This window comes from Sceloporus occidentalis, unplaced genomic scaffold (assembly GCF_023333645.1).
Source record: "Sceloporus occidentalis isolate IW3139 unplaced genomic scaffold, rSceOcc1.0.p SCAF_65, whole genome shotgun sequence".
NCBI lineage: Eukaryota > Metazoa > Chordata > Lepidosauria > Squamata > Phrynosomatidae > Sceloporus > Sceloporus occidentalis.
The window spans coordinates 1,518,375-1,579,322 of record NW_028317045.1 but is presented as its reverse complement, the minus strand read 5'-3'; the positions used below and the strand labels follow the sequence as shown (position 1 = coordinate 1,579,322).

Below are 60,948 nucleotides of genomic sequence, written 5' to 3'. Positions count from 1 at the left end.
AAGTAAGATCCATTCGATTAATTTTTCCAGGTCTGAGTGTCCAAGTTATGATCTAATTACATTAGAGAAATGTCATTATTTTCTTGTTAAAAACTAGACACTCTGCAACATAACCCTAATACACTAACGAAATATGGCTCCAGAACAGCACATAATGTTAATATTTTAAAATAAAATTATGCCTACCTAAAAGGTAAAGACCAAAAACAAGTTAACCTCATATTTACTTAAATATGCAGTATGCATTAACCCCTTACCCAAATAGAGTCAATGACTCATTATTTTTATCTCAATTTTAAAGTATACTATAATAAATCAATGTTATCATTTATGTTTGCAAAAATAAGAATAACCTTAGATTGTGTGTTACAGCTGGTCGTTCCATCCACGTCTGTAGAATATTATTATTTGAATCTCTCTCAAGGCAAAAAAGGAATGTGACTAAGTCTTACCCTTACAGGTATCCTGAAAATTATTAGGCATTTTTTCATTATGGGATTGGCTTCAGAATGGGTCATTCCCCATGACAACAAGCTGGTATTTGATTGGTAAGCCAGGAAAACTGTAAGGTCGATCATAAATTATTATAATCATATAAAATCAATCTAGATGAGATTTATTAGTAACAACAAAACCGAACTGAAACATACACATCCAGCTATATTATCTTTGATGTATTGTTTCTTTCCCAAAAAAATAAAATTTGTTAGCTAATAAATTATGTATCCTTGCAAACCCTAATTTTTAGAAAATACATGTGCCACAAAATGCAAGCCCTCGGCATACCAGTGGTGCCTTTTTATTAAAACAGATATCCCACCTCCCATCCTACATTTCACATCTTAGTATACTTAATAAACACATGAAATGGTGTCCACAGATTATTATAACTAATAAATACATTTTAGAATTCCATAATTTCTGTACACCAACCACAGCCGCTATATCAGTCACTCAAGAATTTCAATGGTTCTAACAGCTGTTTAGTAGCCAGGCATACTTGGGAATGACAGCTGATTTCTGATTACCTGATTTAACTATACATTTTCCAAGTTACCTGTAAAAGAAATCAGCTCTCAACCAAGTGTTATCCTAGTGAAAGTTATGCTCTTGATCTATAGGCAGATAGACTGGTATTTAGCATCACCAACTTATTACTTAGTAATGTAATATTTAGACACTTTCAAAGCATATACAAATAATTTGGTACAAAAACTCATATGAAGAATACATACATAGTTTATTTTATTGGTTTATTGATCCATAATTGTGCCACTGAAAGTCTTATGTGAAAACAACAATCAGCAACTGCTTAAGCACACACACACACACACACACACACACACACACCCCCTAGCCAAACCCTACTTCTGTGTGTTACTATGTTACTTTTGGGAGCCTGGTAGAAAATAGCTTATGGATACCAGGCAGTGGTCATTTTCACTAGGATAACACTTGGATGAGAGCTGATTTCTTTTACAGGTAACTTGGAAAATGTATAGTTAAAATACATCAGTGTCTTTCCCTACAACCAAAATATAGGTCGATTTGTTCCCCCCAGCATGCATAAAGCATTTAGAGGGGAAACAGTGAATCCAAGCCTATGCTTGTATTCACTAAGCCGGTTTGTAGCAGGCCAAAACTGGACAACCTAGGACCTTGTATGTGATATTGCTATATTGGCTTACATGGCCAATAAAGCCAATACATTTCACAACCCTATCTTTCACCCCCTCCTGACCATTTCTTTCTCTGTTTTGGCCTCAAAACATACAAAGTATTTACTTTGGGACTCCCTTTTATAGGTTTTTTGCTTTCCAACAAGGTCTTGTCCTTAAAGCATGCACTGCAGTAAGGTATGCCTTAGAGTGAGACAATAAAAGGAGTTTCTCCTCCTTTATAACTGTCAATTTCCGTGATGTTTTTATATAGCACTCGTGTGCTAACATACAATCTTTTTGGAACTTTAATATGATCCATACTTCCATGAGGAAATAACGCTTGAAATCGTAATGTCATGCCACATCTACGTTATGCCCGTCCACAACCTGTCACTAGTGTTCACAAACAGCTGGATCTATGCCTTGCCCACATCAGGACTGCCTTATCCAAATCAAGACAGTCAGCAAGCATTCATTACATATTTGATTTCCTTAAGGTACACCTTACTGAGTACAGGCATATCGTTTAATATGATAATAGAAAGTTACGACACTGGATCCCAAATCCAATCTGTCAATGCCTGGCGACAACAAACACGTATTTTAAAAAAATCCCAAAAATCATTATTTTGACAAAGCATTAAATGTCTCCCATAGCATTGTATGCAGACACAGACTACAAGCATGATAAGTCAATCAAACATATTTTAACAGAGAGTAAAATTAATAATTTTCAAAAGCATAATCCAGTTTCACAATTGTAGATGTAATTGATTCACACACTTTATCATTAAAAATGCAATTCTAATTTTCAGCAGACAAAAAGAAAAAAAAATACCTTTGTTGATCAACCAATGACTAGGAACACTTCTTGAAAGCAATAGGAAGTAAATTAGTAATTAACTAATTTAATGCAGAGGACAGTTATTAACTTGATTAAAATACAGCAAAGTCTTTCCAGGTTATCTTAAGTTTCATAGGACGATAAACACATACTTTGTAGATGGTGATTGTTTTTATATATAATACTTCACCTTATTCCTATAAATAAAATGTATAGAATGTATTTTCCACATATAAATCTTTAAAGTTTGTCCAGTATGAAAAATGAGCAGGCAACATGACACCATGACAATACGCCCTACAAATCTTTTTTGAACAGGTAGCTTTTTGAGTGTTTTTATAATAACAAAAATGTTTTTAATATTTAAAAAAAAACATATTTACTGCTTATATACAGCAGTCACTGAAAAAGTGCTAGCCCAAAAAAAACATTTTTCTTTATGTCATGTTCCTGATATAGTTTATGCATATACCTTAATATCCTGTCAAGCCAAATACTCCAGAAGACCCTGAAGACTAGAGGTATCTCATAAGGAATAACCATGAGACTGTGACTAAAACATACAATTGTATATTTTATGGATAAAAATTCCATAGAGCCACTTGGCAGTAGGTGATGATATCACTTGTTCTTCCACATTTAACCTACAGGCTCCAACACTTAAATTAAAATATCTGTAACAGATATTTATGACAATTACTAAGGCGAAGCAATGGAAATGCATCTGCATTTACTGGTATATGAAAAAGATTAGAATAGATTTATTGCCAAGTCATCGGCAAAATTCAGAAGGCACAGGACAGCTATTGGGCATCTTTATTTAACGTTGTCTCCAGTACAAAAATAGTCATGTTTTTGGAAGTTTTCTAGAAGAAGAAAAATAACCACTGAAGAATATTTATTTAAGAGCATATTTTCTTGTAGAGTATAAAGCAGTTGTAACAGATCCAAGTTTATTTTTGGCTAGTAGCGTAGATCCATAATGAGCACTCGTGATTTACATAATTGTAATAGTTTTTTTCCCCAGAAGTACTTTTAACACAGTATATTGAAAGTGCAAATATGGCAATCTTTTGTTAAGTTGCATGAATTGTTATCTGCAGGCACAAGAATCCACTGTCATGTTGGGGTACACCTTCAGAACAACGTTCTTGTTTTCATCGAAAAAGAGAATACTGAGAGAAGACATCTTTTCTGGAACACAGCATGGCTCAGGAATCCCAGGGACCACACCCACCGCACGTACAATACTCTGGATAGTTGCATGGTTTGATGGCTTTAAAGACTGTAAAGGCAAGTAAGAAAACATTGAGAAAAGATTCATGTGGTGTATAGACATGAAAGAAATTGTAACTTTTAATAGCTACGCTACACAGGTACACAAAGGTATATATATATATGCCTTTCAGGGTAGGACAAATGCAAAGTAAGGTACAATTTGGGGGACAAAAACTGGATAAGAATTGGAACGTCACAATTTGCTCATCTGGTCTCTAAACCTGTTATCATACCTACGTACTGTAAAGCACGAGAATACAACATCTGAAGCTTGATACAAGCAGTCCTTTGCAAAAAAAAAATAAACATTTTACTATGAAAAATGTTTTTGTTTCAAATATAATTATGTCCCATCTAGAGCGGTTTAATGTAAAAATTCTTGTAAATGAAATATATTTCAAATTTTTATCATAACTAACTAAATAGGAAAATATGGATTAAATGTATGAAGTTAATCAGCTACTCTTATTGAATAAGCCCTGTTAGGCCAAGTTAGGCCACCTTGCATCACACGGATTTTCACTGATCTGTGAGATCTATACAATTGAATATACCAACAGTGAATGGAGATGTTCTGCTCTCACAAGACTGTCAAGAAGGATTTGTCATCAATGAGAACTTGGCTTTGCTAAACTTATTTCCATGTGGCTTACTATAAACACTATAAAAACAGTGACCCGATTGACAAACCCACAGATGCTGTAGATAAAAAAAATGAACACCACTTCAAGAGAGAAAAAAAAACACTTTACAATTTACTGGATGACCACAACAATTACCTCTGCAATTGGTTTAAACATTTTTTTTTAAAATTTGAATACGCAATGGAGCAATGTGTCTATTCTACAAAATACAATTGTTAAATTAAAATAATCATTTGCAACGTGTTTCTTCTCAAAATACAACTCATTGTTCTACTCAATACATAGAACATAAAAAAAATATCGTAGTTCAGAACTTCGGGGCTATTAAGTCTTCTGACATTGACAATGAAACAAAAGGAAACTGAATTGGTATCTGGGTGAAATGCTAATAAGTGGTTTTACTTGGGAAGGTGTAGGTAAATTTTTTTTATCATTAATACTTTTTTTATCATTAATACTTAATGTCCTATGGCTAATTTTAAAACGTCTTATTTACCAGCATCCAAAAGAATATGGCCTTGGGGTATTATAGCTTATTCACTAAATATTTTTTATCAATGAGCAACTGAGTTTTTCTTTTTTATATAACACCAGTCATAAACCTTATCCAGCCCTTTTAGACGTCGAGGGAGTTCCCAATGACGTCAGGGGAGTTCCCGCTTACGTCGGGGGAGTTCCCGCTGACGGCAACAGGAAACACCCCCATTTAAAAGAACAAAATGGGCGGGGAGCGGGGCGTGTCAAGACCCGCTCCCGCGACCCGGAGGATTCGGGTCTTGACCCCGAGAACAGGAGGAGCAGCGCTCTCCCGGCAATCTCCGGGTCAAACACAGAGAGTTCCCAGGTATGGGAATGACCAGTGATACAAGGAAACAGAAGTTGGTCACTCTTGGCGAAAGCAGATACAAAACCGATGGCAAAAAATAGTAAGTGTTTTAGATATCGATAGTCTGGTCTTTCATGAAAAGATATAGCTAAAATACAAACAAAATACTGGCGGCGTAAAGAATATGAGCACCAGCAGCTGTTTGGTTAGATTACTAGACAGATGAAAGCATAGAGTTGCAGATTAGTGGCTAGGAACACTGAAAGCTCAACAGAAAGTAAACCTAGCATTAGTTGTTTTAGCAGAGGAGGGATGATGGATACACAAAGGCACAAACAGAGGAAGGGAATATTTGACCTTACATCTAGTAATGTGAAACAACTATTACTTTTTTATAATTATGGATCCATTATATACAGTAATCATTATGCTACATTTTAATCACTTTAGCAACAGTTTTTCTCAGAAACTTAAAGAAATATGTCCTTGCCTCTTTTAATGATTAAACTTTATTTACCAGAAAAAGGAATTTGCTATCAATGTCAAGTGGCCATAATGAAATTTTAGGCACCAAGCCCAAGTTGTAAGAGTCCTATGATTTCCACAAGAGACAGGTGGACAAAATTTTGAACTTGGAAAATGCACTAAATCCAGAATTTCTCTCCTTGTAAACTGTAGAATTTAATATTGTTTCTTAAAAACATGTGCAATATCCAATTCCACCCAACCCCATGTCACAAGTAAGAATGTTATTATACCAATAAAAGGGCCATACAAAATGTAGAGTGGAGGACAGGGAACAAAATGCAGGTATCCGAAATTCCCTGTCCTAAACTTGTTTAACATTGATGAAATAGTTAGTGCAATAAACTTAAGATAGGCAGGGGAATAGAAATATATCACTCTGATTGTTCTCCTCAATAAAGGTCACATAGTGATCCGGATCTGAAAACTAATGGGCACTAGGACAGCTTTTTTCAACTTGAATGATTTGTCCAAGTTTTGGCACTCTACCCCCTCTGCTTATGTTATGTGTCAATTTGACAACTGTAGCAGGCTGTTGAGAATTAGTTGCTGACTGTACTTTACTGATATTATTAAGACATACACCGATCAGCCATAACATTATGACCACTGACAGGTGAAGTGAATAACACTGATACTCTTGTTATCATGGCACGTGTCAGCGGGTGGGATATATTCGACAACAAGTGAACATTTCATCCCCAAAGCTGATGTGTTAGAAGCAGCAAAAATGGGCAAGCGTAAAGATCTGAGCGTCAAGGGCCGAATTGTGATGCTAGATGACTGGGTCAGAACATCTCCAAAACTACAGCTCTTGTGGGGTGTTCCCGGTCTGCAGTGATCAGTGCCTATCAAAAGCGGCTCATGGAAGTAAAAGAAGTGAACCGGTGACAGAATCATGGCCGGCCAAGGCTCATTGATCCCACATGGGGGATGAAAGCTGACCCGTGTGGTCAAATTCAACAGACGAGCTACTGTAGCTCAAATTGCTGAAAAAGTTTATGCAGGTTCTGATAGAAAGGTGTCAGAACACACAGTGCATTACAATTTGTTGTGTATGGGGCTGTGTAGCTGCAGACCAATCAGGTTGCCCATGCTGACCCCTGTCCACTGCTGAAAGTGCCTACAATGGGCACGTAAGCATAAGAACTGGCCCATGAAACAATAGAAGAAGGTGGCCGGGTCTAAAGAATCACATTTTCTTTTACATCACATGGATGGCCAGGTGCGTGCGCGTCGCTTACCTAAAGAACACAGGGCACCAGGATATATCCATGGAGGCCCCACCTCGCAATTCACGGGATTTAAAAGATCTGCTGCTAACATCTTGGTGCTAGATACCACAGCACACCTTCAGAGGTCTAGCTAAGCCCATGCCTCGACAGGTCAGGGATGTTTTGGCAGCAGGTGGTCATGATGTTATGGATGATAGGTGTAAGTGGTAGTGTCTTTTTTGCATTCCAGATGCAAAAACTATGTAACTAATTTGCAGCTAATTCTATGATGTACTCTGTTGCGTGTTATTATACATTTAATACCAGAGTTTCAAGTATTGCTTCAAAACCCCACAAGTTGATACCTTAAAAAAGTGAAAAAAAGTAGTTAATTAGTAAAAAAATCTGTAGAAAGTGAATAAATAAAAGGTTAGACATTACAACCAAGAAAAGCATTCATGTTTGGATACTGTACAAGAATTTCCTATACATAAAACACCCCCCCCCCCCAAATCTCACTATTTTAACAACTACACTTACAGACCAAGCATAAAAATATTACTTATTTACAGCTTCAGAGGGCTTCTTAATAAAACAGCTGGGATATTTTATTGATTAAAAAAAAAGCCCTATACAGTTCATAAAAAATGTTCCCCTTTCTGCCCAGCACTGCATGAAAACATATACAGATATAAAAGTCAGTTTAAAAATACTATTAAAATATTAACTGTACCTTTGGCATTGGGAACTGGCATGCACCTGAGCAGTAATAGGCATCAAAGGATTTAGGGGAAATAATCCATTCGCTCCAGCCGATGTCAGCAAAATCTACCTTGAGATAGCGTCGTGCACAGTTCTGTGGTTCATTCCACTGCTTCTTCCTAGCTTTTTTAAGAGTCTGTTCATCAAACTGAAGTGTTTGGCTTTTCTGTCGTCCAGCCTTTCTCAGCTTCTTCTTATTTTTGCCTTTTTCAGACGGTCTTACTTTTTTGTAGGGTTTCTTTTCTTCCCATAATTCTTCATCTTCGTTGTATTGATACTCTGCTCCCGGGAGCTCATTATTTTGTAAGGGCAAAAGAACATCCGTGGATCGTCTTCTTCTGTGCTCCACTAATTCTGCCCTTTGATGTTTACGGGTAAGATGATTTCGTTTGCCATGTAAGCTAGAAACAACACTATCTGGCTCTGAAATAGCCGAGTCATTAGCGTAAACCAAGATGTAGGGTTTTAGACCTAAGATCTGCCTCTGTCTTGGCATATCTGTTGTTATGTTGATTCCAATCAGAAGCTCACCATGGTGCTTTGCATCACGTAGAACAGGAGTGATATCTTTCCATTGCCAAGTGTCCCGGTATAGTGTAGATGCATTGATGAGGAAATGTCCAAGGTTTCTGGTCTGGTTTTCCAATGATGTAAAACTCCACACAGTTAGCTCTAGGGATATCTCTGGTTTCATATGCCCATGTTGAAGGCAAAATAGTGAATGGGGACACTGATGGCTGGTGTTTAACAGATCTCCAAGATAATAATGTAATGTAGCTGAAAGGATGTTTTCTGATGTCGTCAAGGAAGTCAAATTGAAAAGGTGTTGATTTTCTACTTCACCTATAAAAATTACAATATGACATTAGCAAAAAAGATCTATACGTTCAGAGACCGGTAGATTACAAAAAATATTTTAAAAACTGTGCTGGAAAATATTGCATATCAGCATCATTTAAACTGACATAAATGAATTTAGTATTTGATTTTATGGTCCCACTTTAAAAATCCCTAAAACGGAGCATAGTACTTACTAAGATCATAAGAAAAAATCAATGATGTTTAAAAGTTAGAAATCAGTGTTAAAGCTTTGAGAGATGTACAAGTACTTAACCCAATGTGTGATCATTATTAAATTAGATTTTTTTGTTCTTGCGGATAACTCCAAATTGTTATGCAACAATACAAACTGAAATTTGAAACTCTAAGGAATCCATCCATGTATTTACAAGTGCAAAATGTTATTATAAAGGAGACACAGCTATCACATGTATTAACATACAGTGATATATTTAAACAAAAATATTGGAAGGTCAGAGGACTTAGCCCGGAATGCCTGAGTTGATGTGTTCTATCTGTTTATAATCTGCTTATATTTAATACAAAGTGTACTTATATGTATTCTTTTAATAATAAGATTTTTTTGTTAACCTCCTTGGATACAACACCAATACAAAAATGAAGCACATTTTATCAGTATTTCTAACCTCCCTCTACAGGCTGTGACTACACCTACACTTGTGAATGCTACAGTAAAATAGACGCAAACATTAAGCAACACCAGAGGGCTGTAAAAAAAAAAACTGCATGGAAAATATAAATAAGGTTCAGCACATGTATATTTGAGGTCCTCAGATTGACTGGATAGAAACTAGACTTGGGCACCAGGGGGCTCTTCGAGCGTCTTCGTGCTCGTCTTCGGGGAAAAAAAAATCTTCGTATTCCGCGAATATTCGCCCGTTCCTGTCTTCTCTTCGGGCGAATATTCGCGGACATTCTTCGTGCTCGTTTAATCTTCGTTTTCCTCCTGGTTGCCTAGCAGGGGTTAATACGGGGTTAATAACACATCACAGCAGCAGCAGCTGCCGTGAAGGTACGTGTGTGCAGCTCTATTGGTCGTTTCGGCAGGGGGCTGGTCTGGCATCAACGAGTGATTTGCAGAACTGCAGAATGCACTTCATTCGTTGATGGCAGGCGAGCCCCCTGCCGAAACGACCAATAGAGTTGCACACACATACCGAGGTGTACTGTCCATAGATGTTTAATAAAAGAATAGGGAATATTTTACATTTTTAAATTGATTTTGGACCACTTTACATGCCTAACATTTGCTACCTATTTACAATGGCATACTTTGCAACAACCCAACTTACTTATTGGACAGGACTGGAAAATAGCAGGACTGTCCACCAAAATCTTGGGTGTGTTGGCAGGTATGCTGATGGAAAAATGTTGGACAAGAACTAAAAAATAGCTTAGGGTTAATGTACGGTTATGTTTAAGATTAGTAGCAGTGCACTGGTTTGGTTAAAGATGGATTATGTCTAAATAATAATAATTTAATTTTAATGTTTTTTTTTAAAAAAAAATAGGGGTTTATTTAAATGTATTTTAAAGTTAGATTTATTATTTAGTACTTGATTATATTTATTAAATGTTTATAGTAGCGTTACCTACCGAGCTATAACTACCTATGTGTATTTGCATTTTGCATACCTAGTTTAGCTAAATTAGATGGGACAGGACTGGAAAAATGCAGGACTGTCCCTGAAAAAGTTGGGTCTGTTGGCAGGTATGTGGATGGAAAAATGTTATAGGGTGAAGTGTGAGTTATAGTGTTAATGTAATGCTATTAGTGAGTGAAGGCCAGGGCAAATAACAAGGAAAAGGTCCTTGTGTTTTGTGCATTGTAAGTGTGTGTGTATGTGTGTTATGTGTGATGTCACTGTGTGTTATATGTGTTATATGTGTTATTGTGTGTGTTATGTTTGGTTGGTTGTGTATCAGAAGGAAAATAATGAAATGGAAAAGGAAATGGGAAAGGCAAATGAGTGGGCAATTGGCGACCCGCTCACCTGTTTCACCCCAGGGCAAAGCACCCAAACACTGTCAGTCTTAGACGTTTGGCAGCAGACTTCCAGAGCTCAGACACAAGGCCCTAGCGTAAGCTGGCCACTCCGGCGGAGGTAGCAGGCGTTGCCACACCGCAAACAGAGGCAGCCAGGGGGGAGAAACTGCCCTTACCATTAGGGACATTTTGGGCATGACTCTAGCCAGGAAGCGAACTGGCAGAGAAGAGATGCTGGCACCACCACCAGCAGCAGCATTGAAAAGGCGAATGAGTGGGCAATTGGCGACCCACTCACCTGTTTCACCCCAGGGCAAAGCACCCAAACACTGTCAGTCTTAGACGTTTGGCAGCAGACTTCCAGAGCTCAGACACAAGGCCCTAGCGTAAGCTGGCCACTCCGGCGGAGGTAGCAGGCGTTGCCACACCGCAGACAGAGGCAGCCAGGGGGGAGAAACTGCCCTTACAATTAGGGACATTTTGGGCATGACTCTAGCCAGGAAGCGAACTGGCAGAGAAGAGATGCTGGCACCACCACCACCACCACCACCACCAGCAGCATTGAAAAATTGGAAAGGCGAATGAGAGGGCAATTGGCGACCCGCTCACCTGTTTCACCCCAGGGCAAAGCACCCAAACACTGTCAGTCTTAGACGTTTGGCAGCAGACTTCCAGAGCTCAGACACAAGGCCCTAGCGTAAGCTGGCCACTCCGGCGGAGGTAGCAGGCGTTGCCACACCGCAGACAGAGGCAGCCAGGGGGGAGAAACTGCCCTTACAATTAGGGACATTTGAGGCATGACACTAGCCAGGAAGCGAACTGGCAGAGAAGAGATGCTGGCACCACCACCAGCAGCAGCATTGAAAAGGCGAATGAGTGGGCAATTGGCGACCCACTCACCTGTTTCACCCCAGGGCAAAGCACCCAAACACTGTCAGTCTTAGACGTTTGGCAGCAGACTTCCAGAGCTCAGACACAAGGCCCTAGCGTAAGCTGGCCACTCCGGCGGAGGTAGCAGGCGTTGCCACACCGCAAACAGAGGCAGCCAGGGGGGAGAAACTGCCCTTACCATTAGGGACATTTTGGGCATGACTCTAGCCAGGAAGCGAACTGGCAGAGAAGAGATGCTGGCACCACCACCAGCAGCAGCATTGAAAAGGCGAATGAGTGGGCAATTGGCGACCCACTCACCTGTTTCACCCCAGGGCAAAGCACCCAAACACTGTCAGTCTTAGACGTTTGGCAGCAGACTTCCAGAGCTCAGACACAAGGCCCTAGCGTAAGCTGGCCACTCCGGCGGAGGTAGCAGGCGTTGCCACACCGCAGACAGAGGCAGCCAGGGGGGAGAAACTGCCCTTACAATTAGGGACATTTTGGGCATGACTCTAGCCAGGAAGCGAACTGGCAGAGAAGAGATGCTGGCACCACCACCACCACCACCACCACCACCACCAGCAGCATTGAAAAATTGGAAAGGCGAATGAGAGGGCAATTGGCGACCCGCTCACCTGTTTCACCCCAGGGCAAAGCACCCAAACACTGTCAGTCTTAGACGTTTGGCAGCAGACTTCCAGAGCTCAGACACAAGGCCCTAGCGTAAGCTGGCCACTCCGGCGGAGGTAGCAGGCGTTGCCACACCGCAGACAGAGGCAGCCAGGGAGGAGAAACTGCCCTTACAATTAGGGACATTTTGGGCATGACTCTAGCCAGGAAGCGAACTGGCAGAGAAGAGATGCTGGCACCACCACCACCACCACCACCACCACCAGCAGCATTGAAAAATTGGAAAGGCGAATGAGAGGGCAATTGGCGACCCGCTCACCTGTTTCACCCCAGGGCAAAGCACCCAAACACTGTCAGTCTTAGACGTTTGGCAGCAGACTTCCAGAGCTCAGACACAAGGCCCTAGCGTAAGCTGGCCACTCCGGCGGAGGTAGCAGGCGTTGCCACACCGCAAACAGACGCAGCCAGAGGGGAGAAACTGCCCTTACCACTAGGGACATTTTGGGCATGACTCTAGCCAGGAAGCGAACTGGCAGAGAAGAGATGCTGGCACCACCACCACCACCAGCAGCAGCATTGAAAAATGGGAAAGGCGAATGAGTGGGCAATTGGCGACCCACTCACCTGTTTCACCCCAGGGCAAAGCACCCAAACACTGTCAGTCTTAAACGTTTGGCAGCAGACTTCCAGAGCTCAGACACAAGGCCCTAGCGTAAGCTGGCCACTCCGGCGGAGGTAGCAGGCGTTGCCACACCGCAGACAGAGGCAGCCAGGGGGGAGAAACTGCCCTTACCATTAGGGACATTTGATTCATGACACTAGCCAGGAAGCGAACTGGCATCGAAGAGACACTGGCACCACCACCAGCAGCAGCAGCAGAATTGGGAAAGGCGAATGAGTGGGCAATTGGCGACCCACTCACCTGTTTCACCCCAGGGCAAAGCACCCAAACACTGTCAGTCTTAGACGTTTGGCAGCAGACTTCCAGAGCTCAGACACAAGGCCCTAGCGTAAGCTGGCCACTCCGGCGGAGGTAGCAGGCGTTGCCACACCGCAGACAGAGGCAGCCAGGGGGGAGAAACTGCCCTTACCATTAGGGACATTTGATTCATGACACTAGCCAGGAAGCGAACTGGCATCGAAGAGACACTGGCACCACCACCAGCAGCAGCAGCAGAATTGGGAAAGGCGAATGAGTGGGCAATTGGCGACCCACTCACCTGTTTCACCCCAGGGCAAAGCACCCAAACACTGTCAGTCTTAGACGTTTGGCAGCAGACTTCCAGAGCTCAGACACAAGGCCCTAGCGTAAGCTGGCCACTCCGGCGGAGGTAGCAGGCGTTGCCACACCGCAAACAGACGCAGCCAGAGGGGAGAAACTGCCCTTACCACTAGGGACATTTTGGGCATGACTCTAGCCAGGAAGCGAACTGGCAGAGAAGAGATGCTGGCACCACCACCACCACCAGCAGCAGCATTGAAAAATGGGAAAGGCGAATGAGTGGGCAATTGGCGACCCACTCACCTGTTTCACCCCAGGGCAAAGCACCCAAACACTGTCAGTCTTAGACGTTTGGCAGCAGACTTCCAGAGCTCAGACACTAGGCCCTAGCGTAAGCTGGCCACTCCGGCGGAGGTAGCAGGCGTTGCCACACCGCAGACAGAGGCAGCCAGGGGGGAGAAACTGCCCTTACCATTAGGGACATTTGATTCATGACACTAGCCAGGAAGCGAACTGGCATCGAAGAGACACTGGCACCACCACCAGCAGCAGCAGCAGCAGAATTGGGAAAGGCGAATGAGTGGGCAATAGGCGACCCACTCACCTGTTTCACCCCAGAGCAAAGCATCCAAACACTGTCAGTCCTTGGCGTTTGGGAGCGGACTTCCAGAGCTCAGACACAAGGCCCTAGCGTAAGCTGGCTACATTGGCGGAGGTAGCAGGCGTTGCCACACCGCAGCAAGTGCAACCAGGGGGGAGAAACTGCCCTTACCATAAGGGACATTTGAGGCATGACACTAGCCAGGAAGCGAACTGGCAGAGAAGAGACACTGGCACCACCACCAGCAGCAGCAGCATTGGAAAAGGCGAATGAGTGGGCAATTGACGACCCGCTCACCTGTTTCACCCCAGGGCAAAGCATCCAAGCACTGTCAGTCCTTGGCGTTTGGGAGCAGACCTACAGAACTCAGACACAAGGCCCTAGCGTAAGCTGGCTACACCGGCGGAGGTAGCAGGCGTTGCCACACCGCAGCAAGTGCAACCAGGGGGGAGAAACTACCCTTACCATCAGGGACATTCAAGGCATGACACTAGCCAGGAAGCGAACTGGCATTGAAGAGAGACACTGGCACCACCACCAGCAGCAGCAGAATTGGGAAAGGCGAATGAGTGGGCAATTGACGACCCGCTCACCTGTTTCACCCCAGGGCAAAGCATCCAAGCACTGTCAGTCCTTGGCGTTTGGGAGCAGACCTACAGAACTCAGACACAAGGCCCTAGCATAAGCTAGCTACACCGGCGGAGGTAGCAGGCGTTGCCACACCGCAGCAAGTGCAACCAGGGGGGAGAAACTACCCTTTCCATTAGGGACATCTGAGGCATGATTTCAGCCAGGAAGCGAACTGGCAAAAGATACTGGCACCACCACCAGCAGCAGCGTTGGAAACGGAAAAAGGTGAATGAGTGGGCAATTGACGACCCACTCACCTGTTTCACCCCAGGGCAAAGCATCCAAAGACTGTCAGTCCTAGGCGTTTGGGAGCGGACTTACAGAGCTCAGACACTAGGCCCTAGCGTAAATTGGCTACACCAGCGGAGGTAGCAGGCATTGCCACACCGCAGCAAGTGCAACCAGGGGGAGAAACTACCTTAAACATTAGAGAGAAAAAATTTAACTTTCCAAGCTAAGAGCTGGGTAACCCAATTTGGGCAGATTGAATTTAAGAAAGGCAATCTGCTCCATCAGATGAGGTGCCATGCGTGAGCGCTGTGGACTCAGTATGTTTCCAGTCATAGAAAACACGCGCTCACTTTGAACAGTGGTTGGCGGACATGATAGAAGCTGCTGCGCAACCCATGAGAGTGCAGGCCACACACTCTTCTTTTCATCCCAGTAGCTAAGAGGATCAACATTAGGAGCAGAAGGAACTTCACAGAGGTAAAGTTTGACCATTTCAGCAGCACTACTCTCCTTTCTGCTGCTAGCTCTGTCAGATGGTCCAACTATACTGCCAAGTGCCTCTTCCCAAAACGCAGCTGCTCCACTCAGCTGTGTTGTGCTGCTTGTGGCACTGCTGCTGATGCTGCTGCTAGGGGTAGCAGACCACATCATCTCTTCCTCCTCCTGCACCTCACCCTCCTCGGACAGCATTCCCATTTTACGCTGCCAGTCACGCACCTTGTTGACCAATTGCTCCCGGTAGCTACTGAGAACATTGAATTTCAAAGCTAGCTTTCCCTTAATTCTTGGATCACAAAGGCACGCTAGCATCATTTCGGGACTCTCTTCCATTCGCTTGCGAAGGTGTACTTTTAGCAGATCCTTCAGCTTCCTGACTATGGCTGCTACGTCAGGATGTAGAGTGCCACCTTGAACAGCCTCACGGTTTCCAAGGAACACATCCATCTTGCTGCCTAGATGGGAGAACACTGGGATTACCTGGGCCAGACTGGCAGTGTTTGAGCTTAAATTTTCTGTGGCATCCCTGAATGGTTTAAGGACTGCCACTAGCTGGGCGATCACTGTCCAATCCTCCCTATTCAATGGAGAGGTAATCCCAATATTGTGCTCTGAGGCAAGATTATGGATTGCCCTCTGCTGCTCCAAAATCCTCTCTAGCATGTCTAACGTGGAGTTCCACCGTGTACTGACATCCTGACGTAGGCAGTGTACGGGAAGACCTGACCTCTCTTGCTCTTCCCTCAAAAGTTGGCTAGCCTTAACACTATGGTGAAAGTGCCCAGCGATCTTTCTGCAGCGGGACAGAACTACTGCTGCCACATTAGTTCCTTCTGACATTGCTGCCTTCACTACAAGATGGATGATGTGGGCTGCACAGCGCACACCAACAATATGACCATCTCGCAGCGCTTTCACCATATTGGCACCTCCGTCAGTTACCACAAAACCAACTTCAACATTGGTGCCCGCCTCTGCTCCCACCCAAAGGCTAAACATTTTCCTAATCGCATGCAGAATATTTTGGGAAGTGTGCTTTTCATCCATCACTTCTGCATGGAGAAGGAATGATCGGTAGCCTGCTGCAGCAACTTCCTTAGACACACCGGGCTGCCACCAGTGTGCTGTCAAAGAAAGAAAGGCATGCTGGGCGCTAGGTGCACTCCACAAATCTGTAGTGAAATGAACACACTGACCAGCAGCCTTGGAAAGCTCCTCTTTCACTGCTGCAACACAGGACCGATACAGCGAGGGGACAATGTTCCTGCTGAAAGTGGAACGTGACGGAACTGTGTATTGTGGAGCCACAGCCGCCATCAATTGTTTGAAAGGCTCCCCTTCAATCATGGAGAAGGATGCCCCTCCAACAGCAATGAACTGACCAATAAGTCGCGTTACTTTATTGGCCTGCTGTTTGGGCATCGTTCTCTTGGAGTGGAATGCCCCAAATTCTTCCAGGGTGGGCTGGGCATGCAGTGCTCCAACCTGCCTTGGTCTCTGGCTGCCAGCACTAGTTGCTGCTGCTGCTGCTGCTATTGGCTCAGAAGAAGAAGCTGTTGGGGTTTTTCCACGGCCACCAGCTATGCTGCCTGCACTAAGTTTTACCTCTGCATCTTTCCCCAATAGCACAGCGTTGTGTTGAGTGCTGAGGTGATGCTTCATGCTAGCACTGGTAAAATGGCCAGACACTTTCCCTCTGCTTATTAGCTTCCCACAATGTTTGCACTTTCCATAGCGCCCTTCTTCAACATTTTCAAAGTGCTCCCAAATTGGGGCGCGCATAGCCTTGGAGTGTGCCTTGGGTGCTGCTCTTACTGCTCGGGGTGGATGAACAGAGGCAGAACTAGTGGTGGTGGGACTGGTGGTAACAGTACTGGCCATAGTGGGACTGCTAATTGCTTTAGATTTGCTAGGTTTTGCTGCTGCTGCTGGTGGTGGTGATGGTGATGATCGTAGCGGAGAAGGTGGAGGCTCAGGGGAAAATTGTGCACTAGTCATTTGGACACTGCTCCCTGAGGAATCTGATTCCTGACCACTCATCTCCTCTACTTCCTCTGGCTCATAGTCTAGCTCTTCATTAGCCAGATCGAATGGAATTCCTGCTAGGCTGGAGCTAAGACTGATATCGTCGTGAGACTCGTGACTAGTAGTAGTGCGAGCAGGAAGAATAGACTCTGCACTTGGCCTCTCAGTCTCAGGCTCCTCTGCTACCTCGCTAGGTGGAGTTCCACTATGTGTAGCCCTCTCTCTAACTGTCTTTACAAAAATTTTGTAAGGACTTGGTGGCTTGCTAGAGGTACTAGGAGGACATGGCGTGGCGGTACCAGTGGGAACAGTAGGCGCAGCACTAGTGGTGGTAGAGGCGGGGGTGGTGGTGGTGGTGGTTTTCCCTACAAAGGAATGAGATCGCTTTGGTTTGGGACCCCTCTGAGTCTTGCTGCTAATTTGGCTCTGCTTGGTACCTTGCATGCTGCTGGTGGATGGGGAAGATGCTGCTTGGGGCAAAAGGCACTTCTTTTTAGTCACTGGGCTGGTACTACTTGTGCTACCCTTTAACTTTGAACGTGCTTCTGGTGCTTTAGGCTTTCCGTAAAAAACCATAGAGCTTGTGGGCCTAGCCGCACTACTACTGCCTGCTTTTGGTGCCTTTCCTTTACTTGATGATCCTTCAAGCAATGCTTCCCCAAATGATAAGCGAGAGCTTGGCCTACTTGGCCGACTAGACTGACGCAAAGGCTGCATCTTAGAGCTGGTGGTGGTGCTGGTGGTGGTGCTGGTGGTGGTGGTGGTGGTGGTAGATGGAGCTTGTCCCTCCTTAGTCCCAAAAGGAGGATCCATTTCAAATTTTGTGTTGTGTGTGTAGTGTAGTGTAGTGTAGTGTAGTGTAGTGTTTAAAAAACTATAAAAAAAAAAATAAAAAAATAAAAATAAAAAAAAGGAAAAACGAATTAAAGACAAAAAAATTTAGAGGAAGTTCTCTTCAGTGCTACTGCTTAAAAAGTAAAACTATGCACTACTGCACTGTGCTGTGTGCAATCTGCCAAAATCCTAAAGTTATTGAAATTATTAACTCAAGATTAACTATTTAATAACTAGCAGCATTTTATTTTTAATTTGAATTTACACGGGCCTAAGAGCTTAGCCTACCACTATGCTAGCCTAAAGCTATATTTCCTTACTATAAGTCTACCTCTAGGCAGACGCTCTCAAACCCACTAAGCTAAAGTGAGGTTAAATCAGATTCAGTATATGATTTATTAATTAATATTAAGTTATATAATATTAATAGATTAGAACTAATTTACTTATATATTATGTATTATAGATAGAAGAATATAGATTATGAATTAGAATTTAGAATTAGAATTACTTATATTATAGATTATGAATTAGAATATTATTATTTATAATATATTATAGATTAAGATTAAAGAAGATTAGAATTATTTTAGTACTACAGCTAGTAGCTTGAAGCTTTGCTTAGTACAGCTCGTCACAGTCAATTTTTCTTGAAAAGAATTAGAAATAAAATAAAATGTCACAGCAAAACGGTTATCTTCACTGCTTGCTGCACTCACTAGCCCAACAAGTTCACTTCACTGATGGACTGAGGTGAGCAAAACACTAAGGGTACTTTTAATAAAATTGAAATAAAATGTAAAATAAATGAGAAAATCTTTGCAAAAAACAGTTAACGTCACTGCTTGCTGATCAAAAAAAAACACAGCACTTATGCGGCTGCACTCACTAGCCCAACAAGTTCACTTCACTGATGGACTGAGGTGAGCAAAACAAATGAAATAAAATGAAAGATTAATTAAGAAAAATTGACTTGGTCTCTTACTGTTGCTAAAACAAAGCACAAACTATAGAGCTGCAGCACCAGTACTAATAAGATTAGCTGAACTATACGCTAGTAGTAATTAATTAATATTATTACTTTTATTTATAGCTAATTTAATTAACTATTAAGATAAGAAAGAATTAGAGAATTATTGATATTACTGATTTTAGATTAGACACTAGTAGATGTTCTGAATGTCTACAGTACACTCTACACTAGTATACTATTACTAACTATAACTGACAAATATATATATAATTTTATAATGAATTCAATTATTAATTATATTAATATTACTGATTTTAAATTAGACACTAGTAGATGAATGTCTACAGTACACTCTACACTAGTATACTATAGTATATATATATATATGACTGACAAATATATATATATATATATATATAATATTATAATGAACTATTAAATTATAGATTCTATTAAATTGTAATTTATAAATTCTATTTAATTTATTTAAGCAGGACAGGCAATAGGCACTAGTGCCAGCCCAGGGCAAGGGCACCCCAGTGCCACTGAGGCACTGGGTGCACTGTCAACTCAACAGCACTTACACTAAAGTTGATGACAAATTAATTTTAAAAAAATTAAATTAATCAAATTATTATTATTAAATATATTAATTAAGTAGCACTGAAGTGAGGATGAAGTACACAGTGAGAAATGGCAGGCTAAGGCTTACCAGTCTCACACAGAACAGAACAATCTCTCTCTGTAACGCTCGGATGCAGCACAGCAGTGTTGCCAAAGCAGTCACAGCGAAAAATGAATGGATCTCTCAGGCAAGCTCTGGTCTTATAAAGGCGCCTTCAGAATTCAAAAAACAGCAGCACAGGCATTGGACGAGACCCTTAGCGTTACGTCACAAGAGTGAGCTGATTGGACAGACGAGGATCAGCTCACTCCTGTTTGAAATTTTGGCGGTTGCGCGGCAAAAACGAAGACGATCACGAAGAATCTTCGATTCTTCGTGATTGTGAGTCTTCGTCTTCGCCTACGGTTTGCCGGCACTGTATTCTGTTCTACGTTCCTTCGGAACGAACAAAAAAACGGCCTCTTCGTGCTCGTTTTCATGTTCGCCCGAAGACGAATGCACAAGTCTAATAGAAACCAAAGAATGTGAAATTCAGTCTCTCGTTTACATTCACAAAGCCTACATACCCTCACAACTGTAATTTTAAAGATATATTTAAAAAAATCTTGTGAATTAATATATCAGTTTTAGCTTCAATATGTTGCAAGGCGGTAACATGTTCCCCTCTTGCTTCACACCATATCCAATGATTTCTAGACAAATGGGCATTATTAAACTGTCAAATAAAAAAATATTACTTGAGACAAATGTTTTTTTGGTTTTTAGAAAACAGGCACCAAATTTTCATCTTTTAATGATAACTCCATTTCTACTGCCTTTGTATGTGCAAATACATATCCACACTATGTTACTCCACTCCCTGGCACCACTAATCCTAGTCTCACCTCGACACTCTAACACCATACACTGATACACAAACTAACATGCAGTAACACACATATAGTATGTGCTGACCCCAAATACTAACACACACACACTCATGTAAACACCGTACACTAGCCTACACACATGCTGACACGCTCATGCCAACATCATACACTCACACACATATGCCGACTCCATATACTCACACGCATGCTAATATTCTACACATACACAATCTAATACCATACAATAACACACACCCTTTCTAACACCATACATGTACACACCTCTCCATCCAACCTGACACATGCCTGCTTACCTCCTACTACAGAAGGGTCACATAATGTGAGTTATATGAGACCCCTGAGACCGGAGAAGCTGTTCAAAACACTTTCAAAATACATTATGTGAATAAACTAGGATCACAATATCATTGGTTCCAATCTTTAAGTAACAAAAGCCTCAGTTACTTCATAATTTTTTTATTCCTAGTACCACATTGAAATATATTTTCAAAAATGTTGAGCTGTATTTCAGCTGTATATTAGCCATTTGTATGTGTTCTAATTGTGTCATTTTACCCTGATCTAGTAGACAGACAAACACTATTTATGAGGGGAGAGCTGGAACCTGTTGCCACAGGGTGCAGACAAAAGCAAGTGGCCCCATTGGCATCTTGCGCCTCCCCCTCGGTAACATACAGAAATACATACACACTCAGTCTACAAATATGCATAAACTAACACACACATTTACACACTAATGTTAACACATACAGATTTACAAATAAAAGCTCATGCTAATACTGCCACACATGCTAACATGCACACTTACATATACCGTATTGGCTCGAATATATATTCGGGGTCTAGTGCCAGACACCCGGGACATCTAGTCCCGGGCGCCGGGCAGGCAGCGGGGTTAGGATACAGATCCCCCGCAGCGGTGCAGGGGACCCGTATCCTACTCTCCGATACGCTCAGTCAGCCTCCCCTGCCAGCACTTTCCACTGGGGGGGTGCTGGCACGGGAGGTTGTCTAAGCGCATCGTGCGGACGGTCACCGGCTGAGGTTGTTTACCAGCATCGCCGCAGCCGGTGACCGTCCGCACGATGCGTTTTACCTCTGCCCCCAAGACTTACCAGAGCAGACTCCCGGGTGTCTTGCGGGGCCGGCGGGGGACATCTACGCAATACAACTTCCGGTGTCGGCACATCCGCTGAGTGGGGGGGAGGAGGAGGACAGTGGCAGCATATCTCGGGGGGAGAAGGACAGTGGCAGCATATCTCGGGGGGGAGAAGGACAGTGGCAGCATATCTCGGGGGGGAGGACAGTGGCAGCATATCTCGGGGAGGAGTGGCAGCATATCTCGGGTGGGGGGAGACAGAGTGGCCGCATGTTTTTTTGGTGCTTTTTTAAAGAAAGAAACTTTTTCTTTAAAAAAGCGCCAAACTTTTAGGGTGCGGCCTATATACCGGGGCGGCCTAAATCCGAGCCAATACGGTAACACCAATGCTAACACACACATATACACATACACACCCATACTAACACACACTCATCCTAACACACACTTACACACACCTGTGCTAATACACACACTTACATACTTATGCTAACACACACATATGCTCATAAAACTAAACATGCACACTCACACTAACACACACTTACGCATACGCACTCATGCCGACACAAACACTTACACACTCATGTGTGATTAAGATTGGGTCATTCTATTGTTTCCAATGCTTTTGAAACCTTTATTTTTAATTTGCTAATTGGTGGCATTTCTCTTAAAATCAAAACATATTTCAAAAAAGTGTTTTGTTTAGTATATTAGTCTTTTATTACTTTTTAATTAATAATGTTAAGACCACATGATACAAAAAATTGTCCATTCTTTAAAAACCAAAAACACTATTGTAGTGGTGGCGGATAGAAAAAATGCTCCTTACAAGATTAGGCTCTGGATCTGCCGATGTGACCTCCAGTCCTACTGCTGCGGCACAGACTTGCAGGTCTGTGTGCGTCTGCTGCGGAGCACTGAGCTTAGTCTTTTTGCCAAGTCTGTGCTGACGCTGCAGAGCAACAAGAGCTGAGTGCCCTGGGTAACACAGCATGTACTTCAAGTGCATTGCTAGCTAGATGGACTCAGGAATGGGGTACTAGATTATCAGGGAGTAAGCAAATCTTGGGGGTTCAGAGCGGGAGGCAAAATGCAAGGTTAAAGCAGGGAAATCTATTCTTCAAAACATTACATTTTTTTGTAGGCCATGTTCCAGCTCTCTTTTTGACAGTTTTCATAACTGCTCCTTATTGTTCTGCCTGTTGTAAACAATGCAATGACTCATTGTTTATCACCCAGCCCGACTAGTTAAAATTCTAGGTAGGAAGGTAGCATTACCATAAAAAATCAGCCACAGTGCAGTGACTGTGGAGAGAAGGTCAGCCAAAACAATACATGACTGACAACTATGGTTTTACTAAGGTCTGCATATAAACAAGTTTTATTGGAACAAATTAGGTTTCTGTCAATGCTAACCTATATTATATACCGTATTTGCTTGATTATAAGACAAGTTTTTTCCAGATATGAAAAATACCCCTCGTCTTATAATCGGGGTTGTCTTAAAATCAGACCTCAAATAGGTCTGACTATGAGACTAAGCACCGGGGGTCTCAGAAGCACCGGTAAGTTTGGAGGAGGGAGGGAGTGTTAAACGGGGGCATAAGGCATTTCTGGAGGGAGAGTGCTCTGTGAAATGCCTTTTAACCCCCTTAATGCCACTCTGCCTCCAGAAATGCTTTTTAACCCTCTATATGCCACTCTGCCTCCTGAAATGCCCTATACCTCCCTATATGCCACTCTGCCCCATAATATGCCTTTTAACCCCCTAAATGCCAGAGTGGCATATAGGGATTTAAGGCATTTCTGGAGGCAGAGTGGCACATGGGGGGTCAAAAGGCATATCATGGGGCACAGTGGCATATAGAGGGTTAAAAGGTGTATCATGGGGCACAGTGGCATTTAGAGGGTTAAAAGGCATATCATGGGGCACAGTGGCATATATGGGGTATAATGCATTTCTGGGGCAGAGTGGCAAGCCTGGGGCAGATGTGCATAACTGGGAGGGGGGCAGGTTGAAAAAAAAAAAAAGGAAATAAAAACAAAATATTTTTCTCAATATTAGCTTTTATTAGCAAACAATTGTTAACATAGTTTACATGAATTAACATTTACTGGTTCAACTTTTTTCCTATAGGGTCGTCTTATATCCACCCTTATATTTTTTTCATAAATTAATATTCAGATTTTGGGGGCTCGTCTTATAATCAGGGTCGTCTTATAATCAAGCAAATACGATAATTATATATTTTATTATATCATTTTAAAATCCATAAACAACTTCCTATAGATATACTTAGTGTACAGAACAGTAAAATGTTGGACTAGAAAAAAGTACAGATTCACTTTAACTGTTAGATACTAACGTGGACAAAATGAATAGCATATGCAGATAAATAGCGTGTCTTTCCTTCTACTACAGCTGTGTTTTTTCACAGCAAGGGGGCATGGACCTCAGCAGGCAATAAAATGTGTAGCTTAATACAATCTGGAAAGTTACATATTGGCTACCTCTGATTTTTGTAAATAACGGCTTATTTCCCCACATGATTGTTTTGTGAATTTGCTCTAGAATTTGGGAGTGTTGGGTAAATTGATATTAGAGCTCAAATACCAGTCTAATAACCACAAAAGTCATTTTATGAGCTGTAATATTACTTCAAAATAATTTTCCTTCTGTACATACACTATATATGGTCTTTGAAAACTTTGCCTCCTGGGATACGCTGTACATTTTACAATGTAATTACCGTATTAAGTAGCTGAAAATGAAATGCGTGCCAGTAGGTGGCGACGCATTCTAAAAGATGTACAGATTTACAGAACCTTAAAGCGGGACAGAGCAGATCTCAATAAGTGTCAATGAGTGGAAAAATACATTAAATTTAAAATGTAAATAGCAGTATGCATGATAATGTAATAGAAAAAATACTGGAAATTTCAAGTTATATCTGTGGTATTAAAACAGCTTAATAATGAATGTGTCATATAACACACACACATATTAACTATTTATCTTATATATCCTGCTTGCAAAATAAAATACACTTAAGTGAATCGAATAACAGTCCTGCTCTACTCATAAAAGTGTACATTTTCCAATACACCCTATGAATTTTAAGCGAAGCCCTTCTGGTACTGACATATGGTATGTCACTTCTTAATTCCTTATCAGTTACCTGTTTTTCATATACTTGCTAGATTATACGCAGATCTGAGCAAAGCCAAGGGATGGAAGTACATTAGCATGAGTATGCCACCTACATACAGCTGTTTTGGTCTTTGATATCATCAGGGCAGGACAGGAGCAGCTCTGACATCATGCAGCAAAATAAAATACATATCTGTCAAGCCTGCTCTGATGTTATATGTATTTGATTAATTTGTGATAAATTGTACAAAGTTGGAGAGGTATTTTTGATTACATACTGTAAAGGGTGATCACACCAAATTTTTTTTAAAAAATTCCTTCTGTTTACTTACTATGCATTCTGTCAAATGATACAATTTTTTGAAAGCATTCTTACTTTACAGTATTGACAAGTATTTTCTAAAATGACTACAAGCCAAAACAAAATATGAAGGTTTCTTCATTAACAACTTAAGGACCAGGCTGTTTTTTACTTTTTGTACCATTTGGGACCAAGGCTGTTTTAACACTTTTGTGGTGCTCGTGTTTAGATGTAAATTTCTCTTCACTCATTTAGTGTACCCACACACATTATATATTGGTTTTTTTCAGCACAAGAAGGGCTTTCTACCATACCATTTTATTGATCATATTATCTAATTTCCTATAAAAAAAAAAAAAAAATATGATGAAAAATTGAAAAAAAAACCTTTTCTCACTTTTTAAAAAAAAATCTTTTACTCTATCCAAAAAGCTAATGAAAAAACCTGCTAAATAGGTTCTACTATTTGTCCTGAGTTTAGAAATACCCAATGTTTTTATGTTTTATTGCTTTTCTCTGCAAGTTATTGGGCAATAAGTACAAGTAACGTTTTGCTATTTCAAAACCATTTTTTTTCCAAAGCTGGTCATCCTGCACTATGTGCTATTTCGGGTATCTTTAAAGCCGGCCAATGCAATCTACCCCATTAAACCATATATTTTTGAAAACTAGACACCTCAAGGTATTTCAAATGCTGTTATTTTAACCTTTGCAGTTAAACCATGCATGAGATTCTACCACCAGCCTTTGCCAAAGTTTTTTTTTCACACAAATTGTACTTCAGGTATAAATTTAAAGCTCCAGGTATACGTCACTATCAAACAACACCCCAATATGTATTCAGCAACATCTCCCGAATATAGTGATACCCCCTATGCATGGGTTTGTCTGGTGTTTGGGGGTTAAAAGGCCACATTTGGGATGTGCGCTCCCCCCCCCATTTTGGTCAGTCTGTGCCTATGCCCTATCTTTGAGCCCGGGCCACCCCATCCAAATATATATATATATATATATATATATATATATATATTTTTTAAATAGACACCCCACCGGTATTTGAAATGTTTTTACTTTAACTCTTTCCATTTGAAGATTTTTGGGAAGATACATCACTAATTAGCACTTGCTCATAATAATAAACTTTTTAAAATTTTGCTGGAACTTCTTCCCATTTTTTAAAAACATTTTAAAAATATTTTACTAATCACATTGTGATTAGAAAGCAGGGCTCCATTGACTTGCATGGTTGAGCCTGAGTTCTGGAGACCTCTAGGTCGTCACCTGAACGTTTTTGCATGAGTTGTCTGACCCGTCAATGGATGTTAAGGGGTTACACAGCATGGCAAACCAGTTGGCACCACTGACAAGGACCATTTAGAATGCCAGTGTGGGCATAGCCATGTTCCCCTCAAATTCATTTGCACCCTACACAGGCCCCAGACACGTTTTTCATATTTTTTCATCCCCCTGGCCCAGGTGCTCCAGGCTCTACTAAACAGCATGTTGGCAAAAATCACAGCTACATAGCTAGCTAGCATTTCTTGTCTAAGTAAGTTCCACAAATTAGTTACATCTTATTTGGGTATTTTATATATTTACTTTTTTCTTGACAAGAGTTGTTTTTTATTTTTATTTTTAATCCCAGCAAGCGTTAGCCATTTGCTGTAACAAATACTTATTTCCAAAGTACGCAGCCACAAAATTCTAACTGAAAACATGAACATATGATAACCACTCTGAGTTTTGATTGACCGGGACCCTCCTCAGCTAATCCTCATTATTACATGCAACCCTGTGATGTTCAATAACAATATTTTACAGACAGTTTAAACCATTTATCTCCAGAATTCCTGGCTAGGATGTGTCTTTAAAGACATGTATAATCTTTTACAGGCTTGTTAGATGCAATTATTTGTGAAAAGAAAATTATTGTTTGTCTGGCTTAGTCCCACTTTGCAGCATAAGTTACAGCTGCAAAAAAGGAAGAGAAAAAAAGGTCAGGTAAGCTCACACTGTTGTTTTTCTCTGTGTGTGCGAGGCAATGCTTTACATGCCCACAGGCAACAGGTTATCTAGACTGACTTAAAGGTTGTCAAAATCAATTTACAAAGCAAAAAACATTTCTCTTATATTCTGGTGTACAATCCCTAATGTTCAAGAGTATGTAAACAAACTACAGACACAGGATTTTGTTTTCTTGGAAGAAAACTGGATAAACCTAAACAAAAAGCTGCAACACGGTCAAATAAGCTTGTATCCATCACAAAATTTATGGTAACTGTTTAATGAGGGACTCGATAAATAGTAATTGAGATTAGGATCTAGGCAGAGCAAGCTTTAGTTATGAATTTAGAAATGAATGGATTTCTACGACGTCTTGACAATGTAAACTTGGGGTTATTAGGAAAGAAAATAACTAGGTTATTTACAGAATTAGGTTCTGTACTGTTATGCAATAGTTTTCCATAGTTATAATATTACAGAGCTTCTAATATCTATTTTTTTATTATTATTAATATGCCCATGGGGTTTTTAAAACACTGCAGTGCAATGTTGTCCAAGTTTTTTTATGACATGGAGCAATTATCTGACACATCTCACCCTTAATGAGAAACAATCTCTTGCAGTGGAGCTTGTGGAACATATTTTACAGGCATAACTCACTTTAAGACATTCATTTTAAGGACACTGGCGAGTAAGGACATGGTTGCAGCACAACCATTCCCCTCTTTACGTACGCTCGCTTCTCAAGAATGACAACAAAACAGCATGTAGGCAGCCCGTCAGTTCGACCCAGTGCAAGCAATAAGTGAAAAAGGTAGTGCTTTGCTTTAAGTACATATTTGTTTTAAATAGATGTTTTGGAACCCATTGTGTACATTAATGTGAGGTATGCCTGTAATTTGCAAAAAAAGTGGTTTCAGTGATGATGGTCATCAGGGTACTCCTTAAGATGAAAATTCCACTTACAGACCCAACCACAGATGTTTATTCACATACTACACTATAGTACTATCTATCTGGATGTTTTATCCACTATGAATGCTTTGATTATTATGATTAGAAACAAGGAAAGAGTACAGATACAATATTCACATGTTTCCTACTACTTCACTACAAATTCTGCTGTTGGGGCAACATTCGCAAATATTTTGTCCAGGACAGTGACAAGTTTATTGACTATCATAACTTCTTGGACCACACAGCATCTTTATCCATCCTTTTTCTATAGTACAAAACTACACATACAGTCTTCTGTATTTCTTGCTTTCATGTATTTAATTTTGTTATGAAAATGGCTTGCATAATATTTTGCACTACTTCATGTGATTAGCAACTCCATTTGACAAAACAAGCATATGCCATTTAAGTGCAGTACGCCTTAAAACTGGAAACACTCCTTGGTGAGGTAAGGATCTTGCTCAGCTACTTATAGCTCACTACAGGGAACAAGTATGAAATAATAGCTCCAGGGACAAATGGCTTTCTCATCAAACCTGAAGTGATGAGGACTGGGATGGGAGAGCAACTCCACTATTTTTGAAAAAATACTATACTTAACTTTAACAAAATATTTCAGATGATTCGGCAGGTAACTTTGATTACTCATGCCTAGTCTTGAATCCTGTTTTAAATGCTGATGCGTCGACAAAGTAAGGTACCCTACTACTATTTGTTTTTGTTGGAAGATTCAAAAAGTGCACACTTACTTTGCGTAAAGATATAAATACCTAAATGTTTATGGCAGGGGGTATGCAGTGCAATTTATTTACCATATGGATAATATATATATATCTCAATATATATTGTCTTATATTGTCTATAATATATATTGTCTATTATATATATATATATATATATATATCTCAATATATATTGTCTAAAATATAGATAATTTAGGCTGATAAAGTCAGAAGTGACTCACTTTTAAGTCTCCTAATGACTGGTCATATACTCTACTCCCTCTCTATGTTACAGGAAGCCCAGCCACAAAGCTGTAGCAAGCATCATATGCCCAATGTTCCAAAACCACAGGACAATTAAAAACACAAATTAATAAAGTTTCATCTATAAAAAAGACATCCCTTAAACCTGTCCTTGAAAGGGGACACTATTAAACATATATAGCTTGCCTAAATATCCATTGTGCCAATGATAACACACTATGTTAAGGACAAAACATGATTTCAAACATATCAAGCCTAAAGTGAAGGTTAACTTCATGTTAAGGCAGATACTCTAGAGCTATACATTTGCTAGCAATTATTCTAGAACCATATGTGGTTTTCTCATGCGCTATACCCTTGCACCTAACATTGTTTCCATTATTCTGGGCTAGATGCCAGAAAGATGGATAGCAACTACTTCACACGCAGTTTTAAAGGGACACAACTTAAGTTTGTAGAATTTTATTGTATCATGCTGTCATACAGGATAAAAACATAAACATATACCATATCGGCTCTCTGTAGAGATTGTTTAGAAATATCCCTTACATAATAGTTATAAAATAAATGCTGAATGAGGCTAAATGTCCATGGCTATATGGAGCTGTATTGCAATGGAAAATACAGGGTAATTTTATTTAATTCAAAATCTGAGCATGTGGCTGTCTGTTTGGTTTGTTATACGTATAGACCAGACAATCAGCTGGGTTGTAGACGCAAATTAGATGTCAGCACATAACTAGTGCTTCCGAATATTGTTATTATTATGCAATATCTCCCTAAATAAGTATAGAATTGCAAAGGGTAGGTTCAACTATTAAGGCCCCAATGTACCTTAAAACAGTAAACCCTATATAATATTAAAAGATGAAGGTACATCATGCTGTATGTTTTTGTTACTGAAATATTTTTAGTTTCCATAAACATTTTAGAAGCATTGTGATGACATATTTACACATCAATAGTTGGGGATATTGAAAAATAGTTTTTCTTCCTACATCTTGCAATACTTTTATTAGAGTTGTGCAATGACTATTAATGCCAAACAGGATTGTTTAGGGTGAAAGTGGAGAGAAACCTAACTCATTAGATTCACTGTAGTATTTGATCACTTCCCAGAAGTCAGCAGTAATCGCCCTTGCCCAAAAGAACTGCTGTAAATCTGCTTTATGAATAAATAATAATGCTAGGGTTATCTCTGAGAACAGAACTATTGACATACAACCAGCAAGATCAAAATCCTTTCGTCACAAATGTCCAAATAGCCCTAGAATCAACTAAGAACTACAGAGGTGCCCATGTGTTTTTCAATATTTATTATAATAATTTTATAATGATATTTATTATTTTATCAATCAATTTGACTTCAATCAAGCCTACAAATACCGTAATCTCAAATGACTCAAGTAATTAAAAAGTCTGTTTTAGCATAAAAGGTGATTTTTAAAATGTCCTCTACCTAATATAAAGTTTCAACACTATGATGTAAGATGAATAAGTACATGCACAATTTTAATAATGGAATAATGCAGGTTAAATTAAATTGCCTGTGGTTATTAAAACTTTTAGCATAGTGTGTATGAATCATTAATTAATGTAATACATATATCAATAAAAAAAAGATATGTAACAAGCAGTATTCTGATATATATATCAAAATATCTGGAAAAGACTTGAGAGAATCTGTTTTCCTGCTCATGTAATTGGAATCTATAATTATTAACATAACTTATAAAGTGTGGTACAGCTTGTTTAAGCAGTACTTAACCAACTGGGACTGGTAAAGCAAACAAACTTAGTGTTTATTTATATAGGACTCTTGGTATATTGCTGTATACTAGTGGTTAAAGCATTCTTGTAATGCTATTCAAAACTTTTCTATTGGGTATGCTTACAAGATTCAAGAAAGTACAAATCACTTATGACAATGGTGGGTAATAATTTGTAATATAAAGTTGTAAATACGTAGAAAACAAAGTATGAGGAGTTTTCATTGTACAGCCCTGCGGAATATGATGAAGCTATATAAAACAATAACAGTGACAGTATTCATATATCGCTCTTGGTGAAAATTTAGTTTCTTTCCAAGGTCAACTGGGTGAGTGATTTTATTCCCTATAAATGAAGTTCTTGGAGAACTGGCTAAAGACATACTCCCACCCATCATACAAACATGTCCAGAGATCTGGAAAATGTATTGCATATCAAGATGATAAGGGAGTTGAGATTCAAAGCAGGTGTTACATATTCAACGTCTGAAGTTTTATGTTCTTAAGGAAAGACGTTCAGACAATTTAAATAGATGATGTGTATTTAAAGAACAAAATTAAAAACATGTGTTTAAAGAGACATTTACCCACAGCTTCTTCCCCTCCCCCAAAACCTCCGTAGGCTACTCAAATTGTTTTTGTTAAATGTAGTGGAGGGCTCGACTGTGGGGATGACATTATCGTTAGTATGTCTAGAAACTTTTGAGGCACTTATAATATTAATTTTGCCCGTACTGTTAAAAAAACACTAGGAGTTAACAGATCAATTCACATTTGTAACATGTCATGTTTAGTATTATGAATCAACTGAGATATAGTGAAGAAACAAAAAAGTCTTAAAAAGGACCATATTCAGTATTTGGAAATATGGTGGGTCAAATAGGTAATTTCAATAAGTCAGGTTATACGTTTAAAATGTACCAAGACATATGATTCTCATAAAAAAGAGTCACCAATATTACTTTCTTTATTATCTACACTAAACATATAAGTTCCAATAAAATAGAAAGTTATTAGATGTTAAAATAACATGCCTATTCAGCAGGAATTCCTCCATGTAGACATCGCCCTATTTACTTTTCCACAAATAGGTGTTAACTATTGGATACACCTCTTCCACCTGCAGTGCTAACATTTAACTCTTGACATTTTTTTACCAGTTCACCTGATACTGGCGTCAGTGTCAGACCCCTCACCTTAGAGGGGACTAATGTCCAGGCCTCCTGAACATCACAAGTTTTCTTCAGGGCACAATTGAACCATGAAATATGTGAAACCAAAAGATGTTTTCAATCGCACAAAGTCTATATCTGGATTATTTCCCAAGAATAGTGATAGGTGAACATTACTTAATCTAAGGATGGCTTTCAAGGATGAATTTAACCTATAGCTAAATCCAAGATGCACTATGCTTGTGTTGACTGTTGTGCTTCCACCTCTTGTAATTTCTACATCTACTAGTAACATCACACTTAGCTTACACTTTCAGCTACTGGCCATCAAGAGACACGACACGTTGAAGAACATTTTATGAGGTGAAATGTAAATTTTCATATATAACAGAACAGCATTTTAATCTTAAAATATATTTAGAATGAATAAATACCATGAAGAAAATTAAAATGCATGTAAAATTAAAAAAATATCATTTAAATGTAAAATTGTCTAATTTTATGGATACAGGTCTGAAATTAAAATTTTTGGGAGAGTGCATTTCTTGAGTTTAGAACCCACGGCTGAATTTCCAACCTAAAATAATTTAGAAAATGTAAGCTAGAACATATCTATGCCCAAACAACCCTTTCTTATATAGGAATTGTTAAGAAGCTTTACTTTACCTTTAAGAACACTATGAAGGAAGCAGTTATTCCAAAGTACTGATTAAACTACAATCTAGTGTGCCAAAATGCAGGTTAATCATTGTACAGGAAAGATGCTTAGGACTAAATATTTTGTATCAGAAGAATTCAATGTTTTTTCCCATGTTTTCCAGAAATATGTTACTAAATAATGAGTCTTATTTAACACTGTATCACTGCTAAAGCATCAGATGGTGGTTGAGAGCTTCACAGGTGTCTGGTTTCTAATTAAGACCAGCATCTTAAATGTATAATTTTAGAAAACAACAAATTTCCAAGAACTCTCCTCCGCACTCACATCATGGACCTCATTTAAAGACTCCTTCATGGTTAATGATGAAATAATTTGTTGACGAAGAGGTAAATGGCTCTTTAGATGCTTTCTAAGTACAACGCAAAAAAAAAATATATAATATATCATAGTTATAATTCTGAGTCAGGATACTAAAAACATAACAATCGTTGTGGAAATAAAAAGAAATATTCCTGGAGATTTCCTCTCACTCGGCGTCCCTCACTCTCCACGCAGGGAAAGCAGGGAGACAGAGGCCTCGCGCACACAGGACTCCTGGAAGATAAGTGAACTTCAAAGGGTGGGGATGGTATATAGTGAGAAGGGGAGGAGAGGGGTAGATACTGAGAAAGGGGGGAGAGGGGGTCGATAGTAAAAAGGGGGGTATATAGTGAGAAAAGGGGGGGAGAGGGGGGAGATAGAGAATGAGTGAGAGAATGAATTAATGTGTGGATGCAATGTGTGAATGTGTGAGAAAATTTAAGAATTAATGTGTGGATTAATTGTTTGAATGAAAGTGCGAATTGGTGAAAGGCAAAGATGATACGAGCAGGGTGTTTGAGCCTCGGGGACCAAGATGGCACAGGCAGAGTGTTTATGGGTTAAAGATGGCACAGGCCAGACTGTTTGGGGACAAAGTTGACTCATGCTTTGCTTTTTGTTGACAAAGATGACAAGTCCTGTGTGTGTAATTTGGGTGCTGGTCGGTTCTATGTGGGCAGTGTGGCCTTTGGGGTGTGCAACCTGTGATCTGTGCCTATAATTTAGGGATCAATTGATCTATACCTGCAGAGCTGGGTTTGTGTGCTATGCTATGTTTCCATACATTATTTATGTATACCTGCAAATACAGTATCTGTATGTCTTATTCAGTTGATCAATACCTGCAATGCTGTGTCCATGTGTTGTTTATTTGATCTATACCTTCAGTACTGAGTTTACATGTAATTTCCAGTTGATCTATACATGTAATGCTGGGTTTGTGTGTTAATTTGTTGATCTATACCTGGAATGCTATGTTTCCATACATTATGTATACCTGCAAATATAGGGTTTGTATGTCTTATTCAGTTGCTCTATACATGCAAGTGCTGTTTTATGTGTTGTTTATTGTATCTATACCTGAACTACATGGAGTGAGTAAAAGAGAGGTATGGCTTAGTGAATGAGGGGACAAAGAGAATTTGGTGATATATCGGCAGCAGGGGCTAATATTAAAGAATGAAAACTAACTGCCAGTTCAGCTGTTATTTTGAAATCATATTTCAATCACGGTCTTTACTTCAAAGAGATACGTACATATTATGCAGTTAAAAATGCATGTCTAATGCATATATATTTATACACACCTGTGTGTGTGTAATCTCATGCACTTCATAATGTGTTCTTTAGTGGCAGAAATAAAATGTGGTCACCCTAATGGGCAGCTGTTTTGTCCTTAATGGGACATACTGGCTTACTGCTACTTTGCACCAGAAATGCTCATTGTAAACATTTATGAAAATAATTGTCAGTTTACCCATGTTCTGCTGTTACTCGTTTGAGGGATTTATGCTACTTCTCATTGAAAGTGTTGCATGGCTAAGCATAGTTAGGTTAGGGGATATAAAGCCTTCAAAAAGTGATATCATAAAATAAAAAATAAAAAAGAGAAAGTTCCCTTTTGGAAAAACTAAAATCGTATACTATGGAGTTTCATTCTCAATTTGAAATGTATCCAGCTATTTGGAGCATTGTGAATCTACCCCAATTTGTGACATTGTGCGTGGTGGCAAGAAATCCTAGTGCAGGGAAGACAAGGGGTTTATCCACAGGGAGAAAATCTGAAGCAAAGTGCTTAAAGTGACGCAATCTCCATAGCAACCAACATACTGTTCTTCCTGGCTGCACAACTTTTACAGATTCATCAGATCTGCTCTTTATACATAATTCCTCGTTGTATCACATGCAATTTAAAAACATGCATGTCCCTAACATGTTCAGCTGAGCAGTAAAATGGTTAAGAAAGAAAAAAGTATATGGAATGGTTGCACCTGCAGCTCACAGTATGTTTTTCCCAAATAACCTTTTCCTGTTTCTCTCTGCGATGAGACAAAATTAACTGTTTGACATCCACAGAGAGCAAAACATTGCACTGCTCTTTTAGATCATTCTATCTATGAAGAAAGCAAACTTTCCCAAACTATCTACCTGCTACAAAGTGCATTCAATATTACAATTCAATAATTCAATTATTTATTGACATTGACTCTAGAACACATATTGAAAAATATACTTTAATTTTATATTCCGAGTTGTATGTTTTTTAATCTTAAGAATAATTTCGATAACACAAAAATATATATTTTGTGTGGACATTCATCTATAGAACTAAAAGCTTCTGTTTGATCTATATATCCATTAATAATCCTCAGCAAAAGGCATATGCATTTACAACGTCAGTAAATATATAATTTTTTTTTACAAGTTTGAGTTAAATATCTTGTACAAGACATATCAACCAAATATCTTGGTACTCATATTGATGTTACACTCTAGCAGAATTACTATGAGAGATTCGAAATAACCATCTATCTAGAGAATAGGAAGGAAAAAACTGAAACCTCACCTTAAACTAAAGCTACAAATCAATTGATATTTTCCCAAATATGCTGCCAAGATGCAATATCTCTGCGTTACCATAAGAAACACATGCCGGCAGGCATTCCAGTTATTCAGTGAATGTGAGTATTGTAAGAGAAACAAATAGGGTTATGACACTTACAGCATACATTGCTTTGACAGGTTTAAAAGTGTGCACGGGCTAACATCTGTAACCCGGGGCACAATGCCAGGGATAAATGAACCCCTCATCGTATCACAAACAGTGAAAAATGATATACTATCCAAGAGCACTTGTTGATTTATCAGCATTGTTCTTTTTTCACATGATCTATTAAATATTGATAGATTATAGGGTTTGTTTTGTTTTTAGCTGCCAGATATTACTTCTACAGTCATCTGGAAAGGCATCTAAGCAAGTTCATTAGGGATCATTTAGCTGGGTGTTAGAAAGCAGCAGCACCTAATTCCCCAGGTCCAGTGGATCGGAACATAAAACAGCTGGCTACACCCAATGGGAGTTTTATTCCACAGTAATAAATGTATTCCTTCAACTGTTAACATATACATACTTGCTTATGCGATATTCCAAAATAGGCAGGGCCGGATAAACCCACATATGCTAGTTTAACTCATGCTGAGGATCATGGGAGTTGTAGCTCAACATAAGAGTTACCTGGCTGCCGTTTGTTTTATGTGTTTTAATGTCTACTGCCTAACACTTAATTTTATATATAAACATATATCACAGACAATGATCAATCATCAACTATGTAACTACCGAAAAAAAAATTTGGGGCAGTTAAGAGTTTCGCCATAGACTTATTTAAACTGGCAACATACAGGTTATGTGTAAAGTGCAAGTGTGGAGCAATCACCATGGAAACCTAAATGTAAAATCTGACTGCTCCAAATGTAACATTCGCATTATACCAAACACTAAGTCCTAGCAGTTCTACATTAGTGTAATTCAATAACAATTTAGCGAGGACTTTGTGTGTCCTACTGTATGAGCAAGTAACCCTGCAAGTGCCAGTGTGCATCAGTACTGTTGTGCTGTGACCTTTGGCAGCCAAAGGGTAAATAGTGTCAAAGTACTGGTTAGGAGGATTTACTGACTGGTAACAGCCACAATATACACAGCACGATACACTGCCAGCACTGCCAACGTAATGGGTGTAGCCTAAACTCAATTGGGTCTCTGATCAACCACCGTGCCAAGCAGCTTAAAGGCTGCTTTTAATATTTTAACCATACGGGCAACTAGATGTGGCGGAATCTAATGCTGTCCAATGTCAGCAGTGTATGGATCTTAAAAGGGAACCCTCGGGCTAAAAAAAATAGAAATTGGCATCAGTGATGAGACTCGTTTCGATCTCTTACTTGGCTTTGCATAAAATGAAGCGCGATCTATTGGTAACTATTATTTCACTGGGGTTAGTATGTATAACTGATTACTATGAGAGTTCGCATTTCCAATTACAAGGGGCACCGTACAAGGCGCAAAGCGAATTAATGAATTCATTATGCAGGGTGTCAAGGAGCTGACTAATAAAACAAACATTTTCCTCCCTGGCTCGTAAAAACACAGCCATTTATTGTTATCGTCAGTCAAGTGCTTGATGTACTCACCGCTCAGTGATCTGAAGCTCCTCACTGTATTCCCGTCCTGGAGAGGGATCTGATGCGGTGAAGAAGACTCCCTACCCCTTCCTCCAACACCGCGGTATTTATCATAAAGCCGTAACATATGCTCCGAGACTGTGTCTCCCAGAGGTAGAACGGCAGAATCACCTACTCCAAGGTGTACCCCGGCACCCACTATACCACCCTTCACCTGCGCTCCAAAGCCTAGACCCAGGCTATAGCAGACCCACAGCAGTAGCAAAATACCACAACGTGCCATTCCTAGATATGCCCAAAGGAGGGTAATTGCGAAATGCAAAACGTGTATGCGGACCACCAATGTTACAATGTCAATCCTTCTCAATGTACAGTTCAGTCTTCACAATTTAATACAGATTTCAGAAAGCAACACCAGAAAAGAAAGTTTTTCTTTTTTTTAAACCTTGTTAATTGATGGCTAAAAATCCCAGATTGGTATTCAAGGGATATGCTGTAGGAAAGTTTGAAAAAGTCTCAGCAGTGCGTGCAGGTGGACTTGGAAGACTTCTGCTTGAGTGTCAGGGCTGCCCCGATGCCTCGGTATCTGTGATCTCCGCGGCTTGCCAGCGCTCAGACTGTTCCGAGAGGCGCTGCTTGCCGGTGGTTCTGTGAGCGATTCCTGGGGTTGATCCCGTTTAATGTTGCAGCTAATCGTAGGTCCCTGGTGTGACCAACCTGCAAAGCCCGCGCTAGCCAAGTGTGCAGCCGTTCACTCTTCTGCCTCCCCGTCTTGTCCCTGCTCTGCAGATTGCCTGCGTGTTCTTATTGCTGGTCCTTTACATTCATCCTACAACCACACCTCTCAAACTCCACCCTTTGCTGAGTGGATACCGCCCAACCTTTCTATTATTATAACATTTTACTCCTCCTGAACACCTAAAGTGGATTCTCACCCAGTACATCCTGAAGTCTAGAAATATATTTGTGTGTGTGTGTGTGTTTGTGTGAGTGAAAATTGAGTCTTTATGTAAAGTTGCTAATTGGGCTAATTTTTAGCAATAAAAACCTCACACAAACACACAGACTCAGGCGGTCTCACACACACACACACACAGACTCCGGCAGTCTCACACACAGACTCAGGCAGTCTCACACACAAAGAGACTCAGGCAGTCTCTCTCACACACACATACTCAGGCAGTCTCTCACACACGCAGAGACTCAGGCAGTCTCTCACACACACAGACTCAGGCAGTCTCTCACACACACAGACTCAGGCAGTCTCACATACACACACAGAGACTCAGGCAGTCTCTCTCACGCACATACAGACTCAGGCAGTCTCTCTCTCACACACAAAGACTCAGACAGTCTCTCTCACACACAGACTCATGCAGTCACACATAAATAAGTAAAATTTACTGCAAATTTTAACAAGTTAAGGACATGCTTGCAGATAATTAATTGGGATGACCTCTTTGTCCTAAGAGACAAGTAGAGTATATTTAAACTCACACTTCAAAAATATATTTCTACACATGTACCATTAGGAAGTAAATCTACAAAAAAGAAAGAAACAAAAAACCAATTTGGATGAATAAGTGTTAGGTAATGCAAAAAAATAATAATTGGCATTTAACCCCTTCGTGACAAAGGCTGATTTTACTTTTTGTACCCTTCGTGACAATGGCCGTTTTAACATTTCTGCGCTGCTCGTGTTTAGCTGTAATTTTCTTCTTTCCCGTTTACTGAACCCACACACATTAGATATTGTTTTTTTCAGGACAAGAAGGGCTTTCTTTAGATGACATTGTTTTGATTGTATCATATTATTTACTACTAAAAAAAGTATAAAATATGGTGAAAAATTTAGAAAAAAATGACTGTTTCTAACTTTTAGTTGAAAAATCTTTTACTCATCTATAAAAGGTAATGAAAAAACCTGCTAAATGGATTCTACTATTTGTCCTGAGTTTAGAAATACCCAATGTTTTTATGTTTTTTTGCTTTTTTCTACCCATTATGGGGCAATAATTACAGGTAGCGTTTTGCTATTTCAAAGCCATTTTTTCCAAATCTGGTAATTCTTCCCCCCATGTGCCATTTCGGGTATCTTTGAACCCGGCCAATGCAATTTACCCCATCAAATCATATATTTTTGAAAACTAGACAGCCCAGGGTATTCCAAATGCTAGTATTTTAACTATTTCCATGCACCATATCTACCACCAGTTTTTGTCAAACTTTGTGGTAGTCATTTTTTTGCATTTGTTTTGTCACACACATTTTACTTCAGGTATGAATGAAAAGGTTCTCGTATAGGTCACTATCACAAAACACCCCAATATGTGTTCAGCAACATCTCCTGAGTACAGCGATACCTCACATGAATGATTTTGCCTGGCTGTTTGGGGGCAAAAGGGCCACATTTGGGGCATGCGCATTTTTCAATGTTGAACTTTGGCATTTGGGGATCCACTGCCTATGCCCTATTTGGTACATCTTTGAGTCAGGCCATTTCAGTGTGCCCAATAAACCCATATATTTTTGAAAACTAGACACCCCAGGGTATTTCAAATGCTAGTATTTTAACTCTTTCCATGCACCATATCTACCACCAGTCTTTGTCAAACTTTGTGGTAGTCATTTTTTTGCATTTGGTTTTCCACACACATTTTACTTCAGGTATGAATTAAAAAGTTCTCGTATATGTCACTATCACAAAACACCCCAATATGTGTTCAGCAACATCTCCTGAGTACAGCGATACCTCACATGAATGATTTTGCCTGGCCGTTTGGGGGCAAAAGGGCCACATTTGGGGCATGCGCATTTTTCAATGTTGAACTTTGGCATTTGGGGATCCACTGCCCATGCCCTATTTGGTACATCTTTGAGCCGGGCCATTTCAGTGTGCCCAACAAAACCATATATTTTTCAAAACTAGACACCACAGGGTATTTAAAATGCTGGTATTTTAACTCTTTGCATGCACACATTTTACCACCAGCATGTTTTCAAAGTTTGCAGTAGTATTTTTGTGTGTGTATTTTTCCCACACACACCTACTTTATGTATGAATTTACAGCTCCTGGTTTATGCCGCTGTCACACGACACCCCATAATGTGTTCAGCAACATCTCCTGAGTGCAGTGATATCCCACATGCATGGGTTTGTCATTTTTGTGGGAACTAAAAGGCCACATTTGGTACGTGTGCATTTTTCTAATTGGAAATTAGGTGTGTGGCCATCCTTCCCCCGGTGTTAATTGGGACGTTGTTGAACCTGGCCAATTCAATTTACCCCATCAAATCATACATTTTTTAAAAGTAGACACCCCATGGGCATTTAATATGCCAATATTTTAACTCTTTCCATGCGAGAATTGTTTTAAGCTAATATGCTAATTTTAGGACTTGCTCACAAAAATATATTTTTTATATATATATATTTTTTTTTTGTCTTTTTAAAAAAAAAATTTTAACATTTTTTTTCAACTTGGAGGTTCCCCTGATAGTGACATCAGTGGGAAATGATTTTTACATTTTACTAGTTTTTTACTATTTTTTTTCTAATATTATTAATTTTATTTTATTTTTACTAATCACACTGTGATTAGAAAGCTGGGTTCCATTGACTTGCATGGTGAATGCAGTACCTGTATTCAACCTGCAAGTGGAGCCAAAGTTCTCTAGATGGTCTGGACCATCTAGCGAACTTTTAAAATTTGTTGGTTCCTGTTATAGGGCAGCGGCCATCTTGCTTGATGGCGAAGATCATCGTCAGCTGCGGCTGTGACCGCTCTCCAGAGCGGTCACAGCCCATCGAAAGGTAAGTGTTTGGTGTCGCTGGATGCCTCCTGATCGAGGCATTCCAGCGACACCATTTAAGTTTAGGAGGCGATCGTTGATCGCCTCCTAAACGCTTTTAAAACGGGCGTCCGCCGCCATACAAAGTATGGCGGATGTTGACGCCCCGTGGAGGGGCCAGAGATGGCCCCTTCGTTCCGATCGCGGCGTTGCTGAATGCCTCGAGGTCGAGGCATTCAGCAACGTTTTTTGGGTGCAGAAAGCGAAAACAGATCGCTTTCTGCACCCGTTTAAAGACGTGCCGGTCCTGGCACGTCAATTGTCGTAAAGCACATGCTTTTCCGTGTCGTGCCAGGACCGGCAATTGTCGTTAAGGGGTTAAACTGTACAAGTCAGAGGGCTTAGTGGCATCATATGTCAAGTATCAAGATGCCAACAGAGCTTGCAAAGGGGCTATTAGACTGGCTTAATTTAACAATGAGAAGATGATAGCCAAGGAGAGTAAAACAAATCCAAAAAGATTTTTTTAAGTACATTAATGCCACAAATTTAGGAGTGACAATGTAGGTGTTTTGAAATCTGGAGATGGTAAGTTAATTAGTGACGATCAGGGAAAGGCAGCAATACTAAATACCTTTTTTTTCATCTGTATATAACAAAGAAGAGCCACTACCTGCTGATTGGCAATTCAACATTACAGAAACCTTAAATCAATTGTAGGAATGGCTGACTCCAGATAAAGTTTTTAAACATTTAAGTAAACTTAAAGTAGACAAAGCTCCAGATGGGATACACCCAAGGATACTACGGGAAGTTAGTCAAGAAATAGCCAGACCACTGTTTTTGATTTTCAAAGATTCTTTCCAGTCGGGAATGGTACCAAAGGATTGGGGGAAAGCTGATGTAGTTCCCATTTTTAAAAAAGGATCCAAATCTGATCCTGGGAACTACAGACCTGTAAGCTTAACATCTGTGGATGGGAAAATGAGAGTTTATTAAGAGATGGCATATAGGAATATATTGTCAACAATGATATCATCAGTAGGAGTCAGCACGGTTTTGTGAAGAACAGATCATGTCAGACTTTTAATTGCTTTAATTAAATTGCATTTAATTGCATTTTATGATGTTGTGAGTAAATGTATAGATCAGGGTGTTGCTGTAGATGTTGTCTATTTAGATTTTGCAAAAGCATTTGACACTGTTCCACACTAGCGGTTATTGTATAAACTAGGACAAATAGGTCTTGGAGAAAATCCCTGTGTTTGGATTAGAAATTGGCTTAGTGACAGGGTGCAAAGAGTTGTTGTTAATGGTAAATTCTCAAGCTGGACAACTGTGGTAAGTGGGATGCCTCAGGGTTCTGTCTTGGGTCCAGTTCTCTTTAACTTAATTATTAATGATCTTGAAATAGATATTGGAAGTCACTTGTCTGTGTTTGTTGATGACACAAAATTAGGTAAGGTTATAAAGTCTGATCAGGAAGTAGCGTCTCTTCAGAATGATTTGGGTAAACTAGGGGACTGGTCAAATAAGTGGCAGAGGAGATTCAATATAGATAAGTGTAAGTTACCAAAAATGAAGTATGCAACTTACACTCTTAAGGGCATTGCATTGGGAAAAGCAGAAAATGAGGACTATAATTGTAGACTATACAGCAGTTGCAAAAGCCAGTAAGGTACTGGCATGCATAAAGAGGAGTATTAAATCACGAGATGAAAATATAATTTTACCTCTTCATAAAGCAATGGTGAGGCCTCACCTTGAATATGCGGTGCAATTTTGGGCACCAGTTTTAAAGAAGGATGTTATAGAGCTGGAGAGGCAGGCTACAAAGTTAATTAGAGGAATGGAGAATTTTAGTTATGAAGAAAGACTAGAAAAACAGCTTGTTTTCACTTGAAAAGAGACATCTAAGAGGGGATCTGATCACATTGTACAAATACATACAAGGTCAGTATAAACAGCTCTCTAGTGATCTATTCTCCAAGAGGTCTCTACAAAAGACATGGGTCATCAGTTGAGACTTGAGGAAAGGAGATTTCAGCATCAGCATAGGAAAGTGTTCTTCACAGTAAGAACAATAAGAATATGGAATTCTCTGCCTAAGGATGTTGTGATATCTAACTCTGTGGATATTTTTAAAAAAGGTCTGGATGCTTTTCTGGTTAAGCATAACGTAAAGGACTACAACTGCTAAAATGACAGTCGTATTAGAAAGTTGATCCAGGGAGTCATCTGATTTTTTTCCCCTGTTGTGGCATAATTGGTAATTGCCCCAAGTAGGGTTTTTTTGCCTTCTTTTGGATCAACTTTAGAACTAGATATGTGTGAAAGGTTGAACTTGATGGACTGAGGTCTTTTTTCAACCTACTATACTATACTACTATACTATACTACTGTAAAAAGGGCACTTTGAACAATTTCACGTTGTTTAGCAAATACATATATGAAAAGCAGTTAATCAAAGTGTTCAATTGATTGAGATTTTTTTATGTGACATGCTATTAATAAAACATTTAAAGAGCCACTATTTTTTTTTAAATCTACTTCTTGGAAACAAGGTGAAAACTGCATGTACATCAAGAAACAATTTGACTCGAATTGGTATATGCCATTTTCACCTTTTTTTTCTAAAAGTATATTTTCTTTTACAAATCTATGATGCCTCTTTTGATGTATTATCAATTGCATTTGTCACATAAAAAAATCTCGATCAATAATCTAAAATACTTTTAATTATCATTAATTAATGGTAATTACCATTATAATAATAACAAATATATATTTATAATATATATACAATTATACATTTAACATTAATAATAAATGTTTATTTTATTAATAATGAAAAAAAACATAAGCAAATTATTACCAGAGTAATACCAGAGTCACATAACAAAAAATCACAATCAATCTAAAAAGCACCAGTACATACTTTTAATTACCATTAATTAATTAATGCTAACTACCATCATACCCTTAAAGGTTGGTGGTATTTTAAAGATACATTTATATTTAAAGAAAAAATACACATTAGTGGAATGGTAAAACAGTATTTTATCTAATGAACAGGAATACATGTATTTTAACATTATAGGTATCTATTATGCAGCATAGGCAGCATAGGTGATATACAGACATTTGGAAAGCCAATAGCCATTTTAAGGTCCCCCCTTAATTCATAATGCACCTTACTTATAGATATGCCCCTCTGCCCCCCCTAAAATGCAACTCTGCCCCCCCAGATATGCCACTCTGTCCCCCAGATATGCCACTCTGCTCCCCAGATATGCCACTCTCCCCCCCGATATGAGACTCTGCCTCCTGATATGCTTTATGCTCCCTGATATGCCACTTTTCTCCCCTAGATATGCCACTCTGCTCCCCTGATATGACACTCTGCCTCTTGATATGCTTTATGCCCCCCTGGTATGCCACTCTGCCCCCAGATATGACACTCTGCCTCAGATATGCTTTATGCCCCTCAGATATGCTTTATGCCCCCTGATATGCCACTCTGCCCCTGATATGCCACTCTGCTGCTCTGATATACCACTCTGCCCCTCTAGATATGCCACTCTGCCTCCTGATATGCTGTATGCCCCCTAGATATGCCACTCTGCTCCCCTGATATGCTTTATGCCTCCCCTGATATGCCACTCTGCTCCCCTGATATGCTATATGCCCCCCCTGATATGCCACTCTGCTATCCCATATATGCCACTCTGCTTCCTTGATATGCCACTCTGCTTCCTTGATATGTTTTATGCACCCCTGATATGCCACTCTGCCCCCTGATATGCCACTCTGCCTCCTGATATGCTTTATGCCCCCCCCTAGATATGCCACTCTGCTTCCCAGATATGCCACTCTAACCCCCCCCAACTTACCAATATATCCCCAGACTCCCTGGTGCCTAGTGGGGGCAGCCGGTGTACATCTGCCTCCAGAGAGGAGGATACAGGTCCCCTGCAGCACTACGGGGGATCCTCATCTCTGGCAGCCGGGGGAAGCCTATGGGATGCGCTCAGACAACCTCCGCTGCTGGTCGGTACTTCCGCTGGGGCTTCTATGGTGGAACACAGGAAGGTCATGTAAGGCCGGCGCTCCTTCATAGAAGCCCCGGTGGAAGTGCCGGCCGCAGCAGGGGTTGTCTGCATCGCACAGACGTCCACTGGCTGCCAGAGAGGCATATCCAGGTCCCCTGCAGAGCTGCTGGGGATCTGGATCCTCACCCTGCTGTTTGCCCACAGCAGGGCTAATTGATAAAGAAAAGGGGAAAAAACACCCATCCCGGGCGTCGGGCGATACGAATTACGCTAAACCCCGATTATAGGCCGCACTCCCACTGTAAGGTATGATTTATAGGCATCTCATCCATGTTTAAATTCCGACACTTCTACTGGGAGGCTGCTCCACTTATCCACCACCCTCTCAGTATTGGGCTCCACAGCTCCCTTTATGGAGAAACTAGCAAAGACCACATTTTTAACTACGTCAAATTCTTCTCTGCAGCCCAGAGATTCATGCAAGCCAATTTTCAATGAATGTATGCCCTTCACTATTAATGATCTATGTTTTGTGTGTTTTAATCCACAAATTTATCTACAGATTAATTTTATCTTTATCTACAGATACAATTCTACAGTTTTGGATTGTCTATCTATTTGTCTATCATCTATCTATCTATCTATCTATCTATCTATCTATCTATCTATCTCAATGTTATTATTCTTTAAAGAGATACTGTTTCTAAGGGAAGACATAGATTGCTAAATAAGACTTGGTAACAGAGAACAGGTGGGCACCCTTGGGGCATTTAATAAATTATGAAACATTGGCACAGATAAATGTTCCATGATTACAGCACGCAAAAGATAAAACGAATACATTCTTTTGCTTTTTTTTGCTTTTTATTTTTAATAATACGCCAGTTTTTTGTGTGTAGCATTTGAAGACCACCAAGTTAGTAAAAGCTATGCGATCCACCCAATCCAATAGAGATGCTAATGGCTTATTACCTTACAGCTATACATTTTTATACAAATCTCTTGTTTGAATCTTCTCGTCGCAACAGAGCAATTTGAACATTTTAAAATTTCTTAAAGTGCACTGCTCTAGGGTAATGGGAAGGACTTAAGGGTTGCTATAATCCTTAATAAAACTTTACATTTTATATTATTTATAATAAACTATTGTCTGTGCCAATGTGTTAAAATATATAATTAAAGAAAGCTTGTTTAAGTGAATACAATTAATAATACTTGATGGCATGACATAATCAAAGGCTTGTTGAGTGGGTAAAAAAGGCAGTATGTATCTATGAATGGCTGTGTGTATGTAAGAATGAGAGTGCATATATAAGTGTGTGTGTGCATGAATCTGTAAGTGTGTGAGCATGGATGTAAATGTGTAAGTATGTGATGAAGCATGAATATGTATATGTAGGTGTGTATGTCTTTGCATGTGTCAGGATACCACCCTGCCAGTCTTGACTATGTGATAATTATACCTACCGTCATGCTTACCTGCAGCCACTAGTTGTCACTCTTCCCTCTCAGGGAACTAATTACTAGAATTAATAGAATACTAATTATATTGGACAGCTGAGCCATGTTAGTGTTAGCCCTGCCCTTATATACCTGCTCTGCCTTCCAGTCAGGGCATTTGCATTGGAGTGTAAGCAACCTACTGCTGTGGCACTGTATTCTACTGATCTTCCGGTTCTGATTCGGCTTGTTTGTGACCATTCTCCTGGATATCTTATTTGGCTTTGTAATTGCGTCCTTCTGTTACTGACCCAGCTTGCCTGTGACCATTCTCCTGGATACCTGATATGGCGTGTTGACTGTGTCCTTCTGTTACCGACTTGGCTCGTTTTTTTTATCACGACTTATTGCTTGAGGGCTTCCTGCCATGTGCCCTGTCTGAGGGTCTCCAGTCCCCCAGCTATAGATCTGAGTCTGAGGTGCCTGTTCCCTATACGAGTCTAAGGCTCCATCCAGCCACAACGTTCCTCATAAGAATTCAGCTGTGTTCCCTGCCACAGTGCCCTGTTAAGAGACTTTCCAACCTGTGTATTAAATACGGCCCTTATCCTGTTCGTGTCTTGTTCTGCTGTGTGTAAACCAGTCCTGTTTGTATTACCAGATCAGCCAGCACACTCCAATATAGATTCTTTCCTAAATATCTAGCCTTTTGTGTGTGTGTTTTCTCTAAGCCTGTCTGTACCATCCTGTCCGGTATCATGCATCATGGGGTACAGACAGAGGCTCAGGTATCCCCTGCAACTGGGCTCCTACCCGACCTGCTTACACAAGTCCTGACAGCATGAGTGTGTAGGTGTGTGTTAGCATGATGGTAAAAGTGTGTTTTAGTGAGTGTGTGTACGTTTGTGCAAATGTGAGTGTGTAAAAATATGTGTGACAGTGCATACGTGACAGGGGGTGGGGACAAGGGATTTGCTAGTACCAAAATATATCGACACCCCCTCCTAATTATTTAATTTAGGTGTTTCAGCCACACTCATTGCTAACAGGTATATACAATTAAACACATGCCATCTCCATGGACAGACATTTGCAGTAGAATGAGTTATTCTAAAGAGCTAAATGACATTAAATGTGGCACTGTCATAGGATGACCCCTTTGCCACAAGTCTGTCTGTGAAATTTCGGCCCTGATCCTACTATTTGTGAAGTGGAAGCATCTAGGAGTAACAACAGCTCAGCCACAAAGTGGTAGATTTTACACACTCACAGAGTGGCCCAGCTCAATCACCTGTCCTCTGTAGCATCACTCACTACACATTTCCAAACTGCTTCTAGAAGCAACATCAACACATCAAGTACTATGCACTGTGAGCTTCATGAAATGATTTCCCATGGCTGCACAGTTGCACAAAAACCTAAGATCACTATGTCGGCTGGAGTGCTGCAAATCACACTGCCATTGGACTCTGGAGCAGTGGAAATGTGTACTGTGGAGTGATGAATCACACTTCACTATCTGGAAGTCTGACAGACCAATCGGTGTTCCGTAGATGCCAGATAAATAATACCTACCGGAATGCAAAGTTTGTTTTTCAGGGTTTGGGCTAGGTCCCTTAGTTCCAGTGAAGGGTAATGTTAGTGTTACAGCATAGAAAGACATTATAGACAATAGTATGCCTCCAACTTTGTGGAAGGCCCTTACCAGGATGACTATGCCCCTGTGCACAAAGCAACACCCATAAAAACATGGTTTAACAAGTTTGCTTGGAGGCACTGCACAGAGCCCTGACCTTAACCCTACTTAACACCTTTGGGATAAATTGGAACACTAATTACGAGCCAGGCCTTCTTGTCCAACATCAATGGCTAACCTCACAAATGCTCAACTCTCTTTCGACTGGAAGGGACATACTCCAAAACCTTGTGGAAAGCATTCCCATATGAGCGGAGGCTGTTATAGCTGCAAAAGGGGGCCAACTCCATATTAATGCCCATGGTTTTGTAGTGGAATGTCCTACAAGCTCATACAGGTTTGATGGTGAGGTATCCACATATTGTACGTAGCAGATCTTTTACTTGCAGTTCTATAAGCGACCACTGAGAGCATGTTAAAATGTAACATGAAAATGCTAGCCAGTTAGACTGGTGGGTCTCTGACCTGTGTTGCCACCTTCCTCTGAGCCAATCTGTAGTGGCTATACAGATGCATAGCCACTCAGAGTAGCTCCTACGCAGAATGTTTCCTAAAAACCAGGTCATAAAAATGATGCCAGTCAGGAAGCAGAAAAAACTTATTGGGGATTAAGGACAATGTTATCAGGTGAAACAAACATAGAAACCTAAATAAAATTGTCTGCCAATATCTCTTGCCAATCAGCAGAACAAAAATCAATCAGAATGGTGCTGCAAGTTATGGCGGGACAGAGACATTTAAACAAAATAGCCAAAAGGCACATAAAAGGTGGAGATACTGTGCGAGTGACCAATCGGGAATTTGTCTACATTTTGACTGTACCGTGACTTCCAGGCATGAGTTGGTACACATGTGAAAAACATTGCTTGCTGAGAGTGCTACATGTGCTGGCAGGCTGGCACACTGTGGAATACGTAAAACAGAGAACAACAAAAAAAATGGTAACATGACTGAATCCTGTCTAAAAAAACACACTTTATGTTTGTGTTCATTTGATTTATGATTTGTTACACTTTATGAATTTGTAACAATAAAACATGTCAGGCATATTCTATTTCACAAGATTTAAGTATACTACCATTTGGTAGACCATTTGTGTTACTGAAGTAACAGTAGCTAGTTAATGTAGTAGTAGCTGGGAACTTCCCACATATATTGGCCTAGAGGCAGGATCCAGGTGGGAAAGGGCTAGCCATACAATGGCTGGGTTTGCCACAAATAGGTATGAGAGGGGAAATGGGATAATTGGGCAAGGAGCGGGATTTTTAAACAAGCACAGATCAAAAGGCTGCCCTCAATCGACCACCAAGCTCAATGTGAACATTAGTTATTTCCAGAATGTGTCAGCCATGCAATCTAATTATTTTACAATGTTTATTCTACAGATAAAAAAAGATGCACTTAATTAAATTGTTAATCAGACTTTTTTGGTGCTACTTTTAAATATGTAACCTTGTATAGGTTTGAAGCTATGATAAATGAGACAGTAGGTCAATGTGAGATGTTATTAGTACTTACTAAGTACTTGTACAAGTTGACAGATTCCCACAGATTAATCATTGAGATAAAACACTGCAATGGTAACTAGACAGCCATGCTTGTAATCATCCTGCTAACAAGTAGGTTGGACTGCTGAGAGATAAGAATAGTCTAGACTACAGTTTATACAGTGAAATTTCATGTTGGCTTTTAAAGATCAATTATGTTTGAAATAGTTGCCTTTTAGGTTTTTTATATGTGTGATAAGTTGATATTAACGTAGAATACACCAGTGCCTCTAACATATAAGAGCAGCACCAATATCTATGTGTTTCCCTCAATCACAAATACTTTATAACATAACAACAAACAATATTTTACCCAATTATATATACTGTAGTGTAGTAAGGATATAAGCATAAAAAAGAAAGGTAAACAAAAAACAAGTATAGTGTAGTATTGCAAAAATATAACTATTTAGATCGAACACTCCAATGCACCCACACTTTAGTTGGAGTGCAAAACTATTTATATCGACTATATATATATGGGCCAAAAACAATTCAGGCAATTTTTTGTTTAGTTTTAGGTCCAAATGTCAATTACTGCCCTTTTGGTTTTGTTGTCACTCACCCTCACTCATTCACTTTTACATTCACTCATGCTCTCTTACACTCTCTCACATTCTCCTTTACTCACTCACACATTCTCTTTTACTCTCGCTCATGCTATCTTACACTCTCTTTCACTCTCACACACTCTCTCTCAAAGTCTCCCTACTTTCTCCACCAACCACTTTCTGTAGCTCCACTTTTTCTCTTGTCTCTTCTTAGTCTTCTGTCTTCTTTCTTTGTCCACTTCCCACTGCTATCAGCTCTAGGCCTCCTGAAGCGCTTCTGCAAAATGGAGGAGCCTTCGCATACACCCCCTCGCTTTACTGGAGGAATGGGGGAATGGCTGACCCTGAGGTGCGCAGCGTGGTGTCATCCTCGATGTGCCCGAACAGTTGAAATCCTTGTAATGTAAGGATTGGCTTTATCCATTAGTGGAAATAACACCTTGAAACCAACATTAGCTAAAAACCCTATTTTGGTCTATGTAAATGTTATAACAATATTGAAAATAACAAAATATTTATAGCATTTTGTTTTACTCGGTGCTTAACAAGCAAACTGTCTAATAATGAGATGGATCTAGTTTTTAGGTTTTTATTTATTTCTTCCTTTATTGCGACATACTAAGTATGTCTGTGCTCATTTTGTCCTATAACAAATAACAATAGTGAAGAAAACATGCATTAATAGTCATTAATAGGGAAACATGTAAAGCGTGTGAGCGTAAGAAGTTTTACTCTCCAAAGTAAAAACTGAAATATCCATGCAATATAGCCAAATGTATAACCGATTCAATAAAGCCAAAGTAATTAAAAGAGCTTCAGAGTGTCCTTGCAAAACTTTTAGCAGACTTATTTAACTATGGACAGCAGTAGTGTCAGAACTGTGTATTCGGCAATTGTAGTATCACTTCATAAAAAAAGGTACCAGAGAAGACACAGACAACTACAAACCAGTAAATCTTACATCACAAGTGGAAAACTAATGAGCGCCAAAAATGATTCAAAATTTATTTTTTTCCATTTTTTGGTACATTCATTTTTGGAAGAATATGGACCTCAGAATAGGAACTTAATGGGTTATCTAGTTTTACTAAATTTTTTTTACCATGGATACCAATTTCCCTTAGGTAAATCCCTTGCACTTAACCCAAGTAACTCCAAACTAAACTTAACTGATTTACAAAAGCACAAACTATAGGTAGTTTTCATACATTAATCTACTTAAAAACCTACAAAAGGTAATAGACCCCTTTTAAACTTTTTGTGATGGAAAATTTTCTTGACCCAAAACATCTTTTCATTTTATCTAATTATTATCTAGCACTTATATTCAGAAATGAATAAGAGCTTCAGGGTTAAACTACCTAGCACTAAAATATATCATATTTGTATGATATATACCATATATTGATTTCCAAATAAATAGACCATAATAGTAACTGATACAAAAAGGTTTTAAGTACTTTTGATGGCCCGTATTGTTTTTTTTAAATGTTATTATGTGGTGCTGTAGAATATTACATTTTGTAAATATTTTTCTTACTGCCTCAGAGATTGTTAAAGATGGGCAAGGATAAGCTGCACCTGTAACCTTGCATTAATAGCTGGGAGACAGAAGCCTCTTGTATGTTTTCAGAAGGCACTCTCACTAGGAGGTACAGACAGGATTTGGGTGTTCTGTTTTATCCTTCCAGTACCCAGTCTGGGTTTAATTTATGAGAATAACTTTATCATATGAATGACTGTATCGTTCTTGCATTCAAATGTAATAATCTGTTGCAAAATGTTGGAGATCAGGATATATACTGATATTTATATAACTAATAATAATTATATCATAAATCATGTTTATAATTGTTTTTCAAGGAATTCAAGGGATTATTTCTCAAATTTTCTGTGCTAGGACAATCATCTACATGTTCCGATATTTGTTGAGTGAAAATGGTCATGGAGGGGCAGTCTAATTTCTCATCAAACAAGAATGTGCAATATGCATTATTTACCTGCCCACTGTCCACATTTTGAAAGGAGAGTCCTGTGTGTCCAAGGTGTGCTGTAGTGATATTAACACTACTTTGGTAAAGGAGAATGGTTTGTGTTGTTTAGGTTTAAAAACTAACATTAGATGAATTGTCATTTTAAATTGCAGTTCAGAAGTGATATCGCCCAAATGTATTCTCAAAAAGACTCAACAATACTATAAGTATTCAATTCGCTACTTAAATATTCTTTCATTAGTGAACTGGCTGCAAGAACATTATATGAATGAAGATACTGCCCTATAGACCTCCAATTTTCTGTTGTGTCATACTCAGAAATGCTGGGCTTTGTAGGTAGAAGGCTGTGTTATTCACCCACAATATAGGGATTATCATTCAAGATTCAGATTAGTTTCTCTAGCTGCTTGTCAACCCAGGTATGACACAACTCTGGCCCAGCCAGAGGCTGAACTTTTCATGTAAATATCTCCAAAATAAAAACACCTACAAACAAAATGCATCATTTATACATATGTAGTAATTTAGTCATGGCAAAAGCTGTGATTGCAACAGTGTCCCTTAGGACATGTTTAATAGGATATGTTTAATAATACACAGCTGTGATAAAAGTAATTCTGAAATTGTAGGATATTTCCTTATTCAATCATACATGCACCTTTCACTGCTCACTTTTATTCATGTGCCCTCTCTTCATTTAATCACACACTGAAAAATACTCTTACTCTCTCAAGGCCCCTGTAGTAATCATTAACTGACTTAACTGCTTTTGCTGGAAATTTCCACAGTTTTGATGTCCTGTTGACCTTTACTGATTTTTCCCTTGGCTGTCACAATGTCATATCACGAACAAACCATTTATTGAGCCATGGTTTCTTTTTTCTTTTTCATGTTTTTACAAGGAGACATTGTTCTCCTGTTTCGTTCAATCTGACAGATGTTTAAAGAGGAAAATTAAATTATTTTCACCTATGTAGACTTGCTTCCAAATGGGAAAGGAAAAATGTGCTTCAGTACATTTAGTTAAAGGTGTAAGATGCTAGTGTCAGAATTAATATTATTTTTTAATGTTTCTGCACATAAGGCCCATGATTTAAAACTGACTTTGGTGACCATTTTATTTTTACACAATAATTATTTCAATAGGAAACACCGGTTGTTAAGCATGTGGTATAATTTTATGGGCCACAACCACTCCTTAAGTTCTCAGTTGCTATCCACTCCCTGTAAACTTTTTACTTGTGGTCCACAGTACAGACATCTGTATCTCCAATAGCTCCGGCCTTTTTCTTCCCTGTGCTGTTGCTGTAGGAAGTTTGAGATGAGATAATATCTTCGTAAATAAAATCTTTTGTCCAGGCATCAGCCTAACAGTGACATATGTAAAAAGGGCCTGTAAATCACAGCTTGCTTTTTTATTGCGTCTGGTTTATATCAGTATCTTAAACATTCTTTTATTTACAGATATCAACAGACAAACAGAAAAGTCATAAGCATAGTGTGCACGCGCACATAGGTTAGACCCCCATCAGGGAAGTCCCCTGGGAATTAGCATAGCTTAATGTACAGGGCACATATATGAGTGTGGGTGAGTGCGTAGGGATTGGTGGGTGCATGGCAGGGTGGGGCGTGCATTTAGAGGGGATATAGGGGTGAACTTTGGGTGACCTAAGTCATTGCCATTTTGTTAACCGTCTAGCAGTCACCTCCCTCCCTCCTCTTGTTTTTTCTTATGTCATTTCCCTGTTCTCACTTATTTTCTTTGTCACAGCAAGTGGGTGGCGTGTGCTTGCCGGTCAGGAATTGGTGTTGGTGGATACGGGAGGTGTTGTTAAGGATGGAAGGCGGGTCTCGATCCTCCCCTAACCTTTTGTGGTAAGGTCAATGACTTTGGTCGTGCCCACCGAGCTTATGGTCGGCTTGTGGTTAGCACTAGTAGATGGCAGCACAGGGAGTGGTTTGTTGTGTTGGACAAGGGGGGGCATGAGTACCTCAGTGGTTGCAAGTATGGAAGCTGGGAGTTAATTTATTATTACTGTGTTAGTTTTGGGGTGTTTTTCTGTGTAAATATTTATTGTTTACAAGTGTGCTTACTCTTGAAAATAGGCTAACACAGTATGGTTTGTGTTTTTATAATAAAGCTGTGGCCTGTTTCATCCATATACAGTTGTCTGTTTATTATTGGGTAAGTGGTTGGTGGGTTGGTAAGGGGTGGTTGTTTGGCCCGGAGCACTATCCCCACTTCTTCATACATGTTCACCAAACCAGCGCTGTAGCTGGCTAATAGCATATCGTGCTAGGAGATGTGTTCAGACAGATAGCTGAGAGGTGCAGAAAAGTTGATATGAGGGATTCTGCATGAATCAGAAAGCATGATTTTAGGCATCCTCAGAACTAAATTTGTACACATCTTGATTAAGATTACTGTATATATCAGGGTTGGATTTTGGTGGATACTAATTAAAGTAGTGTTTTTATCCAATTCAACATCTGACTTACTTATAACCCAGCAGTGCTTATTCTCTTCCCATTATGCCTTTATTATAGTAACACAGGAATGATTTACCTAGACAGGCAACAGATGATTTTGTGTAAACTAGATACATTACTAAAAGTGTGTACGTCTAAGAAAATATGGCCATCTTACAGGGTTTTTCTTAAGGGAATGTGTGACTAATAAAGCACAAACACAAGTGTATACAAAAATGTAGATTGATATTGAATTTGGAAACTGTTACAGGTTATAAAACACATAACATACGCAAACACTTGAGTAACTAGTTATCCCAGAATCCTGTGTACCTCCCAGAAAGTGGTTCACCCAACCCCTCTTTCCGGAGAGTTCCTGTATAAGCCAGTTATGGAGGAGATAGTCTATGAGAAAATATACACACATCTATGTGCAAATACAGCACCTTCTGATCAGCTGTCTTACCCCCTGGAGAGTATCCGATCTCAGTTGGAGCCTTTGATTTACTATGTAAATGAACTTACATTGTAAAAACAGATAGCTTATCTCACATACACCCAAACCGTCATAAAAGCTGATGTTTATGTATTAAACGTAATAGCACATTTTAAAAGCACCATTTATTTTTACACATCAATGCATGCGACTCAGTTCCCCTCTACATTTAATCAAGAACCTTTTTTTGATGGACACAGGTTCAGAGATGACAGGTCTTGAAAGGTTTTGATTCATCTGTAAAACATCTAAGGCCTTAATTTACAAAATTAAGAGTAAAAAAAGTTATGCTTTGACAGTGAATGCTGTGCTGAACCATAATATGTCTAGGGCTATTTGTGTAGCCATAATAAAAGCAGGATGTATCAGTCTGGCAGGGTGCAAGAGGGATTTGTGTTGTTACAGTGTTTTAAAGTGTAATTGTGCAAATGTAAACATGTTCATACAGGAATCTTGTAGTCCATTTAAAATTGCTGTTTACTAGTAGCTACTTACATCTTGTGTTAGGAGGAAACTTAATTTAAAAGAAGAAACATCATGTCTTCATTCCAGAACTTAATTAAACAAATCCCTTTTGAAGTGTACCTGTTGTGTTTCCACAGAAATAACAGTCTAGACTTCAAGTGGACCTGAAATCTACACTTCGACATATCACAAAATAAAACGGTGTACATGTGTTTTATGTAATATGGTTGTAATAATAAACTTCAAAGCTTTTTGAAGCATAGCCAGAATATGTGCAAATATACACAACCCTCATGCTGTAAAACACACATTACCACAGTAAAAGTAGCATGTTGAGGAATATCCTTCTCACTGATTGGCTGTTTAGCTGTCAGAGTAGGCACAAATTTGCACAAATAAAAAAAAAAAATTGCTGCAATAATTTCCTGTAGGGATTTCAGTCCTATAATTGGAGACATAAATAGTTAGCATAATAAAATATATTATTCCTATATTTAAAAAATGCTACAGTTGAAAACTGTGCTTACATAAGGAAGTTGATGAATATTTAAGAGAAGAATTTCTATAACAACTTGGACAACTGTCAACAATTGGACATAGGACTGCAAAATTTCATTTTTTCTATTTGACCTGCTTCACGATCTGTAATATTTATTCTGCCTAACTTATAAACCCAGGCTTCATAGTTATATGGGTGTTATGAAGAGTAATTGTATCTTCTATTAAAAATGTTGTCCTCCCTATTTTAGCATATAGCTGTGGAAGTAGACTGTCCAGATAGCTGTTCCTCTTCTGTACTGTATACATATTATTGATTTTGTAAGTATAAAAGGCTGAGTTAACAAAGCTGGTATACAGCAGACCCTATGTATGGAATAAAACAAATTAGTATCTGATTATTATTAATTAACATTTTATTATTTATTTTGTGCTGTAATAAATCGAACATGAATACTGTTGTGCATGATTAAATCTCAGCATGTCAAGTAAACAAAATATTATGCTTAATGCCCAAATAATTATTTTCTCATGTAAACATTTTATATTTGTTAAGAATTTTTGAAAGAAAAACAAATGGTCAGGTGATACACTAGCAAGCACTGATAGATGACTGCCATATGAATGGTAAAAGCTTATTAAATGTTATTTTATGTGATTTCACCATCATAGAAAAGAAGAAAATGGCATATCTGCTCTATAATCTTAATTGGGCAGTTATTGCTTATGACAAATGATGTAGACACCTTCCAAGTATAAAATGTACATGGCAAAGGGCATAACACAAATTAAGAATTAAATATGGGATTATGAGGAGAGTTTTATAGATAGAAAAGGTGATTGTGACTTGGGTCTTTTAAGCAGGTTGGTAGAACTAATATTTGTTTGGATAATAAATATCCTGAATACAGCAGGAAAGTAAGAAAACGTTTTTTTTAAAAGATGTTATGTAAGTGAGAGCTTGTTTATATTGTTATAAACAAGCTCTCACTTACATAACATCTTTTAAAAATAGATATTTTATTAAGTACTATATTTTTTTCAGGTTTTAGAACCTGGTAAATAACTTTATTTATATGGGAGGGATTTGTTTTCAAAATGATGCAAGCGGAGGAAAATGTAATTTTATTTTTTATTTAATACTTTCAATTCCATAAGTATCTAGAAAACACCCTTTCTTATAAAGAATGAAAAAAAGAGACCACCAGCTGAATGGGATGAAAAAAATGTCTCAGATACAGAAAGAAAGATATCAACAAATTGGGAGCATTGCTTTGGTAAGATGAAGCTTTTCATCCATCTGACTTTAAAGCAATGCCCGAAGATGTGTTTTTTTTCCTCTTTGTAAATACTGTATATGGTATAAAGGCCTGCACCTGCAGTAGTTCAATAAATTCTGCACCTGTGCTTTTGTTTTCTTTTTCAGCTGAGAACAGCTCCCTGCACTGCATTGCCCCCCCACCTCTCTCACTCAGACACCCTGTAGACAGATAGAACAATGAGACTCATTCATCTTAGCAACTACTCTGTATTCCTAAGGTTAAACATGGCAAAAGAGAGATTCTTCCTGATGCACTTTGTCTCTATATAAAACTGTCAAACAAAGGAACATCAGTTGTACTCCAGGGCAAACATACACTTAGAAAAAAAGTCTTCTTAGAAAGGGGTCCACTAAGTAAGATTTTCACAGAAAAGAGAAAAATGTTTCAGGGCAGAAATTCTATACTTATAAATTATTGATGTATACATTAAGAAAATAATTTATATAAAAGTTAAAACTAAAGTATAATATGTTAACTAATGCTAATTATTGTTCTGTCTGTGATATAACCCATTCATTATATGTGTATTTTAATTATATCTGCAACATTAACCAATATAACTGAATTATTGGTAACTCTACCATTCTCTTTCTGGTAAATATGCAAATAGGCCAAATAAGGTTTCTCTAGGAACCCAACAATTTGTCTAGGAACCCAAGGTTATGTCTACAACACCCCCAGGAAAAGGATCATTCTGAAAATTTTGCTGGCCATACTCTAGAACAGGTATTACTAACGGTATAAATTGTCTGGCTTATTAAAGAAAGCTAACATACAAACTAATGCTGATATCTATTCAACTCATTTTTAAACACTGTATCTATAGTCTATTTTAGATTAGTAATAATTTGGTTGACAATTCATTATGTAAGGCATGTATATGTTGGCGCTATATAAATAAAAGCTAATATTAATGATATCACTGATGTAATTTTTGCAATAAAACACATTAGCATAATTTATGGTGTATTTTGTAAGTTCATATAGTCACTGCTTGATGTCAATGACTACAAGAACAATTCTCACAAGGGCCCCTATCTATGGAACAGGCAGGGACTGGCAGTAGTAGGAAGTTGTTGACAGTGCCTTCCGCATACATCTAGCATGCAGTCATGCAACACATGGCTTCTTCTTGATCAGACTTGGTGAGATGGACCAGGTTTGCTCATGCCCTACTGCAGCCAGCACACTGACCTCTAGCATTGAACCTGTGCTTACTTTTCAGTTGCACATAGCAAAGAGTTATATAACCCACTGGCTGGCTAATTTATCCTACCATTTCTTTTTTTAAGAGTACCCATGTAAACCAAACTTGTTCAGGAGTTGTTCATAACATGTATATTAATAGGCATGGCTTCACCCTGCAGGTAACTGGACATTTAAATTTAAGTATCAGTTATTTTTTTGTAAACTACGAGTATCTTTGGCAGCCTAAGTTCAGTTTGGTTTTAGTTATATGATATATAAGTCCTCTACAGTACTTCCTATCAATAGGCTTCTGACTATTCTTTCCCTTTAATGTCCATGTGAACAGTGAATCCTGCGCTTGGGATCTATCCTTAGCTTTTCATCTCTGAGATTTCTGAATCTAACAACAAAGGCCCCAAGTGCACTTGAAAATAACTGGTGAGAATAAAACATGCCTGCAGCTTCTCAAAAAGTGTTTATGCAGAAATACAGAGAGGCAGATAAATATCTTCTTGCATTTTGCCTTGGCATTATAATAATGCCAATTCACTCCCCAATTATCATCACCCAATGTTTAGTGTGGCTTATTATTCTTATAAACTCCTGTGGCAAAATGTAATCACTATCGTTAAGTTGCAGAGATGTTACCATTTTAAGGTTTATATTTTTAGCTAACTGACCCATGCGACTTTTTGTTTTGTCATTATTTTAAGGTGTTAAGTATCCAGAGATTGTAGTTTTCACAGCCTGGGATTTTTATTGCTGTGCTTTTCCCCCATATCAACCTCATGTTATGTGGATTTTGGAATAATGTTTCCTTTTCATTTTTCACCAACCCATTTTCTAAATGTTTTGGTAGTAGAGAGTGGTACTTTTAGGAGAACTGACTACATGCCTGTAAGCTCAAAACATGGAAAATGAATACAATTTAATGTCTAAAACTCAGCTAGAGCTCTAGGAATTTGTTAATTTGCAACAAACAAACAGCTGCACAGCCTTGTGTATGACAAAGTAAGTGTTATCCTAAAAAACCATCATGCATGTGGCCTGAGGTATTGGATTTTTAACACTCCTGATCTTAACCTTAGCTTAAAGGGTCAGGCTAGGCTATAGGTTTAAAGGTCACATAGACGCAATTATCCTAAACTTCAGGGATTCTATTTGAATACATGCAAAGGAGATTCAACTGTTTAAATTATAGTGTAATAATACAGGGATTATAGTGTAATAATACAGGGGCAAGCTGAAAATAATTTGTATTTGCTGTAAATGACTCTCTCTCTCTCTCTCTCTCTATATATATATATATACCATACATACACACACATATATACAGTATATATATATATTGCTATCATATTTTTATTTATATTTCTCAAATACTGCATTGTATATCTAGTATCTTGGTCATTCACAGTACTTTTGTTCAGTTTTTACCCTGCTCTTATTCACAAGCATATGTCTCCCTCTCTGTATGATCCCTAACTCACCTTTAGAATTCCCCATCACTCTACTTACAGCTTAACCCCTCCTCCTCTAGCATGGGCTCTCCTTAATATTGATTTGGCCCATGGCCCATACTACAGTATGTTCTTAGTACAGTGGCCAGCAACTCGCGTCCGAGCTTATGACAGAGACCGCAGCCCTCATGGTCTTTAAGCACAGCTTCAAATAAAGCACTGGAATATGATGTTGATTCAGACACTTTCCATAACCCAGGGGCATTTCGTTCCAGAAGGCTACACCCCAGGTGGGGCATAGTTTGGTTAGCTTTTGCACCCTGCAACACCCTGTGTTGCTGTAGTAGTCATATCTCAGTACTGCTGCTCAGATGCACTAGGGTAGCTGAAATAAGATAGATCCCAACACTACTATTGAGTCCTCACTCTCTCTCTTCTAAACTCATCTACCATTCCTTCTAAACCATTTCCTATAAGTCTATACTAGAACCAACCAACTTTCAACAAAGGGGAGGAACACTATTATTAGCCCCATCTTGTTGCATACAAATAAGGTGAACAGACCACTGTCTGTTTAAATTTAATTCCATAAATGACTTAAGTTGAAAGGCCCTAAAATTGGCCATAACTACTTTCGGTATATTTCTGCATATATATATGGGCTTATCTTTCTTTTAGTTAATGTGTTAGCGATATATG

General features: G+C 39.2%; 1 protein-coding gene across 1 annotated transcript; it reads right to left on the bottom strand.

Annotated features, from left to right (window-relative positions):
- Positions 1 to 3,598: 3,598 nt before the first annotated feature.
- LOC149286949 (bone morphogenetic protein 3-like) lies at positions 3,599 to 37,325 on the bottom strand. Its single transcript, XM_089493591.1, has 4 exons — positions 37,289 to 37,325; positions 17,800 to 17,817; positions 7,726 to 8,588; positions 3,599 to 3,790 (listed from the first exon to the last, which is right to left on the bottom strand). The coding sequence occupies exons 3-4, from the start codon at positions 8,446 to 8,448 to the stop codon at positions 3,599 to 3,601; spliced, it is 915 nt and encodes a 304-aa protein (XP_089349717.1). The 5' UTR covers positions 8,449 to 8,588; positions 17,800 to 17,817; positions 37,289 to 37,325.
- Positions 37,326 to 60,948: the final 23,623 nt, after the last annotated feature.

What these genes read in the sequence shown, in the direction of transcription:
- LOC149286949 (XM_089493591.1), bottom strand. Translation starts at nt 8,448, where the DNA reads ATGAAACCAGAGATATCCCTAGAGCTAACTGTGTGGAGTTTTACATCA. An exon ending in GCCAGTTCCCAATGCCAAAG is followed by an intron (nt 3,791 to 7,725) that starts GTACAGTTAATA and finishes TTGCCTTTACAG; the next exon opens with TCTTTAAAGCCATCAAACCA.